The 71,102-nt window shown below is 46.5% G+C and overlaps 2 protein-coding genes across 2 annotated transcripts; one reads left to right on the top strand and one right to left on the bottom strand.

Moving 5' to 3' along the window:
- Positions 1-16,796: 16,796 nt before the first annotated feature.
- On the top strand, positions 16,797-58,104 carry LOC133135334 (inactive ubiquitin carboxyl-terminal hydrolase 53-like). Its single transcript, XM_061252261.1, has 17 exons — positions 16,797-17,126; positions 20,131-20,223; positions 20,910-21,044; positions 24,506-24,619; positions 25,179-25,261; positions 25,891-25,996; positions 28,736-28,882; positions 30,940-31,089; positions 33,928-34,096; positions 37,370-37,519; positions 38,412-38,567; positions 44,237-45,059; positions 46,952-47,019; positions 54,930-54,996; positions 55,317-56,005; positions 56,242-56,343; positions 56,564-58,104. Exons 1-16 carry the CDS (start codon positions 16,983-16,985, stop codon positions 56,316-56,318), a joined length of 3,171 nt encoding a protein of 1,056 aa, XP_061108245.1. The 5' UTR covers positions 16,797-16,982; the 3' UTR covers positions 56,319-56,343; positions 56,564-58,104.
- Positions 58,105-58,423: 319 nt separating this feature from the next.
- On the bottom strand, positions 58,424-60,152 carry LOC133135335 (fatty acid-binding protein, intestinal-like). The gene is made up of 4 exons (XM_061252262.1): positions 60,051-60,152; positions 59,582-59,757; positions 59,236-59,343; positions 58,424-58,612 (listed from the first exon to the last, which is right to left on the bottom strand). Exons 1-4 carry the CDS (start codon positions 60,115-60,117, stop codon positions 58,562-58,564), a joined length of 402 nt encoding a protein of 133 aa, XP_061108246.1. The 5' UTR covers positions 60,118-60,152; the 3' UTR covers positions 58,424-58,561.
- Between the last annotated feature and the right edge of the window lie 10,950 nt (positions 60,153-71,102).

Below are 71,102 nucleotides of genomic sequence, written 5' to 3'. Positions count from 1 at the left end.
AAATTAATTTTATTTATTTCATTCATTTTCAAATCATCCGTAAGATAGAGGAATTTTATTGGTGTATAAAAGGGTTAAAGTACGTAAAATGATAGGAGTGCTTGCTTGTGTTTGGGAGTGAAAGATACATATTGGGCAGCTTTAGATTATTAAAATATTTTTGTAACAATTTATTTCAAATGGGACTATCTTATTGTGTCGAGTACAGTGCTTGTGAAGACAGTTCAAGGCCTGTCTGTCTGAATGCACAAGAGCAAGACACAGCAGCGAAGCTGGGTTTGCTGACCTCGGCAAATCTCTGGTTCAAAGACGACATCTGAATGCAGGGGAAAATGTATTCTAGCAAGATATTCCATCGGGAAATATGCTATCAGTCATGTCATTATCTTCTTAATTATATCAGTTCAAGACATGAGGTTTATGTGGACAATACAATAGGTCCAGGATTAAAAATACAGACTGGAATTCCTACATCTCGAGCTTTCTTACTTTCATTTGAACACAATGGAGCAAGAAATGAAAGATACACTGAATTACATTTTATCAACATTTGTTACAAATGCAGGGTCATCAGGCAGCGTAACCCTTCATCCTGATTTACATGCTCAAGAAAAACACTTGCAGAAGTTGCAGCATATAATAAATAAATACATCAAGCATAAATACACAACATGTTAGGCAATACAAAACCGATTTCAAAATACAGTCAATATGAATTAAAAGCAGTACAGTAAAGTACAGTAAATTGTATGAAAAACATTCAGTCAAGCTTCAGTTTTTGAGCATTTCTAGTTAATCATCAAAAATGCCTCCCGTTGTCTTACTATGAGATTCTATAAACTTTTATTTTATCATAAAGTAGATTTTGTTGGATTTTACTAGGCAAGTGTAAATTTGCCATGAATAGATGGTAAAAAGGTTGTGAAGTTCATAGTTAAACTGAGATCGTGGATTAGCTTCAGGCTTTCACAGAGACTGGGGAAGAAGCCATAATCAATAATATGCTGAATATTCATTAAAAGGTCAAATTAAGCACATATCTTAATGAAATCAACCGAGTTGACACGCTTATGAAAGTGGAAAATTCGAATGATAAAAATGAACTTAACTGTCGTGAAAGTAAACAAGGCCAATGAATGATAACGCTGGTGCGGCGTGTGTTACGCACTGTGTGTCGGTTCATTGCTCCATCACACCTGAGACGGGCGCGACTGTCACTCCGTGGACAGAATGCAGTACTACCTGTACGAATAGCGAAATTATACGTAGCTAGGTACATGGAAACACAGGAGAGCCGAGTCTAACCCCTCCCTGATCCGTGTGACAGCGTGAGTTGAAGTTGGTGTGTGTGTGTTAGCCAGGGGATTGCAGCATACTGTACACTAGAGGCGGGGTTTGACCTCGTAGCTCTGAAAACATGACTAATCCAGTATTTCAGGTGCTTGGAGTTGATCACGGCTCACTACCGCCGCTCGTCAACAAATACTACTGAGACACACAACCCGAAAAAGCCGGAATACAGCGAGTGCAGCCGACAGTCACTGGCGTAGACAGGGGGAAGTCTACTCGGTAAAACGAAAAGGCGAAGAAGCACTGGTGGCACAGCTGTTTTTTTATTTTTACTTTTCTTTCTATTCGAATTGATAGGCTAATTGGAAGAATTTAAGTAGCGCTATTGCACCACTTTATTCGGGAAGAGCTATTCCAGCTCTCCAACAAACTCAACATTATTTTTCGGGACAAAATGTTTTAAAACGAAAGCTTTTCAATCACGAAGTTGCGTTGCATTACCCCGGCACGGAGCGAGCGCAACTCTGGAGTAGCCTGCTTTTTACATTCTGAAACGGTGAGTGTTGTTATGAATCAGCTCATAAGTTCAACTTTTCTTCGCCATTTTGCCGTTCGCACGAACGCGCATGTGGCGGAAATTCACCTGAATCACAGGTAAAGATGTATTTGCGAGAGCAGGGCTGTTGGTGTTACGATTTACTGGCTAAAACATAATCTCTCTTTAAAAATTGAAAAAAAAAAAAAATTGTGCGTCTGTTGTGTCAATTAAATACAAACAAAGTCTCCGTCGTTGTATGAGTAAAGGCTTCAAGTCAGACTGTTCCAAGTAGCTTAACGTTAGCCTAGCGAATGTGACTAGCTGGCAGCTATTAGGTAACAATCAGTTTGAAGCAGGTGGCAACATTTACGGAATGAATATAAGTTACATTTGTACAACTTTGAGGTAGTTCGATGCTGGAGAGCGCCATACATTATGTAATTTTTCGAAGAAAATCGTAATATTGACGTGGTTTGTGTTGAACAGTTTTTTTAATAGGCTCTTGGTGGGTCACAGTCAGAAACCGGAATTTGAAGTTAATGATTGATTTTCGCGTGACAGAGATTTGTACCTGCTCATTAATTCACTCCGTAACATTGAAGTATTCTAATGCTTTATAAAATAGTCATGCATTTTAAATGTGCTCGCAAAATTGTTTACACACCATGCAATTGTCCAGACACCTTCAATTAAAATACCTCGGGCCTAACGTATCTTTGAGTGATTATTGAACGGCTGTTTCCTTGTAGTTTATTGATTAATCCTGCTACATGGCCTAAAATCACCTGCCAGCAAAAGTAGCTACATGCTTCACAAAATGACAGTAATGAAATGTATCATATTTTACTGCTTTCGGAGTCGTTTTTTAGCTACATGCTTTAGTTATTCAGATCTATGCTGCTGACACTTACTGTATCGTATTTGTATACTTAATATTACATCGTTTTGAAACATTGCCTCCCTTAACGTAATAATTACAAAATATGTCATTGAAATGCAGTTAAGTTGACACTGCTGTGGATTAACTGTAGGTTACATCAGAAACAGTGGGCTAATTTTCTATGTCTGGGAACACGATGTCTAAGGTTATCACTTCTGTGTACTTTTATAGGTGTCAAATGTGATTAGAACGGAATTTAAATAGTTGTGGCTGACACTTTTTGGGGGAAGAAGGAGGTTTTTGCTTTCTTCCAGAAAAATGGCATCTTATCTGTTTTTTCTTTCGCACTTTGAAAACAAAATATGTGAAGAATGTTTTCTGAAAACCGTATGAATTTCCATTGCTGGCATTCCTGTACTACAGCCAGATAAACAAAATAATGGTCAAAGAGTTGCTGAAGGCCTACACGTTGTGGCAAAATATTGGCTGTTGTTAAAATATGCCACTTGCAACACACCTGAACCTAGCCACATTATAAACATCATCATGTAGTTACCTAATGATCTACTGTCAAGGGAATAGCCTGCTTTTCTGTGAAAGATTAACTCTTCACTATACATTTATGTGGATGCCTTGTGTGTGCTACTCTGCATGCAGATAGAAACTGTCCTTTTGTTGCCCCAGGTAGAGGAGGGTAGGGATGATTTGAAATAATGATACATTTATTTGGCCTCTCATTAGGAGTAGGGCACAGTAAAGTGTTGGGAGTAAATATTTCGTTTACGACACTTGACACATTCCTTTCTGAGGTCGCCCTGCTTGCATAGTGTTATTTCTTCAGAGGTTGATTGCTGTGGGCTGTGTTGTTTTGCTGTTTTCTAAACATAGCTGAAATAACAGTAGGTGATTCTTTTTCTTATTTTATTTTTTTTAGAATGGGATCTGAACCCATTGCTTTCTGTTTATTTACAAATCTTATTCTGTGTGTGTGTGTGTGTGCATGCATAGTGCAATGCCTTAGCATTGTCCTGCTGTAGATTGAAGTGTCATCTAACAAGTTCTGGCCATTTGGCCGGATCTGGGCAGACGGGATGTTTCTGCGCACTTCAGAATTCATCCCAGTGCTGTCGGCAGTGACATCATCAATGAACAAAAGCGAGCCGTTTCCAGTAGCAGCCATACGTGCCCAAGCCACTTTCTCATCTGTGCGTAAGACCTTTGTTCCTGAACTCTACATGTACTTGTTAACCAACTCAAGGGGGCTGTGATTCACAGCCTGGACATTTTGTTCCTGAGGCTTACCAGGGGTTTGCATCTTGTGGTGAACCCTTCTGAGGTCACGCTGCCGTCGTCCTCTAGTCTTTCCCACGTCTGTGCCTACGTCCCGGAGAGTTTTCCAGTTGGTTGATAATCAGTAGATTAAACTGTGTTATTATTTGTAAATGCAGGTTTTGCACGGCATAGTCTCATTACATAAGTTCCCCCATTGTGTTACTCTGCTTCGTAGCCCCGGAAGGATGCTGATATTGTCGACAGACTCCTGAAACAATAAACACCTGAATTGTCATTCGGTGTTGACGTGTTTGGTCTGAGGCGTCCCGCTTCCTGCAGGGGGTTAAACGAAAAGTTGCGGAAGCATCTCGGCACTGCGAGGCATCTTGAAGAACCTGCTGGTCTCTGCTTGACTGATACTGAGCTCTGCGGCAGAAACCAGACGGGTAGTTATGATACAAGGTCTCCTGAATGTGGGTTTGGAGTGGTCATCTGTGTGTGTGTGTGTGTGTGTGTGTGTGTGTGTTCACCCCCGATGCCTGACCAGGCAGCACGTTCACACACAGGATGTGCATCGTTTTATTTTAGAAGTCCTTCTTGTACATTGATACCACTTCCTCTGAATCTTATTTAATTTATTTTTTCTCAGCTTATAATAGTAATAGTAATAATATTAATAATATGATGTATTTCTATAGCACCTTTCATACATAGAATGTAGCTCAAAGTGTTTTATATTCAGCACTAAAATCTAAACAATTACAAAGAATTGTATTATAGCTAATATAGCTATACTGTAGGTAGTGTTGATTGGTAATGTCTAATGTCAGATGTAATTAAAGGATTGACATTTGAATTTGTAAAAGGCTCGTCTACTTTTGACTTGTTTAATCTAATGACACAGAACACTGTGTGTTCTTCTTTAATGAGATTCATACAGGAATGTCCGCCTTGCTCAGAAAAGCTGAAAAGCTGCAAAGCTGCCCTTCTTCCCCAGCTCAGAGCCCTTAGCAACGTCTCAGCGGTGAAACTGTCAGCGGCGAGGAGCTGTGTTCGTTTTACCTCGCACGCCAGCCTGTTTGTTTATCTCGAACCCTAACGCGGCGCATTTTCCGACTGACCGTCTCAGCGGTCAGAAGGCGTTTGGCCAAATTTAGATGCGGTTCGACTTAAGAGGAGACGCGGCTTAGGCTTTTCCTCAGAAACCGATCCTGTTAATGTTTTAAACGCAGGCGGTGTGGGGGTGCTGGCAGGTCCTCGGAACTTACACTTGCGGGGAAGCCGGGAACACTCTAGGAAGTCGTCTGGAAAAGGAGAGGTGGGATGTTTTATGTCAGGTCGGTCCCTTAAATTGTGTTTGGGAATGCCCCCCCCCCCCCCCCCCCCAGCCCATCCCGATCTGGCGGTGATGTGTCACTGAGAGGAAGCGCGTGGTTACTCAGTGTGCTATGTGGGTTAGACCTGCTGGGGGTCACCGGGTTCAGTGTGTGGAGTGTGTTTGGACACGCAGGGTTCAGTGTGCGGAGTGTGTGTTTGGACACGCAGGGTTCAGTGTGCGGAGTGTGTGTTTGGACACGCAGGGTTCAGTGTGCGGAGTGTGTGTTTGGACACGCAGGGTTCAGTGTGCGGAGTGTGTGTTTGGACCACAGGGTTCAGTGTGCGGAGTGTGTGTTTGGACACACAGGGTTCAGTGTGCGGAGTGTGTGTTTGGACACACAGGGTTCAGTGTGCAGAGTGTGTGTTTGGACACACAGGGTTCAGTGTGCGGAGTGTGTGTTTGGACACACAGGGTTCAGTGTGCGGAGTGTGTGTTTGGACACGCAGGGTTCAGTGTGCGGAGTGTGTGTTTGGACACACAGGGTTCAGTGTGCGGAGTGTGTGTTTGGACACGCAGGGTTCAGTGTGCGGAGTGTGTGTTTGGACACGCAGGGTTCAGTGTGCGGAGTGTGTGTTTGGACACGCAGGGTTCAGTGTGCGGAGTGTGTGTTTGGACACGCAGGGTTCAGTGTGCGGAGTGTGTGTTTGGACACACAGGGTTCAGTTTGCGGAGTGTGTGTTTGGACACACAGGGTTCAGTGTACGGAGTGTGTGTTTGGACACAGGGTTCAGTGTGCGGAGTGTGTGTTTGGACACACAGGGTTCAGTTTGCGGAGTGTGTGTTTGGACACACAGGGTTCAGTGTGCGGAGTGTGTGTTTGGACACACAGGGTTCAGTGTGCGGAGTGTGTGTTTGGACACACAGGGTTCAGTGTGCGGAGTGTGTGTTTGGACACACAGGGTTCAGTTTGCGGAGTGAGTGTTTGGACCACAGGGTTCAGTTTGCGGAGTGAGTGTTTGGACCACAGGGTTCAGTGTGCAGAGCGTGTGTTTGCACACACAGGGTTCAGTGTGCGGAGTGTGTGCTTGGACCACAGGGTTCTGTGTGCGGAGTGTGTGTTTGGACCACAGGGTTCAGTGTGCGGAGTGTGTGTTTGCACATATAGGGTTTAGTGTGTGTTTGGACACACAGAGCGCTGTGCCATTGAGCTTTGCAGACGGCAGGAAACGACACAGGAAACAGCCGCTGTATTGTTACACGCTGGACATGTCGAGTCCCCTCTGCCCCACTTTACCCCCGTACACCTCCCCTCTGCCCCACTTTACCCCCGTACACCTCCCAAACCACCTCCCTACTGCCCCACTTTACCCCCGTACACCTCACCTCTGCCCCACTTTACCCCCGTACACCTCCCCTCTGCCCCACTTTACCCCCAGGGCTGTAGGGTAGGGCTGTGTGTAGCGTGACTGTCAGGGAACTGAATTTGTAACTCGGTTATGGTTATAGGTTCAATTCCCTTAATGTTAGGGAACTGGGTTTGTGACTCGGTTATGGTTATGGGTTCAATTCCCATAGCTGTTAGGGAACTTTGGTTGTAATTACAAGGTTCTGTGTTTGATTCCTAATTGGGGTGCTGCTTCTGTAGCCTACTTGAGGTTAAATCGCTCTGGATAAGTGTGTTTGGTAATCAGCCTAACAAAGGTTACAACTGGGAGAACTGGGCCCACCATTCTCATACTGTTTGCCTTTTGATTAACAAAAAATAATTAAAAGTTTGTATAGATTCAGATCTGTGTCTGAATAATGTCTGCTTCAGGGGCGGGGCCAGGGGGGGGGGGCAGGGGTGGCACTGGCCCCACCTGGAATCTGATTGGCCACCCCTGGTGCCCCCCCTACCAGAACCGGAATATGATAGGCCATTGTACGCAGAAAACCATATATATGGTAAGCCTTGATGGCTGGCCCCCCTCCTCTGGGTCTGTGGCCCTGCCTGGCCCCCCCATTCAAAATGTTCTAGACACGCCCCTGGTCTGCTTGCCTTTCACTAGTGGCTGAATTATAATGCAAATGCAATGGCATATACGATACCTGTTAGCATGTGTACCATACAGCACGCTTACATACACACTATGAATTTAGATTTTTTGTATTTTAATCGGATTAGGGAAATATTTTTGCCCTTTGGGAGGGGGGGGGGCATTGGGTATCTGCCAAGAGAATCCATGGCTGAAAAATGCTAACTCACTTCCGGGTTGTAGGACTACAAAACATTTATGCTGTAGTCAATCATATTATTGTAAAGACGTGTAAACGGCTTAATGGATTGCCTTTAATCTGGCTGGTGGCAGTAGTGGCGTTATTGTGCTGGGGTCAGGAAAGCGCTCTGTTGGTCGCGTTCGTACATTGTTTGCGTGGCCTGTATGCGCCATGTCTGAGCACAATCGAGCCCCCGGGAGGAAGTACTTCAGAGCCCTTCTCTTGGGCTCCATCACGCTCTCCTCTTTCCAGAAAGACCCAACACCTGTATTCCTGAGACTACACGCATCTCATTCCTCGTCCAGTTTACTAAATGTTGCTGTCCAAAAGACTTTTCAAACTGTTTTATTACTTCAGGTAGCGTGCTGTTCTTATTGTTGAAGGCATTAGAAATGACCTTTTCAGAGGCCTTTTCTCACTGTTGAAGTGCACCGTTGCAGTGAGGACGTGTCTCCAGAAATAGACTGCTGCGTGAAAACTGGGAGAACTGGTTTAGCTTCTGATTGGTTAATAGCTGGTTGTTATCAGTTCGTGAATTGGCACTCGCATGTTTTCTCACTTCAGCTTAAGTGAAGAACTTGAGTGATGTTGATCTGAAACTGAACCGATAATGAATGGGTATTTTGCCTTTCATTTTTCTTCTTCTTTGGACACTTGGTGGTTGTGTTTGCTATATCTGGGAGTGACCATGAAGAATTTTAGCATGTATCCTGCAAGCTGCAGTTGGCTGCAGGAATTGTGTAATTAGGGCACCTCACTGCTTAATTTGAGGGTTTTTTCTTTTGTCTGGCAGGATTTTTAGATGACCAATGGGAATCTTGATCATGTATCCAGCTGTAGTGGGTGGCCAGTTATATTTTTTTCCTGTTGTCTGCCTTGCCATGGGGGCACAGGAAGTGGTCTGATGCGGTAGAGGAAGTGGTTTGATGAAGAACATTTCCGCTTGGTTGACAATGTTTCCCCTTCCTTCTCGCGGCCGCAGTTAATACGATTTTATTTTAATATCCTACTGTGGCTGGCTGCCCTAATTGAAATGAAATGGTCTGAAATTTATTGAAGTTAAATTGCCTGAAATGCATTGAAATGAAATTCTCTTTAAAGTGAGCGATAAGGTGACAATTTATTGGTCTTTTCAGAGATTGCAGGATATTATTTTAAAAAGTATTTTTTATTGGTAATCTTTCAAGCAGTTGTACATATTTGAAGTGCATTGTTGTATATTCATTTTCAGTTAGGGTGGGTATTGCAAAACAAGCTCTGAGCAGCTGAGCAGTGCAGTGTTCACAGTCTTATGTTCAGTTCTTTGAGCAGGGACTTCTTCCTGTGACCTGATTCACTTCTGCACAATAAAACGTCAGCTGCACAGCTCTCCAATGGAGCGTTGACCAGAAGCGGCGGAGGTAATTAAACTTGCGAACTCTCTGGAGTGTCAACAGCACTGCAGTCGTGCATTTCCCTGTTCGTGTGTGAACGCTCCCTTGTTTATAAAGGCTGTGGGAACAGCGTTTTGAAAAGTTCACAACTTTCTTCTTTTTTTTTTTTTGTTTTTTTCAAAACAGGTGGAACATGTAGCAGCAATGTTTCTAAGATCAACATTAGGATGTGCGCTTAAAACATTTTAATCATGCATTTCTCATGTTGCACCTTCGGGTAGATTATCATATCTTGACTTATTCTTACACAATGTGAGATTTGAAAAATAAATGTCCCAAATGTCTATCCATCTATCTATATCTATGACTATCCCAAAAAAGTCACATGTACGCATGGGGATGTGCTTAATAATGATCAAATGATCCTGGTGTTTTCTCTGGGCTGAAATGGAGTCAGCAGTGCTGTAAATGAAGCTGTCTTCCCTGCAGGTTTAATGTATTACAGGGCAGGGCAGGCAGGTGGTGAAACGCAGCGTCTTTAATCAGTGTTCAGTCGTGTGCGTTCCAGTGTTGAGTTTACAGAGGCGGTCTGACGGTGCCGCGGGCGGCCGTTCGCTGGGACGTGGTCGGACTCAGCCCCGTGGAGGACTGTGGCAGCTGCAGCATCGCTACGCTGGGCTTCCTGTGCCTGGACCGCGCGGTCGCTACGCTGGGCTTCCTGTGCCTGGACCGCGCAGTCGCTACGCTGGGCTTCCTGTGCCTGGACCGCGCGGTCGCTACGCTGGGCTTCCTGTGCCTGGACCGCGCAGTCGCTCCATTCGCTCCTGTGCCTGGACCGCGCAGTCGCTCCATTCGCTCCTGTGCCTGGACCGCGCGGTCGCTACGCTGGGCTTCCTGTGCCTGGACCGCGCGGTCGCTACGCTGGGCTTCCTGTGCCTGGACCGCGCAAGGAGAGAGTAACGTTAGAGAGAGGTCTAACCGAGAGGCTAAGCTGCCCCGCGCTTAAATCTGCTCATGCAGACCTCAGTGCTGTTTCTGCCAATACTTGTGATGGACTGTTGATCCGTCCTTTGAGCTCTTACTGGGTTCACCTGAGTGTTCAGAGCCTAGATGGTTGTGTATGAATTGGCATGTTTCTTTGGGGGAAATGTAGCGTTAACGCAGAGAAAAAACTATTTCTCATAATTGTTCACCATCACACATATGCAGTGTGTGACTTCAGTAAATACGCACACTCCTGCCACTTCTCAGCCTCTTGTACGGCACAGCTAAAACGGAGTAGAGCTGATATTTGAGATAAAATATGAATATAAAATACAAAGTTCAAGAGGGCTAAAAGATTGAGACAGGTGATGCACAAATATAGTGACTCATGTCATCCTCCACACAATCATCATGGGGCTGAGGGTGGAACGTGTCGGTTGGGGGAGCTGTGCTTTTCAGTGAGGTCCTTAATCTGAATTCCTTCAGTGAGTATGCCCAGCTGGATTGTATGCAGTCTTTGCAAGTCACACTGAACAAGGGATTTGACTCAATACAGAGATATGCACACAGTGTAATATGCATAACACAGCAGTCTTCTGGAGGGAAAACAGTGGCAGGATAAATTGGGGGAGAATGTGAGCAGTATAAACTGAAGTAGACTGAGGAGTATGGAAGTGTATGAACTAAAGTGAGTCTTGGTGACAGACTCTTAACCACATGGCTCTGTCACTTCAGTAAACAGAAGAAATGTACCTCTCCCAAACATGGGAGCGCGTTTGACTAGCTCTGTCGAACACGTCCGCACACGCCGTGGCAGGGGTGGGTGCGCAGGCCTGTAACTGCTTTTTAATTCACTGCTTCATGAACCGAGTCCTCCTGTCTGTGGTTCTGCTAGACCTGAACCAACCACCGTGAAAACGTCGTGTTGGGTCTTTCTGCTGCTGTTGCGCGGCTGTCGCTGTTTTCAAGATCCCCTGCTTCGGGCATGAGATTTGTGTTCCTCTAATTGTGGAGCTTGTAAGAAATAAGTAATCCATTGAGAAATACAAATTTCATTGGTTGTGAGGTAGAACTTGGAGGAGAACGGCCAAATATCACCATGGCGTTGAGGCAAAGTGAAAGAATGGGGTGTGTTCTAGTCTGGTGATGACTGGCATTCTGATGGTCCAATCGCAGAGCTCCGTACCCTGACTCATCCCTCCCTACCCCGAGGCGAGCATTGTGATGAGTGAGGATGACCTGTCCCTTGAACAGTATGACGGTGCACTTACTAGTCTTGCGCTGATTACTGACACTCCGACAATGTGCCAATACAGCATGACTATCTGAAATGAAATCCAGAAGAGGAGGTCCCCTCCCTAACAGAGGTCCAAGGCTCCATGCCGGTTGGGTCTGTGGAACACTGCTGTTGGTACTGGCCGGGGTTGGGTGGTTCACTCTCGCATTATTGTACTTCTTGGCCGGTTTTCAGTGCACATAGAGCGGTGGCCTTGTCATTTCGCATTGTTCTGGCAAATTTTTCATGAGCGTAACGAGTGTGGAGGTCACGCCATCCCATCAGAAGGGCATCCTGTGTTTAATATGAGGCGCAGGACCGAGTCCAAGATGTTGGGAGGAATGTGTGTGTGTGTGTCTGCAGGAGCCGATAAACGCTGGCAGTAAACTCTGTTAATCTGTTTATTAACCTCCTGCCAATCGCATAATAAAGTGTGTGTGTGTGCACACAACTGTGTGTATGTGTCTTTGAGTGAGTGAGCATGTGTGTGTCTGTGTGTGTATGTGTGCAAAACTGTGTGTATGTGTATGTGTGTGTCTGTTTGGTTGGGAACATTAGACTCACGGTTTAACAGGAAAATGACACTTACGCTTTACACTGATAAGCGGTCAGTACTTAACCGAGGCCGACTTGCTTTGGCTGCACAAACAACCCAACTTTTATCGGTTAGCCATTTTCCCAGCCAATCACCCCTGTTTCTATATATAAGTATGCAAGTGTCAATAGTGATGTCATTGTTTTCTGCATGTTCCCTTGGTCAACGATCAGCGGAAGTGAAACCTCATTAGTAATGTGTAATGCATGACGGATATGTCACCTTATGCCCCCCTGGCTCCTGGGGTTGGGCACGACAGATCAGTCTTTTGTGTCACTAAACGACTGGGTGACATCATCGCTCTTGACTGCAGGTTTTTATGACCGTAGTAATTTTCCTTTTATGTGACAGATGAGCTAATTATGCCATGTCAGAGGATTTAAAATGTTCTTGATCAAAAGAAAAATACTTTCAATCAAATATTTCAATGTACGTATGCAACTTCATGAAATAATCTTCGATTGTAATCTCCCTGAATGTTGCAGTTATGTGACGTGTTCACTTCAAAATATTTGAATTTGTGCACAGACGACCTTCTGGTATTTACTCCAGTGACGCAGTCAGTTTACACGGCTGGACTGCGTTTAACTATGTTGTTGCATTCAAGACTGTGTGTCTAGATAAGAGTTATTGTTTCGCAACTGAACATTGGGAAGGCTTGCCGTTTGTGTCACTGTGCTGTGGCTTGCAGGGATCTTTCAGAGTAACAGAGATATGTTATGAGCCAGACATTTATTCAGACATTGCTGTCGATTCAGTTCTCTCATTTGCAGTGCCTTGATTTAGTCCTACAGATAGAGAACCCAGCAGCTACTGCCGTAGAGTAGCCCATCACTAGAGTCAGCGATGTGAACGACTGTTTGGATGAAATTATTGTGGCTGTTGTGGTTATCCAGTTAAGTGCAAGGGGGCCAGTTACTTTTTCACAGGGTTGATACAATTTTTCATTTAATAAATGAAACGGTAATTTAAAAAAGCCTGCTTTGTCTAATACTGGATTTTGTCTAAAGATCTGAAACCATTCAGTGTGAAACAAATGCAATAATAGAGGGAATCAGCAAGGGGGCGAATACTTTTTCACGGCACCGTAGGTGTAATGTACTTATTTGTGCTGCAGAATTTGAGAGATCTTTGGTCTGAATCGAGCCGGGCCAGGAGAGACCTTGCAGGAAATGGAAGCCCTTCTGTGTGGGGTGCCCAGGAGTTTCAGAGGACAGCAGGTCCTCAGACTTGAGCTCTTTCTTCCCCCCCCGGGTCTTCCGGAGAGCTGCCCCGTTCCCCGGGACCAGAGCCCCTTCTTTAAAGAGGACAGGCCTGAGTTATGGCTTCGGAATGCCGTTACCATGGAGGGCCGTGGCACGGTTACAAATGTGGGGAGACGTTGGAAGGGTGTTTTTGCAAAATGTTTTTTTTTCTTTCTTTCTTCTTCTCTTAACCCTGGAGAAAGCCTCTTCAGACAAAGGAGTCATGGAATAGTCCAGAACCGGTTTTGCCGCAACGCCCCCCCTGAACCCGCCAAAAGTCCTGTTGCAGAATTTTTAGAATGCCAAAGAACAAAAAGTAGGTCATCTTGCTTTTTGTTGACGTGCGTTTAGGATACTCTTAAATGCCCTCCATGTCAGGAGGCCGTGGGCTCCTCCGGTCAGGCCTGAAATCAGCTTGGGGTTCAGAGAGAAAGAAATGCACGGATTGCGGCTCTGCTTGTTGCGGAATGTGCAGTTTTCACACCTCCTTCGATCTGGAGAGGGGGAGTAGTCTGGTGCATTTGAGAGCGGTTTTTCCAGTAAAATATTCCAGCGGTTGACTCCAGGCGGTTCGGAGGAGCTGTTTTTTTGGGTTGGGTTTGCGATGACACAACATGCCTTAGGAAACCGGTGGGTGTGTCAGACAGGCCCGCTCTGCTCCGTCTACCTTGGTTGGCTGTTCTGTGGACTCTGAAATCAGTCCCAGCTCTGCTGGACAGGGCAGTCAGAGGAGACCATTTCAGTGGTTTTAACAAAACTGGCTCATTAGTGGCCGAATTAAACATGGGGTAATGTTCAATAAACCTCTCACTAAGGTGTCCTGTTGAGGGTCTGTGCAGTGATTCATTAAACAGACATTTCAAAGAGATGTTTCAATTGTCAATGTTTGCTTCTCCCCATGTTGTTACTTGACTACATTCAGTGCGGACACATTACGTGTCACTTTGCGATCATGAAGCTCTGTTGGTGGCAGTCTATCTAATTGTTTTTGATGGGCTCTCCTCCTTTTCTCTCGATAGTGGAGATCACAGCCTTCCCTAGGACAGCGCTGTACTAATCCTGAGCTAATTCCTGGTCCTTTCTGGACTCTGTATTGACTGATCAAAATTGATTGGCGTACGACAACACATATTTTGCAAACATTACATTGCCTGCATATGCATGGAGCGAGGGGCTTTTGTGTGGCGTGGACCACACAAACATAATTCTCATCTCTTACTCACACCTCTCTTTGAGGTAAGATGGGCTGCTCGGTATTTGCGTGATTGACGTTGGCCGGAAGAGCAGACCCCTGAGGTGTGATGTTGGCAGTTCCGTTGCAGGTGAAGGTGGTGTTTTTTTCGGTTCCGACAGGATGAGAGCCATGGAAACTGCAGGCCCACTCTCCCCGCTTGCCTTCCACGACGAGACCACATCACGGCTACCTCAGCCTTACCGGTCTGACGAAGACGTCTGCTTCTGACATGACTAACGTACCCACGCGCAACAAAAATACATTCCTCCCTTATATGGAGATCTAATGTATTGCCGTTCTTGTCAAGACACGACACTGACTTATTTGTCAAATAGGAGATGGTTGAAATTACTTCAACTTGAAATGTACGATTTGTTATTGATAATGAGGTCGAAGGAAACGTGTAAAGTTTCCTGTAAAATCCAGAGGAGATCCAGAGGGATGCCTTTGGGCCCCCAGAAGAAAGTGGTGCCTGGAGTTTGTTTCAGGCTGAGTAGAAGCAAGCGAAGAAGTGTTTTTAATGCCTCTCTGGATTGGGTTGCCCGATGTCCGGTTGTCTAATTATTTGTACTGGTCTGGTTTGTAGTAATGTTTGGTTTGAGTCATCGATGGGAGAAATGTGATTTAGTTTGTAATGAATGTGTGATGCCAATGATTCCCTGGTCTGGTGTAAACCCCCCCCCCCCACCACCACCACCACCACCACCACCACCACCACCACCACCACCACCTCCCAGAACATTGGTTCTGAGGGACCACCCCCCAGCCTGGCGGTTTTGTTTTGTTTTGTTTTTTTCACAGTCACACTTCCAGCTGTACATGTTGTTCTTGACAAATCCTCAGTCTGGCAACCTTACTCTGGACCTGTCAGCTGGCAGCCCCTCAGCAACACAGGCAGAGCCAGGCCAGAATCGGGCCCAGACCACAGGGTATAGTCGCATACAGAGACACAGGCATAACAGTCTCATGTTGGTACAGGATGTGGTCACATTCTGCCCGATCGTCGCCAACAGCAGCCGTCCTAGCCGGAGTGGTAGTCGGCGTGATTGTTCTGAACAAGCCAGGGGGAAGGCAGTTGCAAACAAGCTAATTTACGGCTTACTGTTTGGCTGGATGGCGCTACATCCTGGTTCCTGGTCCTGTATTAACTTTCAGCCGAAAAGCTAAAGAGCAGCAATTCGGAGCAACAAAATGGCCGGAGAAAGGTCTGCCAAGCGGAGCTCGCTCGCTGAAACGAAGGCGTGCAAATTTCTTTGATTGTTCTTTGATAGTCCTGTGCTGAAACGTAATTGAAAAACTAGCCCTGAAAATTCTTCAGTGATGCAATCTCTTGTGCTTGCCTAAGCCCTGGTGTTAGCTCAGGTGTTTACAGATAAGTGTGTGGCCAGGTGGAGCTTTTTCAACGGAACGCCGTGTCACAGGATTGGTAGGTTTTCTTGGACCGGATAGACCAGGGGTCAGCAACCTTGGTCCTGGAGAGCCGCAGGGTGTGCTGGCTTTCGTCTCCGCCTTAAAATAAGCAACCGATTCAGACCCAAGAAACCAGGTGAGGTGAGTTAACTGTGCAATCAACGGCTTTCATTGATCAATTAATGCCAAGTAACAACGAAAGCCAGCACACCCTGCGGGACTCCAGGACTAGGGTTGCTGACCCCTGGGATAGACACTTCTGGTGTTTACCTGTGTGCTTGGGTCACTGAATATTTTAACTGTTCATTGACTAAAATAACAGCAAACAGGTGTGGTCAGCTTTTCTGTCTGTACAACCCCAGAGAATGCACGCACACGCACACGCACACGCACAAGCAGTAGCAGCAGCAGTAGCAGTAGCAGTAGCAGTAGCAGCAGCAATAGCAGTAGCAGTAGCATAACATAGTAGTAGCAGTCGGTGTAGTTGTGGAGACGGGTGTTCAGATGTGACCTTTTGTTCAAAAGAAAATGCACACAAATGCTTTGTTTGTTCTGTGTCGTGTTTGGGGGGTTGGGTGGGGTGGCGGGGTGGCTGAAATATACTGCCCTGTTCTGTTTGCTCACCACTGTTATTTCTGTGAGACCTGTGAGAGTTTTGATAGAAATTGATTTGTCCCTCTCTTCACCCGAAGAGTGAAGAGAGGGCCGCTCCGCTCTGACGTCCAATGCTGAGATCTCTGGCTGCAGAGTCTGTGCGTGGCTGACCCGGGGGGGTCCGTGCCATTGATCCCCCTCCCGTGGGCCGAGGCGTAGGGCCCCTCCCGCGGACGCCGCCACCACAGTGCGCGCGGAGGAAGGAGAATGATCGCTGAGGCATCTGCCCGGCAAGGCCCCGCTCCACATCTCCTGGATTACCGCTCCGCCAGCCCGGGTCTCTGGGCCGGACTCAAACACCGTCCTCGCCACTGACTTTTCCTTTCTCTTTTCTTTTTTTGTGGTGGTGTTGTTGTTGTTGGTTTAGTTTCTGGCGTTTGCTTTAAGACACTCCCCTAAAGACATTTCCAGGACTGGGGGGGTGGGGGGGGTGGTGGAGAGGGGGTTCGTTTGGGGAGGGGTGGGGGGGCCATGTTGGAATCTCTCGGCTGTTGAGTCGGCACGAGGAACCAGGCGCCGGCGCGTTGGCGGACAGCGGCCGCGAGCGGGATATAAAGCGACGTTTTCCGGAATCTTCCAAAGGCTCTCTGTAGCCTGAGCGCTCCCCTGAGTGAACTCTTATTTTTACCCTCCTGCGCGTGGCTGGACCTTCACTCCGATGGCATGGACCAAGTTCTTCAGGAAGCCGGGGGGGAATCTGGGGAAGTCCTACCCCGCCGGCAGCATGCTGTCCCTGGCCCCCACCAAGGGCCTGCTCAACGAGCCCGGCCAGAACAGCTGCTTCCTCAACAGCGCCGTGCAGGTGAGTGACACCTGCCCCCCCCCCCCCTGCAGAAAGGCACCTCCCACGCACCTGTGTCCCTCTCACTGCTGCTGCTGCTCCTGTGGAGGTGTAGCAATGGACCCTCTTGGGTCTGGTGGAATGATTAATGATGAATGATTTGATCTATTTGTGTGTGTGCTTGTTTATGCATGTATGTGTGCGCTCAAGCATATCCTATGTTTTGTGTACAGATGTGTATATGTATATAGTATGCATGTCGTGTGTGTGTGTGTGTGTGTGTGTGTGTATTTGTGTGAGTGTGTACAGTACATGCATGTCGTGTGTGTGTGTGTGTGTGTGTGTGTGTGTGTGTTTGTGTGAGTGTGTACAGTACATGCATTTCGTGTGTGTGTGTGTGTACAGTACATGCATGTCTTGTGTATGTGTGAGTGTGTGTGTTTGTGTGAGTGTGCACAGACGCACTGTTTTATCTGCAGCTATGTGTACGTGCTTGCTCTTGCATGTTCTTCTGTGTGTAGGCTCTGAATGCACTCATTAAAGGCACAAGGAGAAGAAACCTTTTCTCTACCAATGAGACTGTAGAGAATTAAACAACCGGTTTGGTAATGACACACTTAGCTTCTGCACACACATCAAAAGATTTCCTCCCGTACGGAAACAAATACTATAGTATTACTGTTTACCTTTTCGGGGGATGTTTAGTGTTATTAACACAGTCCTGTCTCGCATTGATTCCAGCTATGGATTAGTTGGGTGTCTCCTAAGACTGGCTGAAGATAGACCATTAATTACCCTGCTTGCAGTGTTTCCTAGAAGAGAGCAGTAAACAAGCTGGCTTTCCCATGTAATGGGAAGATTTGCAATGACTCCAGTGGAATGATACCTAAAACAGGTTAATTTGTTAGGGTGTAGAAAGACTTCAACAGGACATTTGATGTGTCTGCGTTCAGTGTTCAAAAGTGTAACCATCTGTTTGACCTTGATATAAAAGTGTAAGCCTGGTTATGGCTGTTGTTCATTGAGAGAAGTTCCACATTACCAGGTGTTGTTAAATTCAGCTAATCTTCTGTACACTGCTGCAGGTTGGATTGTTATGGCTTCTTCTTCACTTATTGTTGGCAACCTGAGGTTTGCATATTGGCAGTTAGTTTTGCTTACTGCCCCCAGTGGTCACACGCTGCACTCTAATACAAGGTCTATTTCAGTATAAATTATTAATGTATTGTCCTAATAACACAATAACTTCAAGAAAATTGGCACATTAAATGAAGACAAACACAGATTGTGACTACACCTTCCTGTGGGGAAGAAATATTGTAGTATTTTTGCCGTATAGTTTCCATTGACATTGAAAGGGAGAAACAGCTACACTGGAGCCAACCGCAGTGGCGCAAGTGAGCAGCATCTCTCATCAAGACCAGGAAATGAGCCTCAGAGACGAAGCCCGGAGCCGTGGTGCCGTACGGGCAGTAACGGACCTTGATGTGGGCATGAGTTTGTTGCAGTTGCAAACCCCCAGTCCTGCCAAAGCCTCGTTTGGACAGCTCACGTGGTGCAGCATAATTGGCTCCCTGCTCCGAGGGAGGGACTCGGCCTCAGAATCACAGTCACCGGTTCTGAGACGATACGGCTTGAATTTGGAGGGGTCAAAAATAAAAAATAAAAACGAAGCTCGGTTTTGGCTGCTTAGTTTTGTTCAGTTATAAATCTGGCGACGCTGTTGTCAGGTCAGGTAGTCGAGGCAGAGATCCCCTAACGCCGTTTGGACCCTGTCTGCGGTGTAGGTGAACAGTCTCCGTGTAAATCACAGCGGCTGATTTCCGGTTTGGGGCTGCGGCTCCAAAGGAGGATGAGGAGGAAGAGGAGGAGGTCCGTGTGTGGGAAGGGGGAGCAGCAGCAGGAGGAGGGGGAGGAAGAGGAGGAAGAGGAGGAAGAGGAAGAGGAGGAGGAGGAGGAGGAAGAGGAGGAGGAGGAACAGGAGGAGGTCCGTGTGTGGGAAGGGGGAGCAGCAGCAGCAGGAGGAGGAGGAAGAGGAGGAGGTCCGTGTGGGAAGGGGAAGAAGCTGATTAAACACCAGGCGGCAGCTCCGTGTGGCCGGCCTGCCTCATCCTGTCTCACTCTGAGTCACTGCGTGTTTCTCCAAACCAAAATATTTACCAGGGCCTGCTACGCCCTTCCTCTGGCCTGGCTGCCCTTCTGGAAGTCTGGCCTGGGCCCTGTGCTCCCTCTGCTACCTGATCTCCAGGCGGGCACGGTGGTGTAGGGATTACCACTGCTTGGACTGTTGCCTCACAAGAATGAAGTTCTGGGACCAAGGCTGCACCTCAGAACTGGAGTTGGTCCCTGGGTGCTGCACTGCACTTTACTCAATGAAGTGTCTCATCTTATCTTCCCTGCGTTACCTGTGTTAGCTGCGTTACCTGAGTTACCTGTGCTGTGCTCCCTGTGCTGCAGGCTGTAAGGCGTCTGTGCACCTGCATGGGGGAGTCACACTCCTGTAGAGGTGTGTGGGAACAGGTCTGTGAGGATGGGAAAAGTAAATGCTCTGATTACAGACTGACTGTAGACCGTCTTCAACTCGGCAAGACAGGCTTGGCAAATAAAGTGCATTTGGGGGTGCATTGGATAGGCATTATATTGAAAAATATCTTGTATATAGAAATTAATGTAATTTTAAAGTTTGTGTGTGTGTGGCGGGGGGTGGGGGTGGTGGTGGTGTTTGCGTGTGTAATGTATTGTGTGTGTGTTTCTGTTTGTATAGTGTATGTAGCAGCCGTAACTCACTGCTCTCTGTGCAGGTGCTGTGTGTATAGTGTGTGTATAGTGTGTGTGTGTGTGTGTGGCAGCCCTAACTCACTGATCTCTGTGCAGATGCAGTGTGTGTGTGTGTGTGTGTGTGTGTAGCAGCTCTAACTCACTGCTCTCTGTGCAGGTGCTGTGTGTATAGTGTGTGTGTATAGAATGTGTATAGTGTGTGTGTGAGAGTGTGTATAGCAGCTCTAACTCACTGCTCTCTGTGCAGGTGTTGTGGCAGCTGGATATTTTCAGGCGGAGCTTGAGGCAGCTTCCTGGTCATTTCTGCCTTGGGGAGGATTGCATATTCTGCGCCCTGAAGGTACGCTGGCCCCTCCCACTGTCTCAGACCCCTCCCACTGTCTCAGACCCCTCCCACTGTCTCAGACCCCTCCCACTGTCTCAGACCCCTCCCACTGTCTCAGACCCCTCCCACTGTCTCACAGACCCCTCCCACTGTCCCACTGGCCACTCCCACCGTCTCACAGACCCCTCCCGCCCTCTCACTGGTCCCTCCCACTGTCTCAATGGCCCCTCCCACCCTCTCACTGGCCCCTCCCACTGTTTCACAGACCCCTCCCACTGTCTCACTGACCCCTCCCACTGTCTCACTGTACTCTGGTCACTCCCCCGATTTCACAGCGAGCTCCATAACATAACGCCAAGAACAGGCCTTTCAGCCCTGCAAAACTGGCCTTTGTTGTGCGTGTGGTGTGTGTGTGTATTTGTGTACCACAGACCACAAAAGTAAGATTGCTTCTGTCTGTGCAGACACCCTGTGTCACAAACGCACACACACACACACACACACACACACCCTGTTTCACACAAACACACACACACACACACACACACACACACCCCCCCTGTTTCTCACACACACACACCGTGTCGCACACACACACACCCCGTGTGCGTTTAAACACTCAGGGTGCAGGTTTGGCCACCCTCCTGTTCTCGGGTGTTGGCGCTTGGCTGACCTCGCCCCCCCCCCCCTCCGCTCCGCAGAGCCTCTTCACGCAGTTCCGGGACAGCAGGGAGAGGGCGCTGCCCTCGGACAGCCTGCGCCACGCCCTGGCCGAGACCTTCAAGGACGAGCAGCGCTTCCAGCTGGGCTACATGGACGACGCCGCAGAGTGCTTCGTAAGTCCCGCCCCCCCGGCTCCGCCATTGGCCAGAGGAGACCCCCCGGGCTCTGCCATTGGCCAGAGGAGCCCCCCTGGGCTCTGCCACTGGCCAGAGGAGACGCGCTGAAAGGAGACGCGCGGTGACGAATGGTCAGGCGAGGTTTGGAGAGTGTTCTCTCTCTCTGTCTCTCTTTCGCTCCCCCATCTCCGGACAGGACCCCCTATTCCCCTGACAGGACCCTGCACTATTCTGGCCTGTTTCATCACCCACAGTGACCTGTGTTGTGGTCACATTCATTACATCTTCTTTTGAATAAGTGGGAGTCTCTAAATCAGGGATGGGCAGTTCTGGTCCTGGGGGGTGCGAGTGTGTATGCAGGTTTTTGTTTCCAGCAATTACTCTGAGCTCTAATTGGCTGCACACGAACACTGGTACACTCACAGATTAGATCACAGTAAAATGCTGCAAATCGGGTAACAAGAACTTTGGCTGCCATTCACCTGCTTATCGTGATCTGTAGCTAAAATCTCAGAGTGTGTAAATGTTAAGAGATAATGCAGCAATAAGGCCAGGAGTTGGCATGGAGACCTGAAACGGATACGGCTCTCGTTGCCCACCTGTGCTGAAAATAAACTCAGGCTTATGTAGGGACAGCATTATCAGAGGTTTTACTGCTCCGAAAGGAACTGTTGTCCACTCCCTGTATGTTCTCCCTCCCGAACCAAAGGTTTACTGCTCACAACAACAACATTACGATAACATTTCAACCACTTCAGAACTGCGTTCTGACCTACCAAAGGAGGTCCATAAACAGTTCCTCTCTTTATCACGGGTTAAGAACCAATTTTATTTATTTTTTTGTTGTTGTTGTTTTTGTTTTTGTATGTTAACCTGCCTGACGTCATCGCGGCAGGAAACTGCAGTCTGTTTATGGAGTTGAACAGACGTTTGGGAAAGTTTACACCGGGTGCCATAACCCTAACCCCCGGAAAGGACCCAAATACAGTCCTGGAGTGTTACACAGCTCTCTCTCTCTCTCTCTCCTCTTGCTGAAATGTGTTACAGCTTAATTTCCCATCTACCTCTACAGAGAAGATATTTGGGTTGTGTGCCTACAACCTTCTGGTAGGCTTCACTCGTCTGTGATCGCGTTTGTTGGGTTGAGATGTAGTTTCAGACCCAGCACGTGTCTGTCAGTGACGTGCGTGTGCTCTATGTGTGAGCCCGTGGCTTTTACACTGAGGTTCAGTGCTGCAGCACATCGACGTTCATACGAGTGGCTTCACTGAGCTACAGCAGTCATTCAGAAATGAGGTCACGTTATGCTGGGATCCCTCAGGCTGCTGTACTGTATGTTTGCGCAAGATGTCCTCCGTGGTCGTACTACATGACATTGTGCAAGTTTTTATTTTATTTTATTTTTTATTATATATACATCACCTTGTATGTGTATAACTGCATCAACAAGCAGAAGTACCCAAGTACATAATGTGCGTGTGTGAATATGTGTGTGTGTGTATGTATATTTATAACACACACACACACACACACGCAGTGTTTGTAAATTGAGCTGTGTGTGTTCCTGGCCTGTTTACTTCTCGTAGGGATGTGCGTGTTCGTGTAGACGCGGGGTTCTCAGAGTAATTAAACCTGCTCGGTACAGACGTGTAATTGTGTTGTGTTTAGCGGGGTTGCAGAGCTGTAGTCGTTCCCACAGGGAGGGTGTGATTATGGGGGGGAAGTGCTAAGCCCTCCTGTGACTGATGTTGCTGTTGAGACCTGCGTGTCGTGTCGGCACAGACGTGGGCAATGTTCAACACCAGGGAGGAGAGTCCGGTTCAGGCTGCCAAGACCGTAAACACATAAACCATTGACCCAGATCCACGTCTGCCTTGAGCCTGGTTTTTTTAATTTTATTTTTTTAAACGTGTTCATTTATAAGGCAGGTCTAATCCCCCTCATTCCTGCGGTTCCAGCCCGGTAAATCTGTTTAATAAATAGCCGGATCCCATGAACTAACAGCAAATTAAACTGACTGCGGCCGTGCCGTCCGCTGCCAACAACAACAGAACGCTTTAACGGGCCGCGCGCCCGTGTCGCCCGTGTGTGTTCCTGCGCTCCGCTCTCCTCTCCTGAACCAGCCCGGTTAGAGCAGGTTTCAGCAGCCTCTCACCCTGGGATCATATGGTTACGTCTGCGTTCTGAGTAGTTTTCAGGTATTGAGCTTCAAAGCGTTTCACATCCTAACACAGCAGAACTGATATGCAGGGCAGTTTGTCGTAGATCAAAATGACAGACACCCTAAAAGTATGTCCAATGTACGATATCAAATGTACGATATCAAAATCCTATTAAATTGGCCTATAAACAACGCCAACTCATTTTTGTCAAGAAAGTTCTGCTAGCTCTGCTGTCCTTATAAACAACAAATTAGTGCGGGAGATGGAGGTGGATAGTCTAGGTTCAGAAAGAAGAAATATCCTCAGTATTTTTTTTCCCATTCACCTGGATTTTGTAATTAGCGCAGTTCTTGGGCCAGGAGGTAGAGCAGAGCTCGTTAGTGAAATCAGCGGGCTGAGCTGATGGGTGGAAGAAACGCCCGGCAGCGCCTTCACTTTCTGACCCCGGGACTGTCCGCCTCAGGAGGGACCTCTTGCAAATGTTTTCTTTCTTGTTATTATTATTCGTCACGTAGGCGCACAGTCTCAGAAACTTTAATTGAATTTTTTTTCTTGCGAAGTTCTAATGCAGCAGAAGATATCTTGCCATTCTGAAGTGGCGACGATAATTGCGATAATTGCTGCTCTTAAACGTGGTTTTTTTTTTTGTGTACTCGTGTAAGTGTATATAGATCTCAGCAGTTTAAAATAAATTTGTTCAGCCTCTTAAATGTCATGCTGAGCTATTACCTGGTGACTTCTTAATTCCTAACCATCTCAGTGCCTAATCTAGAAGCCCGTAGAACAGGGATCAGCGACTCAGAACGGCCGGTTGTCCACCCTCCATTTACCTGGGAGTCTGGTGCCAAGACCGTCTGGCCAATAAGTAACACAAATTATTCAGTTAATTACCTCCCCCTAAATAAAATTGGATTTGAGGGCCAGAGTTGATACCTGCTCTGGAGGCTTAACTTTGCTGCAGTGGCTTTTTTTGAGTTACTTGAAATGCATTTTCTTGCTTTAGTCCACAAATTCTGAATGTGCCCCTACCAGTTACTGGAGAGCTGACGGATGATCAGAAACTTGTGCGAATACATCCGATATCCTTCACTGCACTCACAAACTGTCTGAGCCTATCAGAAACTTAGTGAAATAATATATATTGGGGGTTTTTTTTTAAACCCAGAAAGTGTTACCCAGCTCAACCTCTGAAGAGACAGGCTCTGATATAGGACTGTGGTACAGGACTTGACGTGGGTTTTGTGTCCTAACGTGGGTACAGGACCTGATATGGGTTTTGTGTCCGTGTCTCTACAGGAGAACATTCTGGAGCGGATCCACCTCCACATTGTGCCTGACTCAGAGACCGACAGCTGCACGTCAAAGTCCTGCATCACCCACCAGAAGTTCGCCATGACGCTTTACGAGCAGGTAGAGGAAATTCACGCCTGCCCCCCCCCCCCATCCTCCTCCAGAGCCTTCCAGAAAAGCACCTAGTGCTGATGGTTATCCCAACCAGACCTGGGTGAAATACATAATTGTTTTGGATTCAAATGTTCTTCTTGTGCTGGGATTGATCTTGTCTGTTGCAATTGGGCCAACCAAGAGGACCAGAAGGCAGGGTTTGCTCTTTGAGAGTATTTCCGAGACCAGATATACACCAGACAAGCTCAGTAAAGCATAGAAAAGTATTTGAATCCGAATACGGTTACGTATTTTACCCAGGTCGGGTCCCAACCCTCCAGTAACAGGATGGACAGGTCGTGTTGTGTGGCTGTGTGTGTGGCTGTGTGTGTGGCTGTGTGTGTGGCTGTGTGTGTGGCTGTGTGTGTGGCTGTGTGTGTGGCTGTGTGTGTGGCTGTGTGTGTGGCTGTGTGTGTGGCTGTGTGTGTGGCTGTGTGTGTGGCAGTGTGTGTGGCAGTGTGTGTGTTGTTTGTTGTTTGTTGTGTGTACGTGGTTTCTGGGCTGATGCTGGGTTCTCTCCCTGCAGTCCGTGTGCAGGACATGTGGGGCCTCCTCAGACCCTCTCCCGTTCACTGAGCTGGTGCACTACGTCTCCACCACCGCTCTCTGGTAAGCCCCGCCCCCACCGGTGACACCGCATGCCCCTATTGGCTGGCCACATTCAGTCAAAGCAGTGCTTTGGGATTACCTTTACTACCATTTGTGACTAAATGTTTCTGTCTGCAGATCTGTTTGCAAAAGACCATTTTAAGGAATTATGTCATCTTGATATGACATCTTTTTAAAAAAATTTATGGAGATATCAATTTACTGGTGACAAATGTATTGTTTCCTCCGTTTCAAAAATCACAATCACAGCAGTAGGAGTTAGGAAGATTTTCTGCACCTTTCTGAAACGTTATCGCTGATGACATCATCGTTTGGGCCAGGGCTCAATGCATGTTCTTTGTAGGCTGAAGTATTAAGTGATGCAGTAAGGTCCATATTTGGACAGTGACACAGTTTTAAAGAGCTTAAATTCCGACACGATTCTTTCCGTCTGGCTGTACTGTATGAACATTCAAATCAATCAAGTTGTCAGCTTTAATTTGATGGCATGCACATCCATATCGAGTGCCCTGTGTAGGAATCGCAGCCCTTTTGAAATTGTATAACCGTCCTAATAATGAGATCGTTAAGTTGTATATGGCTGGAGTCCCCTTTTAAAATGGCGTTCTCTCTCTCCCCTGATTTCCCAGCCAGCAGGTGGACCGCGTTCTGGAGCGGAACGACCGGCTTCGGTACGACATGTTCGGGGAGCTGCTGCAGGACGCCAGCACCTTCGGGGACCTCAGGAACTGCCCGGTAGGTGTCTCCCTCAGTGCCTGTCCAGAATGATGCAGGCCTGTCCAGCTAGATGCCTGGTGTCGCGTCACATTGCAAGGCCCCCTGCTCCTTTGATTTGTTGTCCTCTTTGTGAGGCGTGAGTCATGCGTTTAGCTGGAACTGAGCGGTGGGCAGTGGGGTGGTGTGAGTCAGAATGACTGTGGTGAAGAAGGGGGATGTATTGTGTTTAGGCCGGGAAGTGTTCAGGTTTATCACCCCACTGCTTTTCCGATGGCCCAAGGGTCTGGCGTCACACACAAATGTAGACACACCCACACATCCAAACACACAGGTACATGCGCATGTGTACAAACACACACGCACACACACACACACACACACACACAGGAAGCGTTCATTTGTGTCTGTCTGTCAGCTGAGATCCGCTGTCTCTGTAACCGAATGCGTGTTTAAAGCTGACTGGATGTGCCGCGGAGCCAAGGTTGTTTGGTCTACGGCCAAAACGTCGCGACACACTGCATTTTTAATGCGCTGGCATCGTTTGCATCAAGCCAGGTCTGGAGTGTGCAGTGGTGTTGTCTCCAAGCTGTCGGTTCTGGAGTGGGCTGTGGTGTTGTCTCCAAGCTGTCGGGTCTGGAGTGTGCTGTGGTGTTGTCTCCAAGCTGTCGGGTCTGGAGTGTGCAGTGGTGTTGTCTCGAAGCTATCGGGTCTGGAGTGGGCAGTGGTGTTGTCTCGAAGCTGTCGGGTCTGGAGTGGGCTGTGGTGTTGTCTCCAAGCTGTCGGGTCTGGAGTGTGCTGTGGTGTTGTCTCCAAGCTGTCGGGTCTGGAGTGTGCAGTGGTGTTGTCTCCAAGCTGTCGGGTCTGGTGTGGGCTGTGGTGTTGTCTCCAAGCTGTCGGGTCTGGTGTGGGCTGTGGTGTTGTCTCCAAGCTGTCGGGTCTGGAGTGTGCAGTGGTGTTGTCTCGAAGCTGTCGGGTCTGGAGTGGGCTGTGGTGTTGTCTCCAAGCTGTCGGGTCTGGAGTGTGTTGTCTCCAAGCTGTCGGGTCTGGAGTGTGCTGGTCTGGTCTCATTCCAGAGTTAGTCATGCACTTCACGCTCAAGATCGGTTTACAGAGCAGGAAAAGGATTATTCGCTCGTCTTACAGTTCGAGGTGCAGGCTTACACACGATGTAGTTCAGACATATAACCTCTTCTGTTCAACCTGTAGGCTCACTCAACAATGAGCCTAATAGCAACATTTAATAATGACTATAATGATATTATAATTATTAATAATGTTAGTAATAAATTAATGATAAAGTACTTTAGCCTCTTCCATCGTTCCCTCATTCTGACGAATGCATCCCATGCTAATAAGTGCATAAATATTTATGCGTTTGTTAATGAATGTACAGGCCAGTCTTTGACAGTGCGGTTGTGTCTCTGATCTGAATGTTTCCTGTCCTGGCACTGCGGTTGACCCCGGCTCGTGTCTTCCTGGTTTGCAGAGGGATTGTGGGTAGGGTGCTCGGTCTGAACGCGAGGCCCGGCACGGTGTTGGGTTACCTGGGCGGTGTTGGGTTCCCTGATCCCTGCCGCTGGGTTTTTCCGCAGCGTGAAAGGAGACTCCACCATTCTCACGGCGCGGCGGTATAAATACCCGCCATCGCCCTGTCGTCTCTCTCTCGACGACGGCGACCCTTCACCAGCACTTTGTACCTCGCGCCTCGGACCTGAGCTCTATTTCGGATGCCCTGTCTCACCCCCCACACCCCCTGCTGTCTGCCCGGAACCGCTGAGGCAGCGCTTTTAAAGTGAAGCTGTAACGTGCATGTGGGCCCTTATCCCCAGTGTCCCCAAAACATCATATCAGATCATAACCTGAAAGCCACAGTGGGTCTTTAGGGAGGTTTAGGGATAGTTTTGGGATCCAAGTCCAGTGGAGCAGGTGCATGTTATTTAATACTGGTTTAAGAAATATAATGGGTAATTGTCAAGATCATACCCAAAATGCAATGCAGCAGTAATAAGATCAAATGGGAAGTGTAGTAGAGAGGAAGGAGCCAATCACACACCACCATTTTCCTGTTGTATCTGTCTTCTTTTTTTTCTTTTTTTAAATCAGAGATGACAACTATGTGCCAAAGATGAATCATAACCGTTCCTCTTTCTTTGTTTCCTTTGTGTCCTTTCCACTCTTTGACATGTGTGACACACACACACCCACATACACACACACACACACACACACACACACAAACACACACACACACACACACACAAACAAGTTAAAATGTGTAACAAAAAATCATTGAGTCCAGCGGAGTCAAATCCAATACGTATTTCCATTGTGGTTCAAGGTCAGGATTACGTCCTGCAGTGTGCATTTAACGTACGTGCGTGTATTAACATATCTATATTTGTGCATATTTAACTCATCCTGTCGCCCTTTGTAAAGGGGGATTGTGCTTATGTGTCCCTCCCCACAGGCCCGTGGTCCTTTCCCTCCTTGCAGACCAAAGTCTGGAGGGCAGCAGGTTCAGCTCAGTCAGATCATGTGTACGCACTACTTCACAGGCAGCTTTTCTTTAATGTATTTTTTATCATGTCTATCTGTATCTATGTTACTGAGCTAGCTAGTTTGCTGAACCGCGATTAGTGTTCTACACTAATCCTTTCTACAAGCTGCTGCCTTCCAGGCTTTACTGAGTAAAGGAAAGTGCCTTGGGCCTTTGCGCAGACTGATTGGGCTCTAACGTACCCCTCCGCCCTGCTGTAGAGTAACTGCGGACAGAGGATCAGGATCCGGCGTGTGCTGATGAACTGCCCAGAGATCGTCACTATCGGCTTCGTGTGGGACGCCGAGCAGTCAGACCTCACAGAGGACATCATCCGCTGCCTGGGGCCCAGTCTCAACCTCTCTGGGGTAAGAGCAAGGAGCCAAAATGGCCGACTGGACACCTCCAAAATGGCCGACTGCATGGCCGGATACATTTAGACATGCACTCACTGAGCACTTCATTATGAACACCTGTACAGCTACTTATTCTACGTATTTCTAACTGCTGGGATTTTCTTGCACAACGGTCTCTAGAGTTTGCAGAGAATGGTGCGGAAAACCAAAAAACATCCAGTGTGTAGCAGCTCTGTGGGCCGAAACACGTCGTTAATGAGAGAGGTCAGAGGAGAAGGGTCAGAGTGGTCAAAGCTGACAGGAAGGTGACAGTAATGCAGATAACCACTACTTCTAAAAGACTGTTTGAAACTCCTTTGAATGGAATAGTATAGAGCAAAATTGAAGTGTGACTTCAATTTCTACCACCCAGTTCGGGGGAAAAAAAAGAAGAAAAAAAAAAGTTTATTTATCCAAGTTTTTATTTTGTGTGATATTGTAGAAAATGTAAAACATGCACTCTGTCAGGCCACCACTCTTCTTGCCCTGAGCCAGACGCAGGAGAATGCACTAACAGAGACTGGCATAAAAACAAAGTGACTAACCCTCATAGACGAGTCAGCTTCCCTGCGATGCCCTTTCAGCACAGAGAGAGTGACAGCCGGGCCAGCTCTGCTGCCTTCCAGACTCCTAAATGTCAAGTGTTTTTGTGAATTAAAGCATGGGCGCAGACACGTTGACATGTTGATGAAGCGGTTGTTTTCGAACACCCAAAATAAAATGTAAACGTGCAAGCGGGTTTTTTTCCTGTAACTATTTTAAGTGTCTAGTTTGCTTTAGAGAAACTAATAAAGTCTTGGAATAATGTGGAAGAAATGCAGAAGGGGGGGTCTAAACCTAACGAGATTAAGACATGCTTATTAAAGTAATCTTTCCCGCCTAGGTTGCACTGATAGATTAGAAAACTACTCTTAAAGTTTTCAAGGCACTGACGCATTTTGAAGAACAGAACTAGGTAATATTGAGGTGTCAGCATCTACAATGCATTCCTCAAAAGTGTTTTCGACATGAAAATGTCAGGCTTGTCCTGTTCTGTTAATTAAAAAAAAAAAGAAAAAAAGCTGTGAGTTCCAGCTCTCCTCATTCGTTCAGTAAAAATGTATTCCTGGGTGTTCGGCACTAATCTGTTCCTCTTCACGAGTCTGTTCCTCTTTGCCATGTTGCTGTATGCGTCTGACGTGTAGGTCGTTCCTCCGGGGCCCATAAAATGTCCAAACGCACAAGGAGCTATCGTGGGTTCTGCCATCCAGAGAGTTCTCCATTTTGTGTCCCATTCTTCTCTGAATTTGCATACATTCCAGTCACGGATTAGACTAATAGAACTCTCGAGTTTAACAAAAGGCCTGATTCATTCTTCCACTGAGACACGTGATGTTTTCGGTTGTTTAAAAAAAGAAGGAAGGAGTGGGGGGGGGGGGTAAAATCCCTGGAATACATTGTACAAGGTCACCCAAGAAACCGACCATTCAGCCGGGAAGCAGGCAGACTGAGGGAAAAGAGCTGGGCTCGCACCATCTGCCCCCCACAGACCAGGCAGGGGGACCCCCTCTGTAACATGGCTGAAACAAACTTCTGTGACGCACACCTGTGTTTGCATGGACACATGCAAAGACACATGCTCTCTCCCTCTCCCTCTCCCTCTCCCTCTCTCTCTCCTCTCTCTCTCATGCCCTTACGCACTCAGGCATGACAAATAAATATCCGTGTTGCCAAAGCATAGAAAAATACAAATAGATTTTTTTTTTTTAAACCAACAACACCCACATGCTCAAGGGGACACATTCTGTTAAAATTTAATTTTTAACCAAACTTACCAAAACACTCTGCCCAGCAACCATGTTGCAGTATAGTTAGTCATTGACCAGGCATTCCTGTCCGGAGGGATAATAACGTTTGTGTGTTTGTGTGTGTTTGTGTGTGTTTGTGTGTGTTTGTGTGTTTGTGTGTTTGTGTGTGTGTGTGTGTGTGTGTGCGTGTGCGTGTGCGTGTGCGTGTGCGTGTGCGTGTGCGTGTGCGTGTGCGTGTGTCAGCTCTTCTACAGGGTCACGGACGAGAACGCCAAGAAGAGCGAGCTTCAGCTGGTGGCCATGATCTGCTACTACAGCCGCCATTACTGTGCCTTCGCCTACCACACCAAGTCTTCCAAATGGGTCTACTTCGACGACGCCACTGTGAAAGAGGTGCGTGTGCGTTTCAGGTTCGGCCCGTTGGCCCTTTTCACTTCCGGGTCATCCAGCACCCCAGTGTACATTACCCAGCATTCCCTCACCCCGGTATGGGACACAACCCGTGCAAGCTGGGGTGTTGGGGAAAAGGTATTAATCAAAGGTTTTCCATTTGTGGTGCTTGGAAACAAAATGACCGCCTGAGTCTGGTGGGTTATTTATGAGTGCTACAGATTGCATTTTCAGTCTCCTGTTTTCTGCTTCTGTGTGTGTCGCCATCCTGTAATTCATCTCATCAATGGCAAGTCAAATTTGCAGGACAGTTCTGGATAACGCTGGGCAGTTATCCAGAGTTTGGACCTGGCACAGGCCAGTTTTGAGTGAAATATGGGGCGTCTTGGTTAATACAGGACTGTCTGCAGCCATAGCTGTCTACCCATAACTCTCTACCCTGACACATGGTTTTCACAAGACTCCTTTCTCTGGGTTTATAGTATCCTCCGAGAAGAGGCAGCATACAGACTTTGTGTTCATGACTGTGCACAACTGGTACTTTGTGAATTGTACCCTATTCAACCATTGTTCTGTAGTTGTTACTGTGACCTTTGGTATGCACTTATTATATGTCGCTTTGGATAAAAACATCTGCTAAATACATGTAATGTACAGGGACAGAAAAAGCGAACAGTGCTTTCCACAGATTAGTCAGTGTAAAAAGCAGAAAACTGTGCCACACCACGCAGACAAACATCTGTTTCCAATGTATTGCCAACGCACTGAAGCTTGGTGACACCAAATTCGCTTTTATTTGTATCGCGCTTTTTACAGAAGACTGCCACAAAGACACTTTACAGAGTGACCGAAGGGGAAATAGGAGCAAACGCCAGACCTGAACCCCAAAATAGCAAGCACAAAAACAGAAACCTCCCTAGTGGGGGAAAAAACTCTCAACCAGTGGCAAAGTACCAGTCAAGCACACCCCAACCCCACCCCCACCTTTTTCATTCTAGTGATGGCTTGGATACTGCAAGATTCATGAAAGAGGACTATTTATCAATCATCTATAAAACAATTACCCAGCTGAGTTCTGGTCAGTTGACCTGCCCTGAGAGGCTTGATGAATACGGGCTGAGAGAACATGGCAGCCTTTGCTGGTGTTTATCAGCAGCTTGCTGAAGAAGACAGAGGGGTGGGTGGAGGAATGTGCTTCATTGGGCTCCACTGAGTAGAGAGCATGCTGGGAGCTGTGTGGAGACGGCCTACACAGAGCTGTGATGAGATCCAGCGTGTAAACCTAACAGTGTAGTCATTGTGTGTCTGTATTTATTTGTGTCAGTTTGTGAGAGTGTATGTGTGTATTTGTGTGTGTGTGTGTGTATATGTGTGTGTGTGTGTGTGTGTGTGTGTTTCTGTGTGTTTTTCTCTGTGTGCGCTTGTGTGTTTCTGTGTGTTTAACAGTGTGCTGAAATACAAGTGGGCACCAGGCCTGTATATGTGTCTGCCCATCTGTGTGCGTCTCTGTCTGTCTGTCTGTCTGTCTGTCTGTCTGTCTGTCTGTCTGTCCGTGTCTGTCTGTCCGTGTCTGTCTGTCTGTCTGTCTGTCTGTCTGTCTGTGTGTGTGTGTGTGTGTGTGTGTGTGTGTGTGTGTGTGTGTGTGTGTCTCTCTGTGCGCACACACGTGTGTGTTTATCAGTGTGTTGAAATACGAGCGTGCTCTGGGCCCGTCTGTGTGCTGTACATCAGCGGGTGCTGCTGTGTGTGCAGCTCGGTCCTGTTAGTTTATGAGCATCCAGCCTGCGCTCACCTACTGTAGCGGCTACCGCTACACCCACTATATCACCCTCTCCGTCTGGCCCCAGACGTGCCCCAAACTGGGCTGTATTTACGCCTCTTCCAGCCCCTTCATGGAACTCACTGGCCCTTTTCTGGATATCAAATGAGTGTATTTTACAGCCGTGTAATGTATTGCAGTGTCCTAGAGAGATAGTTTGTATATTAGCCAATATGTTGTGAAGTTTTGTGATATGTATTTTAAATATGTTCCTATACTGTAAAAAAGAAATTAATGTATTGACCCTGAATTGCAACTAAAGCACCTAATTAATACAGACCTATAACCGAGGAACATAGAGGTTCTTCAGGTATAGCTGACATGAGCTTTGAGTGCAATTACAGTCGCTATATGAAATGAGTGAGATATATTTAGGCAGGTTTGAAATACACCTGGTGTACGTATAGTAATGATGTGGTTGAGAGCTTTACTGTAAGCTTGCTATGCTAACCTGGCCTGCCTTTCGTTACTCAGTCGCCCCAATGCATTCTGGGAGGTTATATCGGATGCTCCGGGTCTGACGGCTGCCTCAACAGCTTGTGTTTTATTCCCTTTGCGTTAATTAACCGGCTCGCCAGCATCTGTTCGCCTGGAGTCGCCCTTTGCGGCTTTGCCGGGCGCACGCGGCCAGCCACCGCGGGTGAAATGCGCCTGTATTTCTGGTAATAAGTTTAAAATTGGATGTCAAGGGAGGTGATGCGTTTTGCAGCGCTCTCAACATTACCCAGTTAGGATGTTTTTTCATATAAGAGGGATTTTGAGTGAAATAAGCTGATTTTGTTGGCCAAGTTCTACGGTTCAATTTAAGTTGAAGGATGAAGGAACCCCTAATTGCTCCTGACTGGCTGGTTGTGCGTGCGTGCCTGCCTGCATGAACACGTCACTATTATCAAACTTTCAGGTTCCCTATTGTGTGTGTGTGTGTGTGTGTGTGTGTGTGTGTGTGAGAAGCATCAATTGTGAAGCGCTATGGATAAAGGCACTATAAAAAAAGGCCTACCATTTACCATCCTCTTTCGTAGGTGGGCACAAAATGGAAGGATGTGGTCACCAAGTGCATCCGAGGCCACCTGCAGCCCCTCCTGCTGTTCTACGCCAACCCCGACGGGGTGGCCGTCTCCATGGCCGACGCCCCTCAGCAGACCGCCATGCTGCCCGCCGACCGCTCGCCCATCAACGGAGACGCAGGAGGTGAGGGAGGCGGCGTTTCCGGGGGTTTTCCGTTCGGGGCTCCGGCGCGCGAGTAGCTTCGCTGTCCCATGTGACCCCGTCTGTGACGTTTCAGTGTCCCCGTCTGTGACGTTTCAGTGTCCCCGTCTGTGACGTTTAAAGTCATAAAGGTTTCCGCACTCTTTCTGCGGCCGTAGCCCTTCCCCGGGGCCTTGTGCGCTCTTTGTTTAGAAAGGGGAAATGAGCGCTGATGTTTTCCACGCTCCGCTACGTTTTTCTCGGAAATGAACCGTACGCCCTTGTGATGTCCACACGCCGTGTGGAAGGGTACCGGCTGCGCGTTCATTCATTCAGAACCATGGACGTCCATGGCTGCACTACACTGTTTAAATATTATAATATTTACATTTGGACTTGCCAATGGTGCTTTAAATGTGCGGAAACGGCTCTCGAGAAGTGTAGCTGTAATCTAATAATCTATTGGTGTAGACATACCTGCCAGTCAGTTAAGACGGTATATTTATTTATGTGGATTTGGACAATAGTCTTCATTCTTTTTGTTGGAAATACGGACATAGTGCCTTCAAACTTGACTTCATGCCAAATTGAAAGTTTAGCTTAAAGCTCCTGTATGTCTTTCTTGGTAGTCTACGTAACCAGTGGGTGTAATTATTGTCAGATGTTCCTAGTTTAATTTTGGTGAATCTCACATATTTGTCCTGTGATTCTGCATAGGCGTTTCCATGTGTGTGTTGTTATTTTTACCAGATTTTAATTGGAGTTTTTGGAGTTTTCTTCCTGCATTACCTCGATATCCCACAGACTTAATCAAAATTACAGCTGGGGACGGATGGGGGGGAGCTCAGCTACTCCAGCTTGACGGCTGTGCAGTCTTTGGAAGTTTTGCGTAGAGGAGGAGCACTAATGATTTGGAAGTAGCGCTTATGACCGGTGCCAGAGTCTTCTTCTTGGTTTAAGTTCTCCCGGTGTCCTCGCGTGAACCGGAGCGAACCCGCTCACCGTGGCATGATGGGAAGGATGTGGCCTGAACGCAGAGCTGGCGTTCCGTGGAGCTTCTCTCCCTCGTGCGGATTCGGGGGTTAGTAAATGGAAAACAAATGTTAGTTTTGGTGGAAGACGGGTCTTTTGGAGAAGGAGAGGAAGGGGATTCACGTTTGTTTGCCCACGTTCTCTCATCACTCGCACCTCCTGAGTCCTGTCGTGAGATCTTGTGCTGGGGCAGGTGCTGCTTCTGTGCAAACTAAACTCCATCGGCATTAAACAGACTTTCCTGCTTCAAAACACGAGGCTTAAAATGTAACAACCTTGTGAGAGAGAACTTTCCCCCCCTGCATTTAAAGTATGCTAATTAAGCCACAAGATAAAAATGTATTTGTACTTTTTTGCTTTGTTTTTTAAACGGGGGAAAATAATGAGCATTCCTTTTGATGTAAAGTTTGTCGTGTCTAACCAATGGAGTCCAATCGTATGCCATGGAGGGCCAAGAGTCCGCTCGTTTTCATTCCAGCCAGTCCTGAATAACTAACACCCCTTTATCCAGAGATTGGTGAAATCAGCAGGTGCAGTGATTGGATGTCTGGGTTAGGGTTAGGGTTAGGGTTAGGGTTAGGGTTCACCTCAGCCTCTGTTCTGATTGGCAGCCCAGTAAACTGACACATCAGTGATTGGTTAAAATGTAAATTCCATATTACTTATGCAATGAACTTCTCTAAGACCAGTGCCAAATTCTCCTATGGGTATTATGATAACTTTCTTACTTTCATGATAAAAAAAAGTAAACTCAGTAGAATGCAAGAGTTCACAGAACTGAAGCAAGTCTGTGAACATAGAATTTATGTATTATTAACATTATTTTATTTTGTCTTTGCCCTTATTTTAGTGTTTGTCCTTATTCTAGTCTTTTATCTGTTTTGCTTTTTAATGTTTTGGTATTATTTTAAGTTTAATGCTTCTGTACTTCCTGTTTTAATTTTAAAAAGCCTGGCCTGGGACAGGGGTTGCAAATTAGCCAGAAACCCTGAACATGCAAGGCATCTACTTTGTATTTTATATATAAACCCGTATGCATGGCATCTACTTTGTATTTTATGTATAAAGCAATGTTGTATGCATTTGTCCCTGTTAAATAAATGTTAAATAAATAATTAAATACTTTTCTCAGAGGAAACTTAAAATGGATAAAAAGTTCATTTTTGGCTTATGTATAGTACATATAAATATTAAAATTATGATTTTGTACAATCTATAAGATTGTGGCCCACAGAGGGTGAAAATTTACAGAGGGGAAAAAAATCATTTATGTTTTGTGCACACTGAATTTATTCGGTGAATCCCACTCCTAATTGCCTTTGGCAACGCAAGAAGTTGTTGATGAAACAGATCTACATTTCTCTGGTGGAATAAAGTGCTGGATTTATTTAGCTTTTATCTCTCTTAATGATCATCCTTAAAGTCTGTGGTGTGTGTGTGTGTGTGTGTGTCTGTGTGTGTGTCTGTGTGTGTGTCTGTGTGTGTGTCTGTGTGTGTGTCTGTGTGTGTGTCTGTGTGTGTGTGTGTGTGTGTGTGTGTGTGTGTGTGTGTGTGTGAGAGAGAGTGCCTGCATGAACACGGCAGTATTTGCAGGTTCCCTATTTAAGTCCTCAGTTGTTGGGTAAAATGCATTTTAAGTGCTGTTTTTCAGAGGGTTTAACTTAATGACTGGCTGTGCCTGACACAATAACAGCACTGCCACCCAGCTATTATCTTTGTCATTACTGTCTCTGTTCAAGTAATCATTATCATTGTGATTTTCATTGCTCTGGCTTGTGTCTGCATGCAACTCAATGACTGTAGATGTGCTTGTGTTCCCACAAGGTCCCACATTGTACACCATTCCAGTGTTTTTGTGTTAGGTCCGTTTGTATGGTTTCATGAATGCAGAAATAATCTGTCCAGTTTTACATGTCCATTCACCATATGCAAATGAGTGTATAGTTCTGACATCATAGAGTTACGGACATCCTAGCGACTTGTTTAAGAGCCCATTTTCTTAATACGGATTGTGTGTAATGTAATGTGTGGATTTCTTTGTGGACTGTGCATTTCACAGTGGTATTCTAGCAAACCACTCTTTAATTCACATAGCAAGGGGAAATGTCGGTATTCACAATACGGGACCTTTAAATGGTGAGCCACTGTAGAAAAAGGAATGTACTGTAAAGTAATGTTGGTGCTCCTACCTGAAAAATAAAGTATTTATGTCCAATGCCCCCCCCCCCCCCCTTCTCTTCACAGTACTCGACAGCCCGGTCTCCGGACCCACCCAACTGGGCCTGACCCGGGAGAACCTAGCGGCCTTCCTGTCCAATCAGAACAGCTTCAAGCAGGGCACCTCGGGGGGGTTCAGCCGGGGGCTGGGCCAGACCAGCGGTGGACGGGGGCCAGGTACAGCCCTGGGGGGGGGCAGACAGGGTGGCGAGAGTGGGGTGGGGGGGGGGTGGGGGGATTTAGCGGAGATCTTCATTATTGCTTTTGCATTCCACCCTTATGAAGGTCTGTATCGCCATGGGAACAGATGAAACGAACAAGCCTGCTGCCCTTATAGTTTGGAATATTTACTTCCCTCACACGGTCTGTTTTCAACGGCAAAATTGGTCTCGTGTGTCTCTCTTTTTTCATCTCCAAGGCCGTGCTGCAGGAACACAAAGAAGAGCGGCCATTTTGCGCAGGGCGATAAAATGATAATTAATGCAGTCTCTTTCAACATGAGGCAACTAATCTTTAATACGCAGCAAGAGTGGAGTAATGTTTTATTGTGTTATGCATAAACAGTGAGATCAGAGTGATGATATCTCTTGAGGCTGGAGAAAACAAATGACTGTGTTGTTGTACACGTTAAATCAGACAATCCACTGCCAAGTGAGAGTTTGAAATGTAGGTCTGTTTGTCCTTTGTGCACTGTCGCAGACTTTTGTACTTTGTAGAGCTGCGATTAACGGAGTAACCCTGCGATACGGTGTGACCCTGCCGCATGTGTGCTGAGGGGCACTGTCAAATACCAATCCCTTAAAATTACATTAATTATACGTTATTATTGTTGTTATTATACATTCATTTAAAACCATACCTAGCCCCTTAATTGAAATTAAGTACCCCTTAAAAGGAACCCATTAATTTTCAGAAATAAAGATCCATTAAAAACACCTTGATGGCCTTTATTATGAATGGGAAGATGAATGGTATTTTAAGGTAAAAGATAAAGGGATCTGGTTTCCTCGTGGAGAGGTCAGAGGTCAGGGGTCAGAGTGAAAGTTGACCCCTGTTTTCCGGCCCGCAGGTAAAATCCCGGCGGTCAGCCCCTCCACCCCCCCCAGCGATCCCAAGAGCCGCCTGAAGGAGTTCTCCAGGGAGCTGGCCCAGAGAGCAGCGGCCCACCTGCCCAAGAAGGACCCGGAGAAGGCTCAGAAGAAACCGGACCCCGTGCGGCACCGAGGTACCGCCCGGCTCTCCCCCGCGTCGTCCGTTCACTCCCCTGGCACCCATTCATTTAAACCCTGTCCATTTATGTGGGGGCAGCGTGTAGCCTCGTGGCTAAGGTGCACGACTGGGTTCTGGAAGGTTGGTGGTTCAAGCCCCGGTGTGGCCGCGATAAGATCCGCACAGCTGTTGGGCCCTTGAGCGAGGCCCTTGACCCCACATTACTCCAGGGGGGAGTAGTTGCTTTTGATAGTGTCAACAAATAACATGTGATATGTGATATGTGGCAACCGCTGTGTCCTAGCCTGCAACATTAAGGGCCAGTTTCCCAGACACGGATTAAGCTTAGCTCTGGACTAAACTATAGTGTTGTATGGAGAATCACCAGTCAAAATTAAATTGTATAAGACTAGGCTTAATCTGTGTCTGTGAAACTGGCCGTATAAGTTACAAGCCTACCCTGACTGTAGCACTGCACTATGGGCTTATTAACCTACACTCTATGCCCGTTAGACTACACTTTGGGCCAAGTAAACTAAACTATGGACCCATTACACAAGTCTATGGCTTCATTACACTCCTCTACGGGCCTATTACAGTAAACTATGGACTCATTACACTGCTCTATGGCCCTGTGGCCGGACTGTGAGTTCTGATACAGCGCAGAGCTCTGAGGTGCTGCGCGGCAGGCTGCTGATGTAGCCCCCAGGTTTGGAGGAATGTGTTTTACAAGAGGGATGACCGGTGGAGAGGGTATGGGAAACGCCATCGTGTTCGTCTTCTCTCTGCTCTGTTCTGAGTCTCGTGGAGGTTGTGTTTCTGCTCAACGTGGTTCATCGATCACTCACGCACTCACACACTCGCTAGCCGGTATCCGCTAACACTGTGCAGACATGACTCAGTAAAGTGGGCTGTGGGTTTTTTGGGGGGGGGGTTTTTTGGCCATTTTTGTTTTACACCTAGCTTCTGTATTCATTTACTTAAAGCTCTGCTGTAAGGTTGTTCTGATGTTAAGCGGTCGGTCTCTGCTTTAAGGTAAATGCGTGGGGTTGTTCTGATGCTAAGCGGTTGCTCTCTGTTGTAAGGTAAATGTGTTGGGTCATTCTGACGGTAAGGGGTTCGTCTCTGTTGTAAGGTAAATGCGTTGGGTTGTTCTAACGTTAAGCGGTTGCTTTCTGCTTTAAGGTAAATGCGTGGGGTTGTTCTGATGCTAAGCGGTTGCTCTCTGTTGTAAGGTAAATGTGTTGGGTTGTTCTGACGCTAAGTGGACAGTCTCTGCTGTAAGGTAAATGCGTTGGGTTGTTCTGACGCTAAGTGGACAGTCTCTGCTGTAAAGTAAATGCGTTGGGTCGTTCTGACGGTAAGTGGACGGTCTCGGGCAGGCCGTAGCGGTGATTGATGTGGCCTAGCGTCGGCTCGGGGGCTGTAAATCTAGCTGCTGTTACGCAGCCCTTCCCGCTGAAAGCGCCCCTCAGGAGCGGTGCGGCTGATGGGATCTCCGAGCGCACGCTCAGCGCTGTCTCCTGGATCACTGCCTCCACACTGCTGCCCCTTCGCCTTTCCCAATCAGGCAGTGCGTCAGAGTTCTGATTTAATCCCCTTCTGGGCTTGCAACTTCTAACGCGTTCTCTCATTGTCTCTCCATCTCTATCTCTCTCTCTCTCTATCTCTTCTCTTCCTCTGTCAGGCTTATTCTCCCTCTTGTTCTCACTCTCTCAGTCACTCATTGGTAGTCATTCTGTCCCTCTCTCCCTCCCTATTTTTCTTATTTCCGTCTATCTGTTGTGCTTAATCTCTCTTTCTCACTCTCGCAATTGCTCTTGTTTGTAGTCATTCCTCTCTCCCTCTTTCTCCTTCTCTCTCCCTCTCTCTTCTCTCCTGCTCTCTCTTTCTCCTTATCTCTCTTGTTCTCTTTAATGCTTTCTCGAAGTATAGCATTTTAAACTAGTTTGGTTAGCAGAACAAGTGGGTGTAAATGGAAATTAGCATTAGGACGTTTTTCTCCCCACAGAGAGTGGCCAGTGTGTGGAATAGCTTGCCAGGACATGTAGTGGAGGCAGAAACTCGGGGGGTTTTCAAGACCAGGCTTGATACGGTGCGCGATGCTATTTAGCTTTTAGGCAAACTAAGCAGTAGGTACACTTTAGTGGCAGGAGAAGGCGAGCATCGCTGGGCTGAACAGCCTGTTCTCATCATTATGTTACATTATAAACACTCAAGCAGAGGCAGTCAGCAGACTGACTTCATTTCCTGTTCTGCCGATCCTCACTCTGGAAAGCAGCGAGAGGCAGAGCCACCAATCACTCTGCTGCTGGGGCTCACCTGATGCGTCATGTGACCGCGCTCATTTGCATTAACAGCTTGCATCTAACCCTTTGACTGATTGGTGGAAGAAGTCTGATAAGTCGACTGGCCAAAGTTCAAAGAAGCAAAACATTAAAAAATACACTTTTTTTTTTTTTTTTTTTAATTATTTTTTACATTTTGTTGAATGAAATATTCTTCTTGGAAAAGTAGTGTTGCATTGGCAGAACTATAGTTCCATAGAGGTGAATGTATTTTGGGAATGCACCATACCCTACCTGTCTGTTTTAACTCCCCGATGCATAAATACAGAGCCATATTGCACCCAGATGTCAGGGATGAGCAGGGCAGGGCAGGGCAGCAGGGAGCTCACACAAGGCCCACATTCCTCTCCTCCTCTCCTCCTATCCTCCTTTCTTCTGTGTTTTTCTTTGCCTTTTCATTTTGCGTCCATGTCGAAGTGTGGAATAGCTTGCATATCTTCACAGGCAGGTGGCTAGCCGCTAGCGCACAATAATCCTCTTTGTTTCGTCCTCTCCCAGGAAAGGGGGGGCGTGGGGGGGGGGGGGTGAAAACAGAGCTCTCGTTGTGGGGGTGTCTGTCCTTGACCCTGTGATCTGTTCTGGACCTGCCGTGCCTCAGATTTGGCAGCGTGTCACGAGCCTGATGTCATCTTCCGCCTACACTGGTGTGAATTTGCTGAAGCTTTTATTCAAAGGGACTTTTTGATTTGACTGTTGATTTGACTAAGCTGTGGCCAATCCCCCCTGGAGCAATGTGGGGTTAAGGGCCTTGCTCAAGGGCCCACAGCGCTGATCTTATTGTGGTTACACTGGGGTTCGAACCACCAACCTTCTGGGTCCTAGTCAAGCTACTTAGCCACTAGTTTATAGGCTGCCTCTTTGATCAGGTTGCCAGGCCAGGTTTTCCACTGTAGGGTGGCCCCACGCTCCCTCACCTGTCTTAATGAAATACAGGTGCTGTAAAGTCTTACTGCCAGAGGAGGCTAAACCTTAAAACCTTAAAATGGCCGCCCTCCAGGCCTCTCTGCCAGGGCTCCGTAACTACGTCTTCCTGGAGGCCAGGTTCTTAGAAATGGTGCCACACATGGACCATATATTTTTAAAACAGTGCATAAATAAGATGTATTGCACATCTTTAAACCAAGTACCACTTACAGTACAATAATCCATAGCCTTTACTTACCGTACTGGCACCGGAGGAAGGTACAGTGTGCTGATTCTGTTCAGATAGAGACCTCAAAATGGACACTTGGTGGTGCATCTTTACATGACATTACAGTTGTTTAGCTGACACTTTTATCCGAAGCAACTTACAGTTGATTAGACTAAACAGGGCCAATGCCCCCTGGAGCAAGGTGAAGTTCTGGGGCCCAACAGCTGCACTGATCTTATGGTGGCTGCACTGGGGCTTGAACCAACCAACCTTCCAGGTCCCATTCCAGCACCTTAGCCACTAGGCTATAGGCTGCCCCATATAGCATCCCAATCGCCTCGCCAATGAGTGTATGTTTGGCCCCTGGACAACCAGTTAATTAGTGTTTATCTACCCTTACCTGGTATATTTGAGACACACCAATGTAGTTCCAGCAGTTTAGTGTGGGTGAAAAAAGGAGTTTGTTAGCCTGTAGTAAAATGCGTACCTGCACACCCATACCTGCACACCCATACCTGTTTTGCCTGCTGATGGGGTTTGACTCAGTTATTTTAAGAAAATGTATGTACATTCAACTAATGAATGTTTGTCTAAGTGAGTCACTGAGTTTTAAATGAGCTGAAAAGTGAGTGCGCAGAAACACTCCCCCGCTGTGCGCTGTGCGCTGTGTGCTGTGCGCTGTCAAAAAGCATCCTCTGACTGTATTCAAAAACATTTTGGAGAGGCAGTGTGATGCCCAGTGCCCTTAAAAGATCCCCCCCCCCGTCTTGCTACTGGGGCTCAGGAGAAAGCTGTGATGGCAACAACAGCCCCCTCCAAACACACACACACACGCCAACACACACACCAACAGCCCTTCACCAGTAACTTCATTAGAGTTGTCATGACTAGGTGCTCATGGGAGAGGCAGAGGGAGAGAGACAGAGAGTGTGAGAGTGTGAGAGTGTGAGAGTGTGTGAGAGTGTGTGAGAGTGTGTGAGAGTGTGAGAGTGTGTGAGAGTGTGAGAGTGTGAGAGTGTGAGAGTGTGAGAGTGTGAGAGTGTGAGAGTGTGAGAGTGTGAGAGAGTGTGAGAGAGTGTGAGAGAGTGTGAGAGAGTGTGAGAGAGTGTGAGAGAGTGTGAGAGTGTGTGAGAGCGTCAGTTCTGCTGAGGGTGGGTGCTGATTGGTGGATGTGCCCTGTGACCTCATAACGCCCCTCACTAAGACCCTACAACAGCTGTTCTCTCCAGTGAGCGTTGGGTCAGAAGTAATGGGACGGGATACCGGTTTATTCGTGGCTGGATGTGGTCGTACACTCTGTACCAGTACAATGCGGTTACTTGGCAGACCCTCCCTCTGCCTGCTCTCAGTGGACAGAGCGATGATTAACGACTTTGGCAAGCTGGACTGTGGGTCATGCTGCTATTCATGAGACACCTGATGGATGTCTTGGTTGGACGGCCCTCCTTCTGCAGTGTTGCACGGTCTAATCTGAATTCTGATATTGTTTTTGGCTGTGAGCCAGCTTGTTTTCTTCAAAATAGTGGTACTTTAAGGACTTTGTTTTCTGCCCAAATGGACGTAGAAGCCCCTGGGAACTGTAATCCACGGTTCAGTGTACACAGACACAGTGAATGGCTTTTGTAGTAAGCACATTTGCTTTAGTGGATGAAATATGTCTGATTTCAAGAGCTCTTGCATTTTATGAGAGGCTGTTATGGGGTTGAGACAGAGGAGCATGTTGTACCAACACTGGCAAGCCCAGACAGGCCGAGTGACCTGTTCTGGTCATCTTATTCTTATTAACTTTATTATTAATTATTATTTGTAGTATTTCTGTACAGTGAGGCCTGTAAGAATATGGACAGTGATGTAATGTTAAGGAGCTGTCATTTTTACACTGTTCACTCCGTACGGATTTAAATACCAACCGATTAAACTCAAATTAATGACGACAGGGTATGAAGTGAATCTTGTCGGAATTACAGTTCTTTAAATTTGTGTCACCATCCAAATACTTATGTTGCTCCCTGTATATATCCGTATGTTCATTCTTATTATAGAGCTTGTTTATGTTTGTGTGTGCTTGTTTTGTTTTTGAGGGGGCGCTATGTTTGCCTCACAGACCACTCTTTTAAAATGACGTAAATCTCATCACATCCTGTGTTAAGATGCTTGTTCCTGGTTTACTTCATGTGCTAAGATGCGTGTTCCTCTCTCTCTCAGACCCAGTGGAGGAGCGCACGTACTCCCGCTCGGTCTCTCCCCCGGAGAACGGCTTCAAGCAGCACGTGGAGCAGCGTCTTTACAGCAGCCAGGGCAAGGGCCCGATCCGCACGGAGAGGCTGGCCCCCCTGAACCCCCGCCGGGCCCCCGAACCTCGTCCGCCCTCCCGGGTACAGGTGCTGCCTAGCAACCACCCCCACCCCCACAACCGTCGGCACGACGACGTCGCCAACGGCTACGACACGGACAGCAGCCAGGAGTCGCGCGCCACCAGCAGCCGCAGCGGCCGGTCGCGGGCCTGGAAGCCCAGGAGGGAGACCCTGAACGTGGACAGTGTGCTCAGCAGCCGGGGCCCTCCCCAGCACCAGCAGCCCCAGCTCCGGGACGGACACAGCCCCCGCCGCAACCGGGCCCCCGGCCAGGAGCGGGAGCGGGAGAGGGAGCGGGAGCGGGACAGGGACAGGGAGAGGGACAGAGACAGGGACAGGGAGCGCGATCGGGAGCGTGAGCGGGGGCGGGAGCGGGAGCGGGCGCGGTCGAAGGACGAGCGGCGGCAGAAGAGTCTGATGACGATCTACGAGGACGAGATGCGGCAGGAGACCGGCAGCCGGAGCTCGCTGGAGTCCGCTGGCGACCGCGACCGCGAGAGGGCGCCGGGCGGCGCCGGACACAACCCCAAACTCAAGCCCCACGCCGACAACTGGAGGATCCAGCGCACGGAGTCCGGCTACGAGAGCAGCGACCGGATCAGCAACGGCTCGGCCAATACCGTCTCCCCCCTGCCGGAGAGCGCCAGGCCCCTCCCGGAGGTGCAGCCCTCGAGGTGCGTACGCTCCGTCCTCTTCATCCCCCTCTTCATCCCCCTCCTCATCCCCCTCCTCATCCCCCTCTTCATCCCCCTCCTCATCCCCCTCCTCATCCCCCTCTTCATCCCCCTCTTCATCCCCCTCCTCATCCCCCTCCTCATCCCCCTCTTCATCCCCCTCCTCATCCCCCTCTTCATCCCCCCTCTTCATCCCCCCTCTTCATCCCCCTCTTCATCCCCCTCCTCATCCCCCTCCTCATCCCCCTCTTCATCCCCCTCTTCATCCCCCTCTTCATCCCCCTCCTCATCCCCTTTAACCCCGTCTGTCCCAGGCCCAATGTGAAGCGCCTCCACCCAAATCACACAGGGGTACCATACTCTCCTTCTGGCTCTTTCTACACTGAGCACTACTTTCTGCAGTGTTGTACTGTGACGTACTGAATCTAAACAGTGGCCAGTGATGAGCCAATCACAGCTCTTACATCAGAAACATGCTTAAAGACACTCCCACTCTCATTAAAGGTAATTGCACTTAATTTATAATTACATTTCATTATATATTTCAGTTAAGTTGGTGTTCAGTGATTTTTGAGTGGCATAAATTATTTTCATGACTTTTCATATGATTTTCTTTCATATGAACATATGAAATTATGTTTTATGTATATACATAAAACATAATAGTTTCATAATTTCTTGGTTTTTTCTCTAGAGAAACTTTTTCTTTTTCTTTTTTCATTGTGGACAAAAATTCTTGTTAGGTCATGTAGCCCATATTGTTCAAAGGGTCGAGAACCAGCGCTTTAAGACTGTAAAATAAATCATTTTGTGACAGTTCTGATCGTTTACCCTGAGCACCACACGAGCTGCACAGGTCTGCAGAGGGAGGAACAAAAGAAGACCTGTAGTTAGCTCTCCTGAGGATGGCCAGCCAATCACAGTCCACGCTTCAGAGGCACAGCTGTCATTGGCTGCTCTCCCCCCCCCACAGGAGAAACCCAAGAAAGCTGCTGTATGGCTTGGCAGGGGAATTGAATGCTTCCTGTTAGGGAAGCTAACACACCAACATGCACAAACAAACACGTGGTTTGTGTGGCCTTATAAACAACACTGTCTCTGTATGCTACACCACAGAACGTATGTGAGGGACGTCTTTATGCCGTGTAAAGTGGGACCTTTCATCCTCAGTCAACATTGAATTCACTATGTACAAAAACATACACAAGGCTGTACAGCTTAACTCTTGAGCAGTTCGTTAGTTAGTTCCCAACTACATTAGTTCATGCCCATTCATGTAACCTTATTGTGCAGTTTTACCGAGCTGTTGATATGACGGAAGAGGAGGAACTTTTTCCCCTCTTATTCCAGGGGTTGGGATTAGCGTTAATCCTGTAAACGGACGGGAGAGGCCCGGAGCCCCGGTCGCGCGTTAGCTCCTGTTCTGGAGCACTCATTACCCACATTCTCCCTCCACTTCAGTGACCCGAGCTCCCTCTCTCCCTCTCTCTCTCCCGCTCTCCCTCTCTCTCTCTCTCTCTCTCTCCCCTCTCCCTCCCTCCTGCTCTCTCTCTCCCTCTTTCCCCCTCTCTCTCTCTCTCTCTCCCCTCTCCCTCCCTCCTGCTCTCTCTCTCCCTCACTCTCTCTCTCTCTCTCTCTCCCTCTCTCTCTCTCCCCCCTCTCTCTCTCCCCCCCCTCTCTCTCCCTCCCCTCTCTCTCTCTCCCTCTCTCTCTCTCTCTCCCTCCCCCCCTCTCTCTCTCTCTCTCTCTCTCTCTCTCTCTCTCTCTCCCTCTCTCTCTCCCTCCCTCCCTCCCTCTCTCTCTCTCCCTCCCTCCCTCCCTCTCTCTCTCTCTCTCTCCCTCCCTCTCTCTCTCTCACCCTCTCTCGCCCTCTCCCTCTCTCCCTCCTCCAGGGACCAGCTCCACCCGAGCAGACGTGACGACTCCAAGGCGGACATCTTGCACTCTGCGTTCTACTACGGTAAGCACTCCAGCCTCCCGGGCCGGTCACATGACGCACGGCGTCTGGAAGGGCCTGTTATCTCACATTCACTGCGTCACTGCAGTCCTGGAAGACGGCCATGAAAGCTGAAGGAAGTTAAACTCGCACCACTGGCTTGCCACATGTAATCTCTTCATACCAGACCCATAATGCTGAAACGTAGCAATGCATCTGAGAGTTTTTTTTTTTTTTCTTTTTTGGTATTTAGGTTTTTTTGGAAAGAGTATTCCGAAAGCAAAAGCACATGTCACTGTTTCGAATATGTACCTTTGTTTTCATTTTTTTTGCCGTTTTTTTGCCTCAGTTTGACCGGAAGCAAATGGGCACTGTTCAAGTGGCTGCTTCACTTTGCGGGGCCTTTGTCGCCCCCTAGTGGGAACAGGTGGCTATCGCAGCTGGCTGCGGAGGGAGCCCCTCAGAGTGCACTGTGCTGGGCGATAGCACGTGGTAAAGCTCATTATTACCCACGGAGAGCGCACCAAGGCCGGGCCCGGTGCCAGGCTGGGTGGCATTCAGCCACAAAGCTCCGAAATGGGGGAAGGGGGTGCAAATATTCCAAATATTTCACCCCTTTGTAGCACTGCTCAGTCCCAACAAGGTCAGAATGACCTGCAGTACATTCCTGTACAGACTGAACTGACCATTCGCAAAGGCAGCAATCGAAAATGAGACTTAAAATATAAGTATGAGTATCAGTAATTAATTAGACTATTAATAATACTTCATATCTTTGATTTGTCTTTGGGATTAGCCGATTTAGATCTGTAGAATTGCCAACTACAATTATTATTTTATTCTATTGTGCATTTATTTGTAAATTGAGACCTCTCCCTGTGTGATTCTCTTTTTGGTTACACTGTCTATATTTACCCCCAAAATGGATACACGGCTTGTCTGCCCTTTAATTTAGATTGTAAAGAGTGTGTGAGTGTGTGTTTTCATAACTGTGGGCTGACCCAGAGTCCTCCCTGCTCAGGTCAGTGGGAGTTTATCTCAGGGCCTCTGGCTCTTGCTGCCGGCCACCCCCCCCCACCACCACCCTGGGCGTAAATGAGGCTGGATTAATACCCCCCCCCCCCCCAGCCCAGAAACACTCTCCCCTGCCTTACTGAGTCAGAAAGTGAGTTATTGTGTACGGAGCGGAATAATGCGCCAGCGTGAGTCGAGGCTTCCTGTGGGACAGAGCGCCGTGCTTCCTGCTCGGCATTGTGGGCCATGCAGGGAGGTGTTGGCTTTAATGGGACACAGCCTGTCCCTGGAACCGGTTACGTGGTGTTCTCTGTTAATCGACAATAACTCCCCCCGATAACATCGAGGAATGATTGTGTCGTTTCTTTGTAGTCCAAGTTTGCATCATCGCCTGTTTAAGAAAATGTGATGCAAGTTCTGGATGTTTTCACGAAGCCAGTTCCTCTTCGGTTTTATGCCAGGTCTTAATTTCGACAGTTTTTTGCGTCTTGGCCTTGCGATTTATGTAAAGCTGCTTTGTGAAAAGCCCTATACAATTATATATTGAAATTGAATTGATTCACTATCATAATGCAGGGCCAAGGAAGATAACTGCAGAAATGGTGTCCTTCATTTATGCTGGGAGTTTTGCAAGGATATTGCGTTAAATTTGATGGATAGGCAGCCTGTAGTGTCGTGGTTAAGGTACATGACTGGGACCCGCACAGTCGGTGGTTCGATCCCCGGTGTAGCCAAAATAAGATCCGCACAGCCGTTGGGCCCTTGAGCAAGGCCCTTAACCCTGCATTGCTCCAGGGGAGGATTGTCTCCTGCTTAGTCTAATCAACTGTACGTCGCTCTGGATAAGAGCGTCCGCCAAATGCCATTAATGTAATGTAATGGATAGAGTCAAAGCTGTTTTAGCTTTTGAATCGAATGGTCACAGACTACATCAGAGTGTGTTTCCAGGTCAGTGGTGCCCACGTGTACAAATTAGCTTGTTTGCGAGCCAAAGAAAGTTTTTTGGTTATTTTTAGAGATAACTGATTTCCCAGGCAGAGAACTTGCCGTAGCTTCCCATCATCATCACTGTGGTAGATGGACGGGAATCAATAGGTTTGGGTCAATAGGCGTGGTCTTCTCTTACCTCCGCTGATTTATCCCATTATTACTTGGAAAGCAGTGCGTCAGAGCCTGTGATGTGTAATCTGCATTTCCTGTTTAAAATACCCGTCGCAGATTCACAGTAATCGAGTCCGTGCTAAGTGTCCTCGCTAAAGGGGCTGATCTCCCCCAGCTGGCAGCTCTGCCCAGACGCTATGGAAATTAAATCACTGGGTTACCGGGAGGTGCTATTTATGAAAAATACATCGTACACCATTCATGTACTATCTATTTATGCTCTGTGAACTTTACTTTGTTTCAGTCCAAGTTCACACATGCCATACTTTAGCAGTATATGGCTTTTTAAAAGAGCATTTGTGTTTGTGAAGCTGATAGCTTTTTATCATCTGTCGGCAAATGGTATCGACAAGCCGCGCAGCAAATGTGTTTTGAGGCGATTTGTTGATTTTTCTGTTTTCGTGTGGCCTGTCAGGTGTCTGCTAATGTTAATGTCCATTAGCTGCTGAAATCCTCAAAGGCAACAGGAATATAATGGGAAATGGCTCAACCGCAGATAACATCAAAATGGCTTTTTCAATCCCGGCCTAACTGAGAGAGTGTTGCTTTGTCTAGCCTGGTCTTTCACCGTAAAATGGCAACATTTTATTTTGTCTGAGATTTCTGGCATTTCTTTCTTTGGTTGAGCCTCCTGCCTTTTTGGTTTTTGTTAGAATGACTAACTCTTTGTGAACTCTCTCTCCTCCTGAAGGGCTCTCTGTGTCTCTTCGTGAACTCTCTCTCCTCCTGAAGGCCTTCTCTGTCTCCTCAGTGCTGGACCGGTGTTTGACCGCAGCCGGTGTTAAAATGGATGACTGCAGACGGCACACTGTGCTTCTCCAGACTGTGTAAAGGTCAGGGCTTTCAGTGTAGCCTCCGTTAGCGTAGCGAAGCCCGGCCACTTCAGTCCTCCCTGGGCTGTAAATCTGGCCCTCGCCGGTTTGATTTACCCCGTTTGGCTCTCTGACAGGCTGGGCTGCGTCACTCTGAGCCCACTCGATTGTCCGCTAGCGTGCGTTAACGTGCGCTAATGTGCGCTAACGGCTGCTTCCCGGGCCCTTCCTCCTGCAGGAGCCTGCAGCCAGCGGCTGCTTCCCGGGCCCTTCCTCCTGCAGGAGCCTGCAGCCAGACTTCCCAGTTCGGACCGTGTGGCTTTTAGCCGTGCTGGCACAACCCTGGGTCAGCAGAGAAGAGAAAATAACGCTTCTATTTATACATGGAGGAATCCGTGTGCATCTGTGTGTGTGTGTATGTCCATATGTGTGTGTGTGCCTGACTGTGTGCATGTGCGTGTGTGTGTATGCGTGTGTGTGTGTGTGTATGCGTGCATGTGTATGCGTGTGTGTGTGTGTGCATGTCTGTGTATGCGTGTGTGTGTGTGTGTGCATGTCTGTGTGTGTGTGTGTGTGTGTGTGTGTGTGCATGTCTGTGTATGCGTGTGTGTGTGTGTGTGTGTGTGTGTGCATGTCTGTGTGTGTGTGTGCGCGTGTGTCTCTGTCTGTGTCTGTGTGTGTATATGTGTGTGTGTGTGTGTGTGTGTGTGTGTGTGTGTGTGTGTGTGTGTGTGTGTGTGTGTGTGTGTGTGTGTGTGTGTGTCTCTGTCTGTGTGTGTGTGTCTCTCTGTGTCTGTGTATGTGTGTGTCTGTGTGTCTGTGTGTGTGTGTCTCTCCCTGGACAAAGCTCTGCTGCCTCCTCATGCCCACAGTGTGAAAACGCTCTCCCTCCCTTCCTCCTCCTCTGCTGTCTCCGTCTCCTCTGTGGGGCAGTCTGCTGTGAAAAACGCTATACAAATAACATTAATTAATAAAGAGCAACAAATTTCCCTCCCCATTTAAAAAAGAAAACCGCACATTTCCCCTGCAGTTTGACCCCCCTTTCCAGAAATAGACTCTTTGGGTGCCATTTTGTCTTGGAGGGACAGTGCCACTTTGCCCTTTCAGAGTTATGTAGAATACGCCAGATTCCCGCTGTGTCACATTCATGGACAAGCGCTGTGATGACGTGTTTACGGTGCCAGCAAAGCGCTGCACATTAAATGCAGTGTAGTGTTAATCCTCGGGATTCAGACCTGCCTGGGATGCGTCTTCAAGGCACAGCCTACGAAAGGTGTCGGACTTACAGTGCGTTAGCTTTGAGTCTAATTATGAGAATGGAAGCCATGGGTGAATTCTTCCTTTTATCTAAACTAGGAAGGATATTGCCGTTGTAAAACATTTATTGCAACATTTAGGTTACACGCCCGGTTCTCCAGCCACCGTACTATACTTCATCGTCTGAATATATACTACGATTGGTGTGCAGAATGGAAAAAAATTATGTAGGTCTTCAGCAATAAGTATGCTAATTTTATACAACGCTGGAAATTGTAGCTCACAAGAAATTAAATTCACCGCTTCCTACAAAGTCAGGAAGTGATTACCCCTCCCTTATTGACATGTCAAGGTTCATGTTAAGAACATTTCTGATTTATATATTTACATCCTAGGGGTGGCGCATAAGTGTTTTTTTTTTATATACATAGGATATGTGAGACTGGGAGCACAGCCTCCTGTGATATTCCTGTGTGATTAACTAATATGGCTTGTAGTTTTGTTTTTTTTTACTTTAAAGTGGTTTTCAGTATTCTCTCACACTAACGTCTTTCTGTGATAAAGAATGTCCGTTTCAGGTTTCCATAGTAACTTGCTGACTAAACAAAGTGCGGTCTTCATCATTCAGGGGATTTTCTCTGTGGGCTGAGCGAACAGGTGTGTCTCAGACAGCTTTCGGCAGTGTGAGCAAATTGTAAACTTGTATAGCAATAATTTAACAATAACGGAACAACTCTTCAAATATTTTATTTTTTTGGTTATAACGTGAGTGCAGCTAACTGCTAAAAACAGACAGTTGCCGATGGTCTTTCGGGAGGAAACGTGTCGTTGGGGACACGTTTGCTGGTTGCTGTTTCCGCAGAGCTGTTAAGCCCCGGCGCTGTACCCACCCAGCGGAGGGTCTAGAGCAGCCGAGGATCGATACATCTTTCACTCTGTCCCCTTGTCGTTGTTTCATTACCGCGTTTATCACATACCGCCGTGTGAGTTACCGCCATTAAAACGCAAACCCGCCGCGTCAGCACAACTGACCGTTTAAATCCAACTGGCAGGAAAGCCCCTGAAATTGGGTGTTGAAGGGGGCATTTAATGGTAATTGCTGCACAGGAGTGAGAAGTTTATGAGAGAGCCGGGTTGTGCCCCCACTGGAGTTTAAAAGCTCTTACATGATGCGTCAGGTGATCCCGATGTCCTAATAGCTGTACAGGAATCGCACACGGCACCAGTCGCAGCGCTTTTCTGATGAACACAGGGATGGCAAATGTCGTCTTTGTGAAATCAAATGTGTTAATCTGATACAGTTCGATGTGCCTCTGTAAATTACAATAAACACAGGGAGCTCAAACTCTAATCTCAGAAGGTGGCAATGCATGCTGATCACTGGTTTCCTTTCAAACTTGCGCCAGTCAGTTTGACCTTGAAAAGGATGTGTGCGAGGACTCGTTGGCAGATGAGTGACTTCATATTTGTTCATATTTGGTGGATTTCAACCAACAACATATGCGGTTATCTACCAATTACTGAGATCCCTCCTATGGAGACAGGTGTGTAGCTTAAACTCTGGAAGTGGGTGGGGTTCACGCTGACATTTGATTGGTAGTCTGAGAGAGGTAGGGAGGTCACGTCAGGCCTCCGCCTCTCTAATCTTACAGTACATTTACAGAGCAGAAAGGGCCTGGCTTCAGATAGGCTTTCCGTAAACACACCCTGTACAGCACATTTTACGGCTTTCAAGATAACCCAGTTGTGTGTGCTGAACGACACAATGTCCCCGTTTACAAGTGAGATTGTTTCCATGTATGAATTTACTGAATTCTACTGACTGAGATTAACTGGTTTGCCCCTAGATCATTCAGTTTACAAGCACATTGAATACAACAAAATAGACAAATACAAAACCTGTTAACATAGAGCCCTGCCTGACAATCTTGTCTGTAGAATTTCATGCTGAATTGTGATGCTTCCTGGCGTCGGGTTTGCGGTTGGTTGCTTTGTGCCCGTCCTGGCTCATGTCTTTGTGCTGAAGCCGGTGAAGGTAACAGCTCCAGACGATGATCTTCCTCATGCTGACTGCCTGCAGTGCTGTCTGACAGCTGTCACCTTGTCTGCATTTCACCCAAAATAACAGCTCAGTCACCTGTGAGGAGGTGAGCACGACCCTGCCGTCCTGTCCTGTAACCGTCACAGGGACAGCGTGAGGGCTTCGCCGAAATGTAGTGCACATGCAAAGGGCTTTTATAACACTTTTACCGACTATTCAATTCAATTACATTTTAGTGCTTTTCACAGAAGACTCCGTCCCAAAACTATGTGTCCAGCACAGAGTTGTAGCCCTTTTTCTCCTAGTTATTCTCATCTTTTCCAAGGGTAACATTCTGTATGAGCCTTGTCCTCATGCCTAAAACTACAGTGCCTTTATTATTGATGTAAATAAGAGGCACATTCCGCATGGAGAATACCTCCTTTTCCATTTTTACTTTTTTTGTTTTTGTATATCCCCCCCCCTCTCTCTCTCTCTGGGAGGAGGAGAGCAGAGATGCAGTGGCCTTTTTGTTTTTGGCGGGATTGGCGCTCTGGGAGATGAAAGGGCCGTGAGATCCTGCAGTGATAGCCGTTGCGTTAGCGATGTCTCAGTTCAGTCCTGCCCTGCTCTGGGAGAGCAGGCTGGCGTACACAACGTGCACTGCGCTCGTACAGAAACAGAGACGGACTCATTGAACCCGTGTACGGTGCAGATACACATACCCATGCCAGGACCGACCCTGACTGTGTCTGTCTGCTGCTCCTATTCCAGGAACCCACTTTATTTCCTCTGTTTATGACCCTGCGGCTTAACAGTGCTCTCTCAGATAAACTGTTCCCTCTGCCTTTTCCATCTCTCTCACTCCTTCTCTTCCTCTCTCTTGCTCCCTCTTTCTCTTTCTGCCCTTTCCTTCTCCCTCTTTCCCTCTTACTCTAGCTCTCTTTCTCCCGCTCCCTCCCAGACAGGGATGACTAGTCTTGGCACATACGGTTGTGCGTACTGTGTCGGCCTATGCCATGTGCAATACTGCTTCTTCACTGCATTCTGTGATAGTTTATACTTCAGTGCCATCTGAAAAGCCTCCCCCATTTTGATTGTAGATTAAAGATTTCTGGGTATGTTTGCCCACAGAGGAGTTTTTAGCTTCGGGGTGTATCTGGGGTAAAGGCGTTCCTACCTGTCTCCAGATCTGTGCGCACACCTGACCGTTCACCGTAGCAACGGCCCAAGCCCCTGCTGGGGGTGTGTCCTTGCGCCTGATTGGACAGGAGCCCCCCCAGGGCCCAAAGCTCCGTGCCAAACCCCCTCCCCCCCTCCCTGCTGGGATCCGTGTGCAGGAGCCCAGTGAGACGCGTGCGTGCGGTGCCCTTGCTTATGTAACCTGAGTGTGAGGGGAGGCTGGCACGCACGCACGCACACACACGCACACACACACACACACACACACGCACACTAGGGCATTTTGCAGATAAGAGATAGAAGAGAGAAAGGAAGGCCAGCAGAGGGCCCAGTGTCTCAGTAAAGCCTTTTCTCAAGTCCTGAATTATGAGTGGTGCAGGGGACAAGGATGGTGCTGCACATTGGTGGTGGTCGAGGTGAGTTTCCCCCTCACTGTGAAGCGCTGTGAGTGTGTGTTAATGTGTTTTTGTTTTGTTTTTCTCTTCCAGAGCAAGAAATTAAATCTCAGAATGGCCAGGATGCCCTCCACCTCAAGCCTAGTCCAAGTTTACAGAGGTAAAGCAGGAGAAAATGACCTCCGTCACGGTTTCGTTCACTGGTCTCATAATGTCTCACAAAGTGTGCAAGCACACAATGCTGCGTAATTGACATGAGGCATAAGGAATGGTAGAGGTACTCATGGGAAGGTGCTGATAACGGGTGCAGCATACAAGAATCTGGGGGGCATTCAAGCATGAAAGATGGGTTCTATATTTTTTCTGGATTGACGGTTCATGACATGAGAACTCGCAGGTCATTAAGACTCCCATATGAGAGTGTTGCAGAACGCGTCTCTTTTGTGTTGTGTTTGATTTTGGCACATTTCCGTTCCCCAGGCGAAGAGGCTACAAGCACACGGCCGGGAGCTCGGAAGGGCAGGACGCCGCGGAGACGGACTCGGTCTTCCCGGCGGTGAACGGGCGGGGCCATCGTAACGGCGCCCCGCCCTTCCGCACCCAGAGCAAGACCAGCAGCTCTGATTGGAACAGCTCCGATGACCTCACCAGCCCCGCCTCCGAGCGGGAGGACAGCCCGTCCCGCCCTGGCCCCAGGACCGCCCTCGGCCCCCCCCCCGGCCCGGACGAGCCCCTGTACCAGAACCTGGTGACCCTGCCCCCCCCGCTGCCTCCCAAAACGTACCCACAGAGAGCAGCCCGGCCCCCGGCCAGTCCCCGCCCCCTGCCCAAAGCCCCGCCCCTGTCCAACAAGAGGGACCTATCCTCTGACAGCAGCTCCAGGTCGGGCTCCACGGACCAATCGGCTAGCGAGGGGGAGGGGCCAACGGAGAGGGCCCAGCCAACCACCTACTTCTCGGTGGACAGCTGCATGACGGACACGTACAGGACAAAGTTCCACAACCAGCGGCCCCCGCCGCCCCTGCTGGGGGGGGCCAGAGGAGGGGGCCCCAGAGGGGGGGGCGACCACACCTCCTCGGGGGAGAGCGAGGCCGGGGACGCGGGGCAGCCCAGTCGCCCTGCGGAGACCCCCCTGCCCTCCCAACACCCCCGCAGCAAGGTGGAGACAGGTATGAACACCTGTACAAGCTTACAGCTACTGGAGCTGAGCTCACACACACACACACACACACATACACACACATACACACAAGCACTCTCTCACACACACACACACACACGCACACATACACGCACACTCACACTGAATTTGACAAATTAATGCAATGTGATCACAGACTCATGAGTTTTAATATTAGTCACAGCTAAATGTATGACTCATTATGTTGTCCTGTTGGTTTTTTAGGTAGTTCAACCAGTAAAACTACTGCAATATGGCATCCAGTGGCAATGTCAACATTGGATGAACATGGATATTTATGAAAAAGCCTTCCCACTGTCGAGCCTGGTAAGATTTTTTTTTAAAGCATAAATAACCAAATAGCCAATGACAGTTTAGAAAGTATTGGTAGCATTTTATTAAGATTTTTCTTCCTTCTGTTAGTAGTTCTACTCTCTGTGAGAGATTGTGTACTTTGTGAAATTGATGGAATATACAGAACAGAATGAAGTGAAGCTGTTGTTATTGCTGTTGTTTGAGTGTAATTATCAAACTAACCTTTTTTCAGATTTTTGATTGATCGGATGTTGATCTGGATGCCAAATACGACCTTCCCTCGAAATGGATTGATTCCACCAGCTACCGGTCCATTCTGTTAAAAAGCTGCTTTCTGTAACACCTAAAGTAGTTTTAACCTTTCTGATGTGTACCACTAGATGGCAGCCTATATCTTTGAACGTTTGCACAGTTGAGAGCCAAAAATTAGGAGATCCAAGCCCAAAGTCATTTTAACCATCATGTTTTTAGTGTCCTTTTTATCCTATTAATTAACAGTTGTGAGCTTGGATTGCTCAAATGTACCTTCTTATTATTACCCAGGTTTGAGAATGAAGCAGCCAATGTCTCCCAAATAACAAAATCACTATTAGTGTGTCCGACAGCTTTCCAAAGTCAATTCTACCAGCAATTCATCAATTTTGAATGTGTACGCAAATGCGTTTCACTGTCAAGTGACACTCCTATTTTATGTACCAAAATAGTGTGTTTAGAATCAAGACGCTGAGAGTTTTCTCTCAACTAGAATCACTGTTGAGCCCCATCCTCGTTACCATGGTAGCCATGATTACCGTAAACTGAACTTCAGGGTGGGCAGTTTTCTCGTTTCTGCGTTTTCTCTGTTATTCTGCCTGAAAGACAAAAGTGGAGTGGAACCATTTGGAAGTTGTCCTGTGCCTTGATAGGCGTTAGATTTTCAGCTTTTGGTGAATAACGAACCATAACTGCTGTGGCCTGGTGAAATTACATAAATACTTGTGTTTAGGATATGGATGCCATAGATACGCACTTACTCCTGGACCACTGTGACAATCTGGTACAGTTCAGAGTTCAAGGTCAATTAAGAAGTTCAGAGGTTAAATTCAATGGTCTTTGTGCATCACCGTCCATGCGTTTTGAATTCCTGTTTTCAGCTGCCTTCCTAATTCTGCACAAAACACCGCATCATTCCCGATCTCACGTTTTTACCTGTTTGTAGACCATAGTTTCCGGACCATTAAGGTTCCAACCGATTTTTCTCCCTCTTTTAACTTCTTCCTTCCAAACAGGAAGTGCGTATGTTACATGTCCGATCTCTCGATAAGCTTGATCTCGTTTGCTTGTAATTTGGCACCGGCTTTTGTGGGCTTCCTTTTTTAATTTCTCCATGTAATACACGTTGTTTTGCTGCCAGTATGTATGGAGAGCCAGGGATGACTTAATGTAAATGTCTTAAATCAGGAGCAAAGGAATTGTTTACCTGCTTTGTCTGCAGACTAACAACTTTCTGTCGTCAGTACATTGCATAAAATGTAAGTGGAATATTCTTTAACCAGTGATATTTTCTGCTGTAAATTCCCATCCTTTATTTCTGTTCTGAATATGAAGGTTTATATATTTCTGAGCGGACGTCACTGCAGTGCCTTTCTATTTTTCTATGTAAAGTGTGATGGCTTTAAAATTAGTCATTTGAGATTTGTACAATATGTAATTTTTGGAGATGCTTTTATAACATCCATTTTCATTTTTTTCGATTAACATTTGTTTAATAAACTTTGATTTTATTTCACAGAACGTGTCTGCATGTTTGTGTGTCTAGGCCACTGTTGTAGATGCATATGTGAGTTGATTTGTGATTTGAAAACATAACTACCCATACACATCACATAAGACAATGAAAGCGATCGTGTGTGGGAGAGGGGTGAACAAACAGGTCTTTAAATTCAGTTTAATCACACCGAACAAATCTCACTAAAAAAACGAAAGAATGTGTATTTACGCATTTCAGCTAGCTCACGTAAAGACATTCAGTGCCAGGAGGAACCCTTTTTATTTTGGAAGTGGAAATCCAACAAAAAGCAACACAAGCATGACAGAAGACGAACGTTTCCTGTTGCAGCCAATCAGAAGACCCGTTGTTACAGAAGCCCGCCCACCCCGCTCCGTTGCAGCGCAACGGTGTAGCTGCAGGGTAAATCCGCCTCCGAAACTTTGGCCCGTTCTTTTGACCGGTTCCGAAGAGGGACTCTTCTTAGACCTTCTTGAAAAACCTCTTGGCGTCCACCCCATCGTAGTTGAAGCTCTGCAGGGAGAAGGTTCTGTGAACGGAAGCTCTGCTGAAGGCTAACGGCGAAACACGTTCAGGGCCAGGTTCACAGACGCAGATAGTCTCCGTCTTAGACTAAATTTGAGTTTTCTGTGGAGAATCTCCATTCAAAATTAGAATTTTTGATCCGTCTCTGAAGCTGGCCCTAAGTGTTACTCTGTAAACACATGCTAAATACGATGGAAGGCAGCACTCAAACCAACCGTCTGTCAGCAGATGCAGCCAAAAAGCACACGAAGCACTAAACGATGAACAGGCGACGATACAATGTTTTTGTTTTATTCAATTGAAACATTGCCGTTTGGCCCTATTGTCAGGCCTTAAGCAGAATTATAATAACGATGGAATATGAAATAAAACGGAACCAAAACATTCTAAGAGCAACAGTTGCGCCTGTTCATTCATTCAAGAAATACTCCAATATGCCAATAAAAAATAAAGCACAATATTTACAGTTTCTCTTTGTAGTTTTGCGGTTTGCATTTCTCTACCTGGTAATAACCTGGCCGTGGGACTGGTGTGCAATATCAAAAATGTAGAAATGTGAACAGGGCCCCTACGGAAGCATCAGCATGTGAAAAAGACAACGCAAAGCTCACCTGTACCAGTTCATCTCCAACTATTTCCCTGATGATAGTCAGTATCTTCCCATTGTCTTTCCTGGTAAATGTCCCTTTCATAGTGTGTCCTTCCATGACCCAGTATCCCTGCGGGATAACTGAGGGTAAGTATGTTCGCACAGAAATCCCTGTGCAGATCAGGGTTGTCCTATCATCACTTTTTTATTTGTTTGGTTTTGCTATTCCCATTAATTCCGTTTCATAAACTTATATGATTAATTATGGATAGCTCAGAGGTTATGCATATAGGTATAATGTGCAGATGACAGCAGGCAATATCAATAGCTGTGTCTCGGATTATACGACACTCATAGAAAGTTCTTACAGAGACGTCAGTCCCGTCGGCCATGGTGAAATCGAAAGGGACGCCGAGGCTGAACTCGTTCTCTCTCTTGCGGAGGATGCTCGGTTCCGTCACCTTGAACGTCACGTCATCGGTCTGCGCGATCGTGATTTCCAGTTTGTTGTTTTCAGCGAGCTTCCTCATCATAGCATTAACACCTGTTGACAAATACAGCAAATACATGGAAATGTTATTTTCAGGCGTCATGCTATGCAATCACATGCAGTTTGAACAGAAGGGATCATGTTTGTATTAAGAACAGGGCATGTTAACATTTCGCACAAAATATCCTCGCATGAAGAACATTTTAGCATTAAAAACAAGATATGTTTGCATTGATAACAGAATATGCTAGCTTTGATAACAGAATGGTAGCATTAAGAACAGAGAATGCTACCTTTACGAACAGAGTACCCTAGCTTTTTTCCAGAAAAATAAAAAACAGCCTCACCCATCTTCTCCATGAACTGGTCAATGTTCTCGCCGCGGTCTGCTTTCCAGGTGCCGTTGAACATCATAATGGCGGTTTTCTTGGCCTGTGGCTTTAATTGGTTCTCAGACCTTTATCATATTTGAGTAAATATCATTGGCTCAGCATAGGTACTGTGGATAAGCATCTTTTTTGGCTTATGCATAACAAATATTGTAATTATTTTTCAGTGTTTTTTTTTTTTAAACACGTGCTGGCAGGTAATTCAAAAGTACATTTTTACACAGCACAAAAATGTGTCTTTAACTGATATATTGAGTACGATGTGTATCAGACCTCAATTAAATGACTCTAATATGCCTCTCTATGGAAAAGGATTTCTATAGAGAGGCATATTGGACGACTGTCTGCAATAAAACACATTGTTTTAGCCTTTAAGAAAAACTCTGAAAAGACATTGAAGGTGACAACTCTTTTGTGACACATGATCTATGTGTTCAATTTGTAGTGTACAGGACCCCATCTCCTCAATAACTGTTTTATTACCCACCGTAAAAGTTAAGTGTAGCACAGCTTTCAGCCTGCACATGTGTAGGAGTGACACTTTTCTATTAAAAACCAGCTTCTGTTCCTTAATTGCACATTGATCACATAGTACAGTGGGGGGGGAGGGAGGGAATACATAAAATTGTGACCAAGATTGAAGCTTTTTTTTTCTTTTCTTAAATTAAAACTCCCTTCCCAATCACATGTGCTTATATTATGGTTTCTTTTTTATGAATATATTTGGAAAATGAAAGTTGTCCATGTTCTTCATCCTACTCCTTCATATCAAAATGCATATCGCGTTCCCTAGCAACAACACGCAAATCATTACTAACTGTAGCATTGCCTTTCTACTGTAGCATGGTTTAAATAAAAATATATATAAATGAGCAAATGTCTCCACCATTTTGATTGTAGTTGATGTACAGTACATCTTATTTATTGGTATATATATTTTTTTTTTTCAGGTATTCCGGATTTGTGATATATGCTCGTATATCTAGTCTTGCCCTTACCTGTTGAGAGTGAAACCTGATGCAGATGCCAGTCAGTCAGTCCCAGAGGTGGATATCAGTTCAGCTGCAGCAGATGTGGCTAATGATCGCACCTGGATGATTTTTTTACGAGTGAAATGTGTCTATGTGCGATGTCCTGAATCTACTGATGCTGCTCTTGGCTATTTGCGCATTCTGGTGGAAAGTGATCTCCCTGGTGCAGCAGAAACAGCCCTGGGCTCTCTCTCTGTGGGATTGGTTAGCACTGGGGATCTTCGGTGTTGGTGTACCGGCCCTGTTGGTATATAGGAGGGAAGGAGGGGGGGGGGGGTCAAGGGTCTAATTAAAGCAAGTCATGTATCAATGAATGTATCATCATTAATGGACTGAAGTCTTCTTGTCAGTGTAAAAACACTTACCTGCCTTGAATATCAGATTACGGGACCAGGGTGTTCCAGAAACTACAGTGCCCGCAGACCTAATAACTTTCATACGTATGAGTCTGTAGGTTATTAATAATACAGACCTCTATTAATTGCTTAGACTAATAGGGATGTTCTCTTGAATTTTTTTTATTTATTTTTTTGACGGATTGCTTTCAAATCCCAGAAAGACTGGGGGTAACTTTTACTCTTTCTTGTTGTGTTCTAAATACGCGTCAGGTTCTAAGATCTGCAGGAGTGTCCTCTTTTTGCGACACCTCTTTCGAGGATGCTCGTATCTATGGACTATAATAGTGTTAAAGCATGCTGGCATTGGGGAGATTAATTAGCTGTTATTGACATGGTGTCTTTTCCGTGCCGCTTAGTAGGCATTGTAAACATGTCGGTCGCGGAATGCCCAGTGGGGCTCGCGCCACCGTCACCGCGGTAACCGGTGGTCCTGGTTACTGCTCGACAGTGTGCGCGCGCTGACGAGATCGCAGTAATGAAGTCACTGCGCTGCGGGCCTACATTTAATTAGCCTAACTTTTGCGCTCCTGTAATACATTTGTGTTATTGTCTGCTTGCATCCCGAAGTAACAACTCTGTAACGATCGCAAGGAGTAGAAAGTCCCTGTTCTAAACTGGAAGTGTTGATTGAATAAAGGTAGGGATTAGGATCGGACTTTTCTTGCATTTGTGTTGTCAGAATACCTTTAATTTAATAGTATGGTTGTATTGGAAATTGAGATTCCAACTTTTCTCTTTAAACGAGTCCGACACTGAAGGCTATAGGTTTTGCTAAATTAATGCATAATCACGCGTTAGCATGCATTAATACTCTTGAGAGTTTGCCTCATTTGTTTGAGTGTTGATTAACGTGTAAAAACAAAAAAAATCACTCAAAGGAAAATGAAAATCACCCTAATCACCACAGAAGATTAGCCTAGTTTTCAGCTTCATGATTTTATGGAATTTTCTGGGCATTGCTTCAATAAATTCAAACATTACCCAGTCCCCAAAATTGGGTAGGCCTATTTCGGACATCCTGGCAATTTACCAAGATTCACATGTAATGGCACTAGTATTATCGAAGCATGTATAGCAGCGTTATTCTCCCAGATCACCAAAGTGTATGTTTGTGCATAAGCACACATACCCTGCGCATTAATATTCTACAGCTTGCGAATATGTATGAGTTTTCGTTTACTCGTGGGCAGAGCGCCATCTGCAGGCCAGTTGTTAATATGCAGAGGCTTTTTAATGACGTGCTCTAAATGAAAGCTCAATCATGCCTGCAACAATACATGATACGTATTCATGCTTATATACAGGATACGCATGTATGTAGTCTATGCTGTATATATTCATTCATTAACACCTTGTCAGGCGGCACCTTTCCCTCCCTTACCTCACCATTCGTGTATATTCCCTACAGTACAATGTGTAGCACGATTACTGCAAAAATAAATCTAAAATAATATCAATTCATTACTATAGACTTGAAGCAGTAATACTTTACCACACATTTACATCTATTAATTGTGTAAGTGTGTGTATATATATATATATATATATATATATATATATATATATATATATAGAGAGAGAGAGAGAGAGAGAGAGAGAGATAGAGAGCCTAGAAAATATATAGGCCTACTATGTGAGCACCTCTGCATATTGCAGTCGTTTCAGCAATTAATTAAGCAGTTTGTTTTCAAAACATTTAAGACACTTTGCGGTGTGTTTGGTAAGTGTCCAAATTGTTGGAAGACGTAAGAGGAAGAGACAGTTAAAAATGATCATCATTACTGCACTCAACAAGAGCCAACGGCTCTTGAATTATAGGTCATGACTTTATGTGATAAATGACAGCTTGGGCAGGTGTGAGTGGTGATGCCATTTTATCCACAATGCTGGTTTTATTTGCACTATACCATTGGGTTGCCGGAGAAAATAAACGGTGCCGCTGACAGAGCCGCAAAAGCAACTCATTTGTAATGTCGTCAGCGGCTCGAACTGACTGCCCGGAGTAGCTACTCCAAATAGTCCTCTGAGTAATTGAAGGTCAATATTGTTTCAACTCCTCGTTGAAGCAATATTTGAATTTTAAATAAGCTCCCGACACTGTTAACTGTTCAAATGTAGGCATTCAGCGCCGCGGACACGTAAGTCTGACCGCTTGACAGGCGCTGACAAATAGATGTAATTCTCCGCTGAATGTGCAACAGTGTTGGACCGAGGGGGAAGCGGACTAATTAATGAAAACGAGGAAAAAGTGACCCGCAGAAACCGTGACCAAGACGGCAGAATGTGAGCAGTGTTGAGACCCACACTCATTGCCGTCGCCCGTCTCTAACATACGCAGCTGTCAGCTTGGCTTGTTTTTGCACTCGACGGGAAAGAACAATGTAGTTTCGATGAACAGTAACCCATTTAACATACATTGCTACACTCGTGTAAGGGGAGAAACGTCGATGAGTCAAACTGCTTACCTGCCGGTCCAAACATCGGATGTTGAAACCTATACATTTATATTTCAGGAGAGCAATATTTCACAATGAAACAAATAAAGGGTTTTGGAGCACAAGTTAAGAAACACATAGGCTACATTTCTTCCTGATACTACAGGCTACTTCACACCCAGTGCAATGTGATGAAAAGCAAACAATCAGAATTTGAATTTACCACAGATGTGGCAGCAATAGTATCCTGGATGTAGCTACTTTTACATTTCTTCATCAGAGTTGTGCCTGGCTTACGAAACCAATCTTGAGGCCCAGGCTATATGAGGGACGAATTTTCAAGTCAATGAATTTCAAGTTAAGCTTGGAGTGATTTGAATTTATGGTTTCTGTATGACATAATGAGGACATACGATTGTAACAGGCCATTCGGCTCTCGCTTCCTTCAGGCCAGGCTTCTAATTTACCTTCAGTTTAGAGAAGATCTAGCACAGTGTCAAGCCTACATTTGAAACCACCAAATCTCTGCAAAATTTTAAATGCAAGAAAAATAATAATGATAATACTAATTATACCAATAATATTAAATAAAATTACAATTTTAAAATGTGTGCCTACATTATAGCATCCCCAGGTACTGAATGGCGTCACCCTGTCAGTGTTAACTTTGTCAGCAGTGTGTGCTGGTTTCTGGCTGCCTATCCCCTCTCCTATCTCTGGAGCCACGGACCCCTGATTATTTACCGCACACGGCCACCCATGCGTTACCATGGTGAGGGAGATTACATGCCTGGCTTGGCCTGCATCCTCAGGCCCACTTGTGCCGGGACCGCCACCCACGCTATGCCCCTGAGCCAGGGGGGCTTTACCCTCATGACCCGCGTGTGGGGCGGAAATGAACCGGCAACCCCCGGCGCCATGCCACGTTCCCCGGGCCCTGCTTCAGTCCCTGCTCACAAGCTGCAGTGCCGCAGGGTTGTGGTTTAGGCTGGTTTTCGGTGTGTTTCAAGCACTGAAGTGCTTTAGTAATTTGAGACTTAATTCAATGATTTAAAGTTGTTAAAAGTAATTGCTGGCTAAATTGTTCCACACACCTTGTTTCCGAGGCCTCATTTTGCCACTGATTAAAAGGAAACCATTAAATAACCATTAAACTGGAATTAAACCTGCAGACCCTGCGGCCCTGCAGGACTGGAGTTAAACTTGCAGACATTGCGGCCCTCCAGGACTGGAGTTAAACCTGCATACACTGCGGCCCTCCAAGACTGGAGTTAAACCTGCAGACATTGTGGCCCTCCAGGACTGGAGTTAAAGCTGCAGACACTGCGGCCCCACCAGTTGCCCTCCAGGACTGGAGTTAAACCTGCAGACACTGCGGCCCTCCAGGACTGGAGTTAAACCTGCACACACTGCGGCCCTCCAGGACTGGAGTTAAACCAGCAGACACTGCGGCCCTCCAGGACTGGAGTTAAACCTGCAGACACTGCTGCCCTCCAGGACTGGAGTTAAACCAGCAGACACTGCGGCCCTCCGGGACTGGAGCTAAACCTGCAGACACTGCTGCCCTCCAGGACTGGAGTTAAACCTGCAGACACTGCTGCCCCAGTCTCGCTGGTACTACATTTCTGAGACCTTATCAAAAAGTCTGCATTCACAATTCGCTATAATTAGTTTTGGTTTTACTGCGTTTATCCCATTGTACCTGCTCACTCTTCCCTCTCCGCCTTAAAAGGTTATGTGTATTTGGGTGTTTGGGTACACGCTATTCTGTCTTCTAAACAAACAAAGAAAAACTCTGTTTAAAATGGGCTGCAGTCTTCTAAGGATTCATTTCTTTCATTTCTGTGATTGTGTACTGTAAAAGGAAATTAAGTCTTTGTTAATGCTGTAGAATGATTGCCTGTGAGGTCCTTTATACTGGTAGGAGATTGGCACTTGGGAAAGACAACGTATGCACAATGTGGCTTAATAAAACTGAATTTGGTTTTAATTGCCACACAAAATTAAGAGGCTTCATAACAATGTGTCAGTTTGAACGTTATGTGCACTTGTACACACACACACACATATATGTCTTACATACTTAAATTTTACAGATCTACATCTGCATACACTTATGATGCGGCTACAACCTGCAGACTTACTGTTGACTCAGCTTCAGGTGGTTCGACAGCGCATACCTGTTTGGACAAAAACTGTTGTTTTGTTTTCCTTTTAAGGAACAACTCCACACGTTGCCAAGTGCTTTTGACATGTTGATGAAAGTGCTGACAGAGTCTGCAGTATGTCTCTCAAAACCCCAGCACACTGGCTTACACAGTCACTCAGCAGGACGTTCGACGCACATCCAACAACTTCTATTTCAAATACCACCGTTCGCGTGTCACATACAAACACTTTCCGCACTACAGAGACATAATCATGTAAACATTTGCAATTTGGCCTGTACACTTGCCACATTATGAATTCTGTAGAAATCTCTGTCCTCCTGGCAAGCGTACAGGTTAATTACAACTGGCAACTCTTGACAGTTAAGAGGGCGACTTGACTTTCATGCACGTTTTTGGGAGGGAGAAAAGGCATTAGTTGTAGAGGTGGAAATACTGTCCCTATGTGTGCAGTTGAACGGTAGTTCTCACATTTTCCGTACTTCTAAACGTGTTATATATAGAAATTTAAAGGGTGGAGGGCCAGAGCTTTATTTATAAATATCCCAAGCGTACGAAACCTCTCATGAGAAACCTTACACGTTCCATTCACGCACGGTAAGTGTTTCAAAAAGCAATGCCAACAAATGGGCTTTACATTGAACCATTCAAACACTGAAAGCACGTGCAGTGAGTGGTGTATGAGTCTATGACCGTGTTAAAGAGTGAAACGTGTTTAAGAGCGAAGCAGTGGTCACCTTTAATACAGGACCTCGTCCAGTGGCCCTGCTTCACTTTACCTGCTGCCTATCTATAGGCCGACTAGACGTTTTTCATGGACAATTCTTCTTTTTGGGGCCAAAAACATTCACCCAGGCAGGTTTTTGTCCTCCTGAGAAAAAAGTTGAAGTATTTTACAATGAATAAAAAACATATATTATTAAATAAAATATATACTTTTGTATGGCCCTTATGTCAAGATAAATTCTGTACAGAGCTCAGGGAAGCCGAAATGTAATGTCCTTATTTGAGGCTGCAGGCTCCCAGGAGGTTGCCAGTTAGTTTTCTTCTCTTTCCAAATAGTATTATGTTCATAATGCCAGCCTGCCCCACCTGCTTTTTCTGAAATCCAATATAGGGCACCTATGATGCAAGCCCTTTCATTGCGACTTGAAACTTTACATTCATCTCATTTTATTGTTTTAAACTTTTAGCTGACCCTACAAATGTTGCACCTAGAGACTACAGATGCGGTTCAAAGCTTCTGCTTTGAGAAATACATTTCTGCACCATTGGATTCAAACAGGCGTTTTTCCCCTCACGCCTACATTGTGCACTCCTGATTATCCATTTTCCATTTCCCTAGCTGACGGCGTGAATGAATTGCAGTTTATGTTTTTCACTGCTGAAAGAAACCCCGACCACAAAAAATTTAAGCGGGCGTTTTACTATGAACAAGCAGCGTGCTGTATTCAAACAGACCCATTTGTTTAGATTAGTGTAGCATTCGTTTTTCATTTCTACCAAAACCCCAGAATGTTGCCGATTGGAGGACGGGTGTCGGTAAGGACCGGGAGTCTACGCAGCTTAAGGGAGGGGAAAAAACAATCGAGAGAAAGTGTGAGGAAGGAGATGTTCTCCTTTGGCATAGACCGCACGTTGAAGGAGGGGAAATAGTTTATGTTGGTCGGCGGTTGTGTGATGGGCCTGCAGGTTTGTGCCGGGGGCTTTTGACACGTTACAGTTTCTCTGTGAGCAGCGGGGGCGCAGGTGGTAATGAATGCAGGTGTGTTGACACGGAGACTCGTTGCTGCCAGTCCCGTTCGCTGCGTCGGATTACCCTCTTAGCGCTTAGCACGGCTGATCAGGGGGCTGGCTGGCAGTAGTGAGTAAAAGCAGACATTACCCTGGTCCCTATAATCATAATTTGTTATTTAGCTGACGCTTTTATCCAAAGCGAGTTATAGTTGATTAGACTAAGCAGGGGCCATTCCCCCCTGGAGCAATGTGGGGTTCAGGGCCCACCAGCTGTGCGGATCTTACCGTGGCTACACTGGTGCTTGAACCCCAGTGGTTGGTCTATAAACAAGGGTCAAACAGTTGTGTGCCCTGAACATTCACAGTTAAAAAATGTGACTGAAGCAAAATATTGCTAAATTGAAACATTTCAGAAATTGCAAATATAGTACAGTTTAAGAATAATGTTTCAGAGATACTATATATTTTTTCTATACATTTTACCAATGAAAATAATGCTATCTCTCTGAAGAGATTATTGAAATAAAGAAAAAATATAAAGGTCTTCCATATGTCTAAACACAATGCCATCATCAGGTTAACTGCAGCTTTTTTTTTTTGTTAATTACCTTTTTTTTTTTTTTTTTTTAATGTCCGCTCAATTAACAAAGTGTCGGCTAATTATGATGTGACCGCGGACGTCTTAGACCCCGAGGCCTTTAAGCGGTTAATTGGCGTTAATTATCGCTAATTAGCCCGGCCTTTCAGTGAATGTTCGCGGGAGCGTTCCCTGAGGGTGACTCCTGTTCCGCGGTGTAAATAATACGCAGTGTGACGAAGTCCAGCCTTTTCACTGTCCTTTCGCTCCGTAAATAACAGGTTCTGCTCCCGTTCGCGGCGCTGAGCTCTTAATTGCGGAGTTTGTACACTTGTGTTTCACGTTCACAGGTCCCGCGGCTTTGTCTCTCCGGCCCGGACGGAGACAATGGGGGAGCGCTGATTCCCAGGTACCGGCCGGGCCGGATTACGTAAACTGTTCTCATGACCTTCCGGCTGCTCGGATGAAATCAGCTCCTTAATAACAGTCACAATGGGGTCGCTTTAGAGGACGCGGAAGTGTCGTATGTCTCAACACACTGTTTACAAATACTTCATTGATGTGCGCTGGCAACATTGCGTCTCTGTTATATGCATATGTCTATAATTAAAAATAAAAAAAACGTCTGAGGCGTTTTGAAAGAATGTCACAGAAACTTACTGAATAACCAATCATATTTTTTCGGGTTTGGAAAATTACAGTTAAACCAGGAGGCATGACGGGTGTTGATATTCTGTCCAGAATGCTTTGGAGATATGATTGACAGGTGTCAATCCCCCCCAGGTGAAGCCTGTGTGCCCCATCTGGGCTCTGGGCACTCTCGCCGGCCTCAGCTGTATGTGGGAGTATACCCACCTGTCATGATGTCGAGGGCCGATCCTTTACTCACAATCAAACTTTCATTTCCCAACATAGTTTAGCATGATCTGCATCCTGCAATGCTTTCAGTCAGCAGTGGAGATTGTGACATCAGCATTCGATTGAGAGCATTCTATTATTTTATTAATATATTTGTGACCCTATTAGCACGGTTTAATGCAAATGGATTCTCAGCCAACAAATTGTCAATGTTGATGCTTAGTCATAATCGTAATCATAGTGTTGCCTCAATAGTTTTGTGTCACACGGTATCTTAACAGCTTTTGCACAATGTTGTTTATTCACTGGAATAAACATTTATCCATTTCCGAAAGAAGATATAACTACAGTACAACGTATCTGCCAAAATCACGTATTAATCTTTCAGGAACCAATGACAAAATGGTAGCTACGCTGTTTAGTTTTTTTTTTTTTCCTGGTTCTTTAAAAGACAGCAAATCATTTTCATATCCTAAAAGGACAGCGGCAGATAAGTGTTTTTGTTTGTTTTGTTATACATTACAACCCCTTGATCTTGCTAATTAGTCACAACTGGTACTTTTCCCCGCGGCAGTGACGATGTCTAATTAATGACTGCAGGCAAGATGCTGTGCCACACCAGAAAGACCCCTGCACTTGTCCCAGGGTAATTGGAGTTGTCTTCTATTATGAACAGGCAATTATTCACCTCACTGCAACTGAATGTTGTCTTTTTTTCTTTCTTTTTCCTCCTGAAAGGCCGCTCTTTCAGTCAGCTGGCAACATGAAAGAGTTTGCGTAAAAACTTCCTTGTTGAGGCTCACCCTTCATTGGCACTATTAATATTCATATTATTTCATCTTTTCACAAGAGGCAATTCTGATATGCTGTGTTTTATAAATCAATATATGTGTTTCATATAATTTTAATGAATCTGCGCTGTTCATTTTTAAAGCGCCTCCATAGTAAACACTTAGGAGATAGTGGTTTTGCTACTCTAAAGAGTCCGTGTGTGTAAATCTGGTGATTAGATTGGATCGGTGAGCATTTCTCAGAGTCGTTCACCGTGCTGAGCTATGCATGTGGCGAGGTGCAGATTCCGCGCGAGAAGCGATGAACACTGTGAGAACTTGTTTTATCTGCGATGACTTGAAACCTACAGACAAAAAAAAACGGAGATGATGTGATTAAGAAGATGGGTTTGGCACGTAGGGAGGCGTCTGCTGGTGGCTCAGAGTCAAAGTGAACATAATAAACATCGTACGGAGGCGCGGCGGAACTTTCCGTCATCCGCAACGCCGACCCAGTGGCCAGTCTTGCCAGATCTCATCATCAAGCAACGCAGAACGCAGATAATGTTAACACAAAACGTTCTCACAATGTTGCAGCCATATCGTGGCAATGTTGCGACGTTCACAAAACATTACAGTAACACTGTGGGAACATTTTGTGTGAGCTGGGATGGTGCAAAAGCAGCTAGTGGCCAACCTTTTAATGCTGAGGGGCCTCATCTTCTCTTAGTTACTGTCTAAACATATCTTCTTTATCCTACCTTTCCTGTCTAAATTATGGCCATATTTCCATATAATATCTACTGGATGGTTCACAATATAGAAATACTTTTAAAATTACATTTTATTTCAGTCTACATAAAATTGATACATCTGGATATAGCCTAGCATATCATGTGGACAAACAAAATTACAAATCTTAGTTTATTACTTTTAAATCTACAGTGTAAACAGGATATTTAAGTTTTTAGAATGTTCCATCCTTGCTACATCTGTTTTACATAATTGTAGCTATGTACAATTCTCTGCTCAGTAA

This window comes from Conger conger, chromosome 8 (genome assembly GCF_963514075.1).
Source record: "Conger conger chromosome 8, fConCon1.1, whole genome shotgun sequence".
Taxonomy (NCBI): domain Eukaryota; kingdom Metazoa; phylum Chordata; class Actinopteri; order Anguilliformes; family Congridae; genus Conger; species Conger conger.
Note: the sequence above shows the minus strand (reverse complement) of the source record. Positions and strands in the feature narration are given on the sequence as shown.

Coding starts and splice junctions, on each gene's coding strand:
- LOC133135334 (XM_061252261.1), top strand. CDS start 16,983: ATGGCATGGACCAAGTTCTTCAGGAAGCCGGGGGGGAATCTGGGGAAG. Junction 25,262..25,890: donor GTCTCCACCACCGCTCTCTG/GTAAGCCCCGCC, acceptor CTGATTTCCCAG/CCAGCAGGTGGACCGCGTTC. Junction 28,883..30,939: donor CCAGTCTCAACCTCTCTGGG/GTAAGAGCAAGG, acceptor TGCGTGTGTCAG/CTCTTCTACAGGGTCACGGA.
- LOC133135335 (XM_061252262.1), bottom strand. CDS start 60,117: ATGATGTTCAACGGCACCTGGAAAGCAGACCGCGGCGAGAACATTGAC. Junction 59,758..60,050: donor CCAGTTCATGGAGAAGATGG/GTGAGGCTGTTT, acceptor ATTTGTCAACAG/GTGTTAATGCTATGATGAGG. Junction 59,344..59,581: donor CCGACGGGACTGACGTCTCT/GTAAGAACTTTC, acceptor GTTATCCCGCAG/GGATACTGGGTCATGGAAGG.